Here is a 72,089-nt window from a genome sequence, read left to right on the forward strand (position 1 = left end):
ATATCAATATGTCCTGGTGTCCAGAAGTGAGAGTTTGTCTCTTTCAACTTGCTTACCATTGAGAATGAGAAAATTTGTTTTACAGTAGCCTTCAGCACACTCTTCTGACTTAATATTGAACTGTACTGAGTCATATGCTCATCCTGGCCAAATCCTGACCAGAAGAATACTTTGCATTTAACAAGTTAAATGTGATTCCTGAAAATATCACTGCTATGGGGTGGGGTGGGGAAGGGGAGAGAGGCAAAAATAAACCGACAAGGCCAATCCCAGGAAATTGGAATGGAGTTATTTTCTCTTGAGCCACAAAAGCGAAGTCCATTTGGGAATGATGGGACAGAGTATGGATGGGTTGGGCAATCAACAATGTCCAGTATATTAACATAAGAAAGGGGTGAGGATTGTATTTTGGAATTTAAAAAATTTTATATGTATATATTGAGGTATAATTGACATATATAACATTCACATTTATAAAACTGTACCATGAAACTGTGATCACAATCAGGATAAAGAAGATATCCATAACCACGAAAGTTTCCTCATGACCCTTTGTGATAATTTTTCCCCTTTCTCACTGTCATACCCCTCTCTTCTTGTCCAGTCCTCAGGCAGTCATTGTGTCTTCAGAGGAGTTTATCTCTTTCATTAAAATTGTCTAATTTATTACTGTAAAGTTGTCTACAATATTCCCTATTCCTTTTAATATCTGTGGAATCTGTAATGATGTCATCTTTCTCACTGCGGTTATTAGTTACTTACCAGTACCAAAAGATAATGATTGCTTACTTACCAATTACCAAAAGATGATTTCTGGGTTTCTGTCTTGAACTGGATGTTTTCTCTTTTGTTCTGTATCACTCTGGTGAAAAATTTTGTCCACTGGATTTCCTTTCTTGTCCTCCTCCTCCTGCCCACCCCATCCTCTTCCTCCCCTTTCTTTTTCCTGTATGTTGTTAGAAAATGGAAATTAAAAACTGTATCAAGTTAAGACTCACTTAAAGCAAGTACCTCTCCATCACAGCCAGGTTTTAACAACTCTTTTTAAAACGTGAAGTTACTTTATGTAAGATAATTATTTTCACATTGTGAAAATTTGCAGTATGCAAGATCAGAAAATAAAACTGAAAAGTCCCATTTTGTTTCTCACCTGTCTCTTTATATAGTTTCCACACACTTTGACCTCCAAATATGGTTATTCTTAACAGCTTGATGAATATTCTCCTAGGTGCAATGTTATCATTGTTTTAAAATTTAAATGGACTTACATTATACATATTGCTCCATAATTTATTGTTTCCTTTAAGAACATTTTATAGAAACTTTCAGTTAAATAGACACAGATAGACAGTATTTTAAAAACTGTTTTTTTTTTTGGCCATGCAGTATGTGATATCTTAATTCCTTGACCAAGAAAGGAAGCCACATCCCCTGCATTGGAAGCTCAGTGTCTTGATCACTGGACCACAAGGCAAGTCCCTAAAATTGTCCTATAGAAAAAATGTGCAAAATACATAGCCAACCCCTTAGTAGGCATAGAGTAAAAACACAAAATTTTATAGAGGTTGAAAAAGCATCTTCTTTTGTACCATTTCTTTGAATAGTCCATAAGAATGACAATTTCATCTAGACACTCACCGATGCCGAATAGCAACAGTTAGAGAATATTAGGTGAAATTAAATTGTCATTTAGATTTTATTTGCTAGGTTACTATTATGTCTTTCAAAGTGAATCCTTCCCTCTACTTTAAATTTATTTTCATTTTTTTCCTTTATTTGAACTTTCTACTCTTTTTGTGTGTGTGTATATATTCACAAATTATGTTTTTCATAGAAAAAAATCTTTCATCAAAATTTTCATTATTTGGCATAAATTTCTTCATGGTATTTACTTTGAATTTGTAAAATATTCTCTATACCTGTAATTAAGACCATTTGTTGGCTTTAATATTTGTTTGTAGCTTCTTTCCATTTTTTCATTAATCGGACTTAGTAAAGATTTGTTCATTATATTGTTCTCAAAGCATCATTTAAAAAATTTTTTTTAGTTTCTTGTTCTAGATTATTAATTTCTATTTTATCTTTATTAATTTATTCTTTTTACTTAATTTATTATTTGCTTACTTATTTTGTTCTAAGTTTCAAAGCTTTTTGGGGTAGGAGTTTAGTTACTTGAAGGAGTTTGATTTTATGTGAAAAATTTCTTACTATGCAATGCTTTAAGTGTACATATTTCCCTCAAAGCTACTTGGTAATGCTGTAAAAATTTTATAATTTTTTCTCAATAATTTATAATTTCATATTGAGTTCTCTTTAAACATAAGTAATTATTTAGATAAATTTTAGTTTTCTGTTGGTACCACTAATATTTTAAAACATATTTGGAGTCATGTTTTTTCTAGTAATGACAAGTGTTATATTTCCTCAGGAATATTGGCATGCAACTACTTTTGCTTTTTCCACTGTTACCAATTGCTGTTGTCTATGATTTTAGATCCAGATTCATATTAATATTTCATAGTTATGGTCAATACTTATTTAGCTTTAACTATAGGCTTTATTGGGGGTTCTTTGGTGGCTCAGGTGGTTAAAAAAAACTCCTTCAATGCAGGAGACTGGGGTTCATCTCTGAGTCTCCTGGAAGATCCCCTGGAGAAGGGAATGGCTGCCCACTCCAATATTCTTGCCTGGAGAATTCCCTGGACAGGGGAGCCTGGTGCGCGACAATCTGTTGAGTCGCAAAGAGTTGGACACAACTGAGCGATTAACACTGTACTGCACTGTGTGGGCTTTTTTGGGTTTCCCAAGTAGCTCAATGGAATAGAATTCGCCTCATTGCAGGAGACATGGGGTTTGATTCCTGGGTTGGGAAGTTCCCCTGGAGAAGGAAATGGCAACCTATTCCAGTATTCTTGCCTGGAAAATTTCATGGACAGAGGAGTCTGGCGGGCTGTAGTCCATGGACTTGCAAAGAGTTGGACATGACTGAGCACACACACAAACGTTTAGGCTTTATTTGGTTCCCTAGTGGGACTTCCCTGGTGGCTCAGATGGTAAAGAATCTGCATACAATGCAGGAGACTGAGGTTCAATTCTTGGGTCAGGAAGAGCCCCTGGAGAAGGGAATAACTACCCACTCAAGTATTCTTGCCTGGTGAATTCCATGGACAGAGGAGCCTGGCAGGCTACAGTCCATGGGGTTCTCTAGTAAGCACTATATATCCTGTATTTTCCCTTTCTAAGGCACATTTATTTTGTTTGTTTTGACGGAAAATTTCTTTAAATTGCCGGGGGGGGGGGATCTCTGATAAATTTTCCGAGTTCTTACATGTTAAGAACATCTTTATTTCTCCTTCTCATTTAATTATAGTTTTGGTCAGATAGAGAACTACATTCAAAGTAACTTTCTCTTAGATCATGGAACTGTTTCTCCATTATATTTTAGCATTTTTTGCTGCAAGGAGAATTTTGATGCCTATTTGATTTTCATTTCATTGATAATAAGCTACTTTCTATTTTCTGAATGATTTTGGTTTATGTTTTATTTGGGTGGATATTTTCCAAGAGCCAATTAATTAAGTCTTGGCAGTCACCTATAAGATGATAGATCTCAACTACCAAACTCTCTTCCGTAAAGATCTTGTCAAGGCTTGGTTTTAGGCATTGTTGGTTCTAGGAAGGTCTAGAGTAGGTCTTACATGAAAGCGTTATCCTTACTCCTAAGGAAAGGTTTTTTTTTTGGTAATTCAGCCTGACATTTGGATATTAATGAGGACTTTCTGTTCTGGCAGGTCAGAACTTCCTGGTACAGCTTTTAACTCAGGACAGCTCAACTTCCAGAACCTTGGTTCCATTCGCAATTTTGAGCATTTTCTGTCTAGGAAGCCTTGAGTGGAATTGTCTTGTGCAAATTTAGCCTAGCCTTCATCATGGAGGTAACTCAATGCAGATTTTTGGAAGGCCACCCCGCCAGCTCTGCTTATCTTCTTCTCTCTCTTGTGCCTTTCCCTGAAGGATTCATCATTTCAGCTTCTCTGAACTCTGATTTCTGCTTCCTTATCTCAGCAGAACTGCTAAGTTCTGCTCAGCTCCAGAGTTTCCCTTCTTCTAGAAATGGCAGACTCATCCTACCTGTTTCCAAGTCCTTAAAAGAATTACTTCATATATGTCATCAAGCTTTATAGTTGTTTTATGTTAGAGTCAAATGCAGTCCCAATTATTCCACTATGGTCATGAGTATAGGTGAGTTGTTTTTTGTTGTGACTTGTGTTAATGAAACATCTTTTTATTTTTTAAAAAGGTTATTTATTTATTTATTTTGGCCACACAACATGTGGGATCTTAGTTCCCTGACCGAGGTTCGAGCCTGCGCCCTCTGCATTGGAAGTACAAGCATCTTAACCACTGAATTGCCATGGAAGTCCCAGGACCTAAGGTTTTACCAATCTTATTTATGACTTCTCAGTTTTATGCCCTATTTAGAAAAATTGTCTCCATTCTGAGATTATAGTACTCTTCCCATAGATTTTTTTCTAGTATTACTTATGGTTTAATCTTCAAAGATTTTAATCTCTGATAGAAGACTTATTTTGATGATGTATGCTATGAAATATGGAGCAAATTTAATTTTGTCCTCAAGAAGGTAGTTCCCAAATCATTTATTTTTTTAAAAAAACATAACTTTTAACCACTTAAGTGAAATGCTTCATATACTTTATTATATTTTCATTCTTCAGTTCAATCAGTTCAGTCTCTCAGTCGTGTCTGACTCTTTGCGACCCCATGAATTGCAGCATGCCAGACCTCCCTGTCCATCACCAACTCCCAGAGTTCACGCAAACTCATGTCCATCGAGTCCGTGATGCCATCCACCCATCTCATCCTCTCTTGTCCCCTTCTCCTCCTGCCCCCAATCCCTCCCAGCATCAGGGTCTTTTCCAATGAGTCAACTCTTCTCATGAGGTGGCCAAAATATTGGAGTTTCAGCTTCCGCATCAGTCCCTCCAATGAACACCCAGGACTGATCTCCTTTAGGATGGACTGGTTGGATCTCCTTGCAGTCCAAGGGACTTTCAAGAGTCTTCTCCAACACCACAGTTCAAAAGCATCAATTCTTTGGCGGTCAGTTTTCTTCACAGTCCAACTCTCACATCCATACATGACCACTGGAAAAACCATAGCCTTGACTACACAGACCTTTGTTGGCAAAGTAATATCTCTGCTTTTCAACATGCTATCTAGGTTGGTCATAAATTTCCTTCCAAGGAGTAAACGTCTTTTAATTTCATGGCTGCAGTCACCATCTGCAGTGATTTTGGAGCCCCCCAAAATAAAGTCTGACACTGTTTCCACTGTTTCCCCATCTATTTCCCATGAAGTGATGGGACCAGATGCCATGATCTTCGTTTTCTGAACGTTGAGCTTTAAGCCAACTTTTTCACTGTCCTCTTTCACTCGCATCAAGAGGCTTTTGAGTTCCTCTTCACTTTCTGCCATAAGGGTGGTGTCATCTGCATATCTGAGGTTATTGATATTTCTCCTGGCAATCTTGATTCCAGCTTGTGCTTCTTCCAGCCCAGTGTTTCTCATGATGTACTCTGCATAGAAGTTAAATAAGCAGGGTGACAATATACAGCCTTGACGTACTCCTTTTCTTATTTGCAACCAGTCTGTTAGTATAATTCTTGACTTTCCAGTCTGTTACATTGGATATGTTCATGAACTAGCACATCACCATTTAATTATAAGCTCATGCAATTGTAACTTTATGATGCATTTTAATGTATGATAAAGTTATTTTTTCATTAACCTTTTTCATAATTGTAATAGTTCTTGTTTATCTATTTTTCCATGTCAACTTTAGAATCAACATGTATTGTTGAAAAAGTTGTATTGTTATTTATTTAGTTTATAAGAGAATTGTTATCTTTGTGATGTCATTTTATTCAGGAATTCATGTTGCCATTTTATTTAGTCAAGTACTCTTTTGCATCCCTCAGTAGCACATTTCTTGTTAAATTCACTTCTAGGTGCATCTTTGCTGATATTTTTCATCATCAAAGCATCTTTGGTGATATTTTTCATATAGGTTATTTTTCCACTGCACCTTCTAGTTATTTGTTGCTTGTGTATAAGTAAAAGTGAAGTCGCTCAGTCGTGCCCAACTCTTAGTGACCCCATGGACTGCAGCCTACCAGACTCCTCCGTCCATGGGATTTTCCAGGCAAGAGTACTGGAGTGGGGTGCCATTGCCTTCTCCATCCTTGTCTTTTAGCCACTTCCATTTTGGACTCCTCTTCCCTATTCTAACTACCTAACATTCCCTCCTCAAGAGATGGGAGGCCCGATTCTTTGGGAATAGGGGCATCGAGGTCTTTCTGGCTACTTCCTGCTGAACTGGGATGGCGAGGGGTATTGGGCCTCCCCCTCTTGCTAGTCTCAGGCCTCAGAGTCCTCATAGCGGTGTCCATCTAAGGGTGAGTGGTATTTTCCATGGTAGGCTGTAGTTTTGTATCTTTGTTGAACTGGGACCGTATGTTGTAGCTTGTTGACCTTAACTGGAGGTCAGAGCTGCGTGAGCTTTCTGCTGAGTTCGTTTTTCGCTGTCCTAGTCTCCAGCACGATAAGCCTCTTGTCAGTTCCCTTGCACTGGGTTTTCTTTGCGTTCCGCGCCGAGTTGGGCTCCTGCTGTGCTTGGCTTCCTCCTTGCAGGGGCTGTGCAGAGGTTGTTTCAGCCAGGTTAAATCCGAGTCAGGGCACCAGAGATGTCAGGCGAGTGTATGGTTCTCTGTTCTTGTCTCATCACAACAATGATTTGGAGTGATGGACATTAAAGCCCTCGGTGCATCACAGCTCCTGGGTCTTGAACAAACCGTGTCATAGCTCTTAGACAAATCAGTGTTACAGCTCTATTTTATTTAGAAGATAGCGGGAGAATCCATCCCCAAAGAAGAAAAGAGAGTGGAGGAACATGCCAGCTTGTGTGCGTGGTAGGGATGGGGGTGGGTAGAGAGAGAGAGAGCGAGAGAGAAAGAGCCTATGCATGCGGGAGAGAGAGAGTATGCTTGTGTATATGAAAACCTTTGGCTGAATAATATTCCATTGCATGTGCATGCATGCCTGCTCAGTCACTCAGTTGTGTCTGACTGTTTGCGACTCCATGGACTGCAGCCCACCAAACTGCTCTGTCCATGGAATTTTCCAGGCAAGAATCCTGGAATGGGTTACCATGTCCAGGGGATCTTCCTGACCCAGGGATAGAATCTGTGTCTCTTATATCAGCTGCATTGGCTGGTGGATTCTTAACCAATGGACCACCAGGCAAGTCCTGAGCTATTCTTGGAGAATGGGTTGGGAAGGTTTCCCAGAACGAGTGACAACTTGACAAATAAAGGAAGCTTTCTGAAAACGAAGATCCAGAGTACCATAGAAAAGGACATGGCACTCTCGTGGCATTTCAAATTTAGCCTGGTTTGAGTATGGATGGAACAGCGGACGTGGTGACCAGGAAGTAGTGACTGATGAATTTGGGCAAATGTGAGCATGAAAGGCTTGACTTCCAACCCTAACCTAGTTAGAGATTTCATTATTAATATGTATTTTTCTTCCTTATACCCCCTCTGAGATATTTATCAAGGTCACTCTTTTTCATACGATGTCATTTAACTCATTGCATTCTCTTTTCCACTAACAGTAGGACTTTTTTAGCTACTAAAGTTAAAACCAGTGGAATTCTGCCCTCAGTTTTTTTCCATTCATAGTCTAAATTCTATTACTAGATTTCCAGATATTGTCATTCATGAGCTTTTGGAAAAAAACTTGCTTTACTAAAAAAGTATTTTTCTGGTAATTGGTGAATTCATTTATTACTACTCTATTACAGAGTTTTGTTTGTTTATTTTGTCAAAAAGATTGTTTTGAAGGTGTGATTTTCAGTGGTCAGATATCAGAGGGGATAAGTATAACTTGATAAAACGAATCATCAAGTAACTTTCCATTGTTTTCTATGGTCTAGTGCATTTTAAACACTGTGTATGCTTGCTAAGTTGCTTCAGTCATGTCCGGCTCTGTGTGACTCCATGGATTTTAGCCTGCCAGGCTCCTCTGTCCAGGAGATTCTCCAGGCAAGAGCACTGGAGTGGGTTGCCATGCCCTCCTCAGGGGGATCTTTCTGACCCAGGGATCCTCTTTTGTCTCCTGCATTGGCAGGTGGGTTCTTTACCACTAGTGCCATGAAATGATCTTTCCCAAATTTCAAAAGCTTTATTATTTAGTAAGGAAATCTTCTAATGAAATCTTTATGATTTTCAATATGTGAAATTATGTCATCTTCAAATAGAGATAATTTTACTTCTTCCTTTCAAATTTTGATGTCTTTTATTTCTTTTTCTTACTGGATTACTCTGGCTAGGATTTCCAGTATTATGTTGAATCGGAGTGGTGAGAGTGGGCACCCTTGTCTTGTTTACTAATCTTAGAGGTAAAGATTTCATCCTTTTAACATTGAATGTGATGTTAGTTGTGGGCTTATCATATATGGCCTTTATTATACTGAGGTATAATTCTATGCCTACTATGTTGAGAGGTTTTTTTCCTTTTTATCATGGACAGATGTTAAATGTTCTCAAATTCTTTGTTTGCATTTATTGAGAAGATCATATGATTTCCCCTTTCATTCTATTAATGGGATGTGTCATATTTATCAATTTGTGTATGTGTTGTTTTTCAGTCACTAAGTTGTGTCCGACTCTTTGCAACCCCATGCACTGCAGCATGCCAGGCTTCCCTGTCCTTCACAATCTCTTGGAATTTGCTCAGATTCATGTCCATTGAATTGACAATATGATTCAACCATCTCATTCTCTATTTCCCCTTTCTTCTCCTGCCTTCAACCTTTCCCAGCATCAGGGTCTTTTCTAATGAGTCAACTCTGCATCAGGTGGCCAAATATTGGAGCTTTAACTTAAGCATCAGTCCTTCCAATGAATATTCAGGGTTAACTTCCTTTAGGATTGACTGGTTTGATCTCCTTGCAGTCCAAAGGACTCTGAAGAGTCTTCTCCAGCACCACAAATTGAAAGCATCACTTCTTCAGTGCTCAGCCTTCTTGGTGGTCCATATATGACTACTGGAAAAACCATGGCATTGACTCTATGGACCTTTGTTGGCAAACTGATGTCTCTATTTTTTCACAGGCTATCTAGGTTTGTCATAACTTTTCTTCCAAGGAGCAAGTGTCTTTTAATTTCATGGCTGCAGTGAAACGTTTTCAGTCACCGTTTGCAGTGATTTTGGAGTTGAAGAAAATAGAGTCTGTCACTATTTCCATTTTTTCCCCCATCTATTTGCCAAAATGAATTGTGTCCTGCTACTAAATGAGCAGAAACACTGAGGTTTTCTCAGCATCAGGGTAGAATTTTTTTTTTAAAGGAAATGGACATTTATGCACCTAGTAGGTCTTATTATTATTGTAAAGGCAAAAAGTTAAAATATTTCACTGTTCAGCTTAATACCAAACATCTAGCAATTTATTTGCATATTCATTGTGAATACTACCCTTTAGCACTCTATTATTATCCTCTTTGGAATGTTCAATGCTTATGACTATAAATCCTAGTTTGTCTACCATAAATATAGCTATCTTTAGCTTAAAATGTATTGCTTCTTACCTAGAAAAATCTTTGCTTGTTGTTTTGTTTTAGAACTTTCTGGATCACTGTATTTTAGGTTCGCACACAGAACTGATAGAGGATGGGAAGCATGGCATTTCCCATCATGCCCTGCTTGTAGGGTTTCTCTTGTCTCTCTTCAACATACAGGGCTTTAAGCTCATTCCTGGAAGTCAGTGAACTGTTGCCTTCCTTCTTTCAGCCCACTTACTTCTGTAAGACATCTTTTTCTATTTGTTTCAAAGAGTGAAGCCTGGTTTTGCCTGCCATGAGAAGTCTTGACTGGGTCCACCTCTCTTCAGTGGAAATGACTAATAGAGCCTGATATGACACTGTTTCTCTCTAAGTCTTTTAGATTTTGGTGTAATAAGATTTTCTGTGTGTGTGTGTTTAAAAAACAATATTGTTTTATTGTTATATTGTTTTATTACTAACAGGAGTGGCCTGCCTGGGGGTGGGTGGGTGTGCCAGGCTCAGGGTATGTGGGGGTTGTGAAGAGCAGGTGATAACTGAGAGGCTGGAGAGAAAGGGAGTGGGTCTGGAGGCCAGGCCCAAAGGCTCCTCCAATTTACTTCTGGCAAGAGACAGATTTAAGAAAGGATTCATGGCAAGCTATCACCAGGCCACCAATAAGATTAAGAAATTCTTGGAAATCTAGCTGCCCATCAGAGTTGAGGTCCAATTTCTTCATCATGTGGTCAAGGACACCACAGTCCTTTGGGTTCTTTGTGAAGGCACCCAGCTCTGTATTCATGAAGATTAGGGACTCAGCCTTCGAGAGTTTGCTGTTGTTACCATCCCTTCCAGCATGCTTTTGGAAAACAGCAATCAGAGACTTGATGCACCGGCGGCTCAGATGGTAAAAGCATCTGCCTACAATGTGGGAGACCTGGGTTTGATCCCTGGGTTGGGAAGATCCTTTGGAGAAGGAAATGGCAACCCACTCCAGGACTCTTGCCTGGAAAATCCCATGGATGGAGGAGAGTGGTAGGCTACAGTCCATAGGGTCGCAAAGAGTTGGACACGACTGAGCCACTTCACTTCACTTCACTTCGGTCTCTGTAGGGTTGGATAGTTTTGCCACGTCGGAGAGGAGCAAGGTGCGTGGATGTGAGCAGGGAGCAGTGTGGTAGGCACTGGGCCTGTGTGGTAAGTTTTCATTCTTCTCTGTACCCTCAGTTTTAGTGTAAATTTGGTAGAAATGGGTACTGTTTTCACCAAGAAGGTCTAAGAGTTGTTTTTCATTGCTAATCCTTCCCCAGCAAGAAGGTGAGTTACCAGCTGTGGGTTAGTGCTCCTGACTTCAATCTTTTCTGTTTGTTTGTTTCGTTCAGCCTGAATAATTTGAGCGAAAACAATTTTTTTGCTTAGTATTTTACTTTCTGGAAACATCAAATACCTTATGACCATTTCTTGGAAACAACGTATAGTTTGTTTGGGTCTTGTGTGTTTGGGGTGTGTGTGTGTGTGTTTCTAAACAGATATTGGGTAAAATCTTCAAGTCACATGTGAGGCAAAATACTTAATGTTTCCGAGACCAACCAATTTAAAACAGCTTGTTAAATCCATTGTTTATTAAAGTGAAACAATGGAAAAGAGGAAGTGGTGGAAAGCTGCTTGGTTAATATTAAATGAAAGTCATCCTTCTCTTCCACATAAGCTATGTCACACCACAGTGAATTAGAAGCTGAATGAAGTTTTGAGGTCTGATTCAGAAATCTCTGAACCAAACTAAAACAAAAATGGCGTGAGTTTCACGTCAAATGTTTTGCTAGGTTGTTCTACAGATCTTGCTAAGACAGAAGATCTGAGTCCACGTTAGGTTGACTGAATGCTTGTTCTCAAATACTTCTTCAAGTGAGATCGAACATCCACTCCAAGCAGGCTGGGAACTCCTCAGGGAGCTGAGCCACCTAGCAGAGGAGGCAGGGTTGGAGGGATCAGAATAACCCCTAGTTTTTTCACTGTAATGGTTCATTTAATATGTCAACTTCACTAAGGCCACAGTACCCAGATATTTGGTCAAACACCAGTCTAAGTGTCACCATGAAGGTATTTTTTTTAGATGAGATTCATATTTAAATAAGTAGACTTTGAGTAAGTAGATTGCCCTCCATGTTAGTGGACCTCAGCTAGTCAGCTGAAAGCCTGAAAAAGGGTTGAGGGCTCCTGAACCAGAGGGAATTCTGCTCCCAGACTGCTTTTGGACTTGGGCTACAACATCAGCTCTTCTCTGGGTCTCTAGGCTGCTGTTTCACCATATAGATTTTAGACTTGCCAACTCCCACAGCATTGATATGAGTAAATGCCTTAAAATATATCTCTATCTATTTATCTATCTATCATCAGTATCTCTGAGCCATCTCTGTCCCATTGGTTGTGATTCTCTTGGAGAATATTGACTAGTATACTTACCAGAGTATAAAGAAGATATAAAAAAGCCTTCAAGACTGTAAGTAATAAATGTCTGTTGTTGCTCACCATGAATGGCTCTATAATTAATACCAGGACTTTTTTGAGTGTAAACTTTGGTGAATGGTGGAAAGAGAATTGGAGTGGAGCATCAAAATTCCAGGTATTTATGAACTGGATAAAACAGCACAGAAAAAGGATGCTGGAGGTTCTAACACAGCTTCATTCAGTCATGGTAGGAACTCCATGATGGCACTCTAAGATCACTGTGGGAGACATCTTAATACTCATTGCAAGTGTGTGTTTACTTGCTTCAGTTATATCAATTTCCCTACCTTCTCATGTTAAGTATTCAGCTCTCCATGTCTTATTTCCTGTATAAGTGGGAATTATAACTCAGGAATCAGTTATAGGGACTAGATGAGATTATGGATAGGAAAAATGACACAGCTCTTTGCACATGAAACAGATTGGTGTGTTATTGTGTATTTTTTTGTGACTTGCCTGGCATATAATGGGCATATTTGTTGCATGTGACCTACTGCACATATGCAGTGCACACAACTTGTGGCCATGGTTGGGGTTCCTGCAAACTTGTTTCAGGAGTGTAACAGAAAAAGGGTTTGCAAGCAGAATACCTGAGTCACTTTTTCTTCCTCCCAATGACTATTGTATTCTCCACTTGTGAAGACCAGACCCAACCCAACTGACCTCCTTTTTGCCCTTTTCCCATGAGCGCACACATCTTATTTGTTAGAACCCTCTATTGTTACCTGTTGGATCCAGCAAACTTGGCAATTCTTTTGTTAAAGGCTGTGTGTCAGACAATGCAGACTAGAGTGGACTATGGCCAAGAAAGGCTTTTTGGAACACAGTCATCTAGTGAATATTTTTATCTGCCTTTGGGAACTGGTTGTATTTTGGCCTCTTACCCCAAAGGAGATCCCTCTGACTCAAGGATGTGACAGGTCTTATAGTTCCTTTCCCATCAGAAGTTGCTACACTACTCCTGAGCCCATTTATTTTTGAGAAACTGTCCCTCTTTTTCTGGGCTATAGGAAGAGGAAGGAGTTGAATTTAGGGATGAAGGGCTAGTGTTTATGGAAAACAGTGGATCTGAAAGAAGCTCTTTATACACATGCCCTGTATCACCAAAGAAAAGACCCAACACTGAAGTTAGCTACCCTGTCTTGGAGGAGTGCCATTCTACCCCACTTCCTGTTGTCTAGTGGCCACTCAGAGCCAGTATCTCCTGAATATGCCTCAGTGTGGTAACTAGCAGGTCCACAGACTGTAGCTAGATAGTTATGCTAAGAAAATTTCTTCAGGAAGTTGTTGTTGTCTCGTTGCTAAGTTCTGTCTGACTCTGAACTGCAGCATGAACTGCAGCACACCAGGCTTCCCTGTTCTTCACTATCTCTTGGAGTTTGCTCAAATTCATGGTTGTTGAGTCAGTGATGCTATCCAACCATCTCATCTTCTGTTGCTCCCTTCTCCTCCTGCCCTCTCCTCCTGACCTCTGTCTTTCCCAGCATCAGGGTCTTTTCCAATCAGTCAGCTCTTCACATCAGGAAGCCAAAGCACTGGAACTTCACTGTTAACATCAATCCTTCCAGTGAATATTCAGGGTTGATTTCCTTTATGATTGATTGATTTAATCTCCTGGCATCCAAGGGACTCTCAAGAGTCTTCTCTAGCACCACAAATCGAAAGCATCAATTCTTCGGTTCTCAGCCTTCTTTATGGTCCAACATGTCCAACATCTGGACATGACCACTGGGAAAACCATAGCTTTGACTGTACCAACCTTTGTTGTATAGGAGGGGATCGTATAAAGCAGAAATAGCATAGTGGCAGGTGTCAGCATGTTTTGGATTTTGGTCTCTGAAACTGGACAACATATGGATGTGGTTAGTGCTCTGGTGTGATAGTTAATTTCATGTGTCTTTTATGTGTCAACTTCACTGGGCCATGAGGTGCATAGATATTTGTTAACACATTATTCTGGGTTTTCCTGTGAGGGTGTTTTTATGTAAGGTTAACATTTAAATTGGCTTTCCAGGTGGCAAAATACTTTACGGTGGTAAGGAACTTGCCTGCCAGTGCACAAGATGCAAGACACACGAGTTCAATTCCTGGCTCAGAAAGATTCCCTGGAATAGGAAATGGAAACCCATTCCAGCATTCTTGCCTACAAAATTCCACAGACAAAGAAGGCTTGAGGGCTACAGTCCATGAGGTTGCAAAGAATTGGACACAACTGAGTGACTGAATATACAACATTTAAATTGGAAATTTCCTGGTGTTCCAGTGGTTAAAACTCTGTTCTTCTACTGCAGGGGGCTTGGGTTCAATCCCTGGTTGGAGAACTAGGATCCCACAGGCCACACAGCCAAAAAAAAATCTGTTTGGGACTTCCTTTGTGGTCCAGTGGCTAAGACTCTGTGCTCTCAATTCAGCGGGTCCAGGTCTGATCCCTGGTCAGGGAACCAGATCCTACATGCCACAACTAAGACCCAGTGGAACCAGATATACAAACAAGCAAACAAAACATTTAAATTGATGGTCTAAGTAAAGCAGATTTCTCTCCCTAATGTGGATGGGCCTCATCCAATTAGTTGAAGGTTGGGCTCAGTATAGATGTGAGAGTTGGACTATAAAGAAAACTGAGCACCGAAGAATTGATGCTTTTGAACTGTGCTGTTGGAGAAGACTCTTGAGAGTCCCTTGGACTGCAAGGAGATCCAACCAGTCCATCCTAAAGGAGATCAGTCCTGGGTGTTGTTTGGAAGGAATGATGCTAAAGCTGAAACTCCAGTACTTTGGCCACCTTATGCAAAGAGTTGACTCATTGGAAAAGACCCTGATGCTGGGAGGGATTGGGGGCAGGAGGAGAAGGGGACGACAGAGGATGAGATGGCTGAATGGCATCACCGACTTGATGGACATGAGTTTGAGTGAACTCCAGGAGTTGGTGATGGACAGGGAGGCCTGGCGTGCTGTGGTCCATGGGTTGCTAAGAGTCGGACACAACTAAGTGACTGAACTGACTGACTGGGCTCAGTCACTCAGTCATGTCTGACTCTTTGTGACCCCATGGACTGTAGCCTGCCAGGCTCTTCTGTTCATGGAATTTCCCAGGCAAGAATACTGGAGTGAGTTGCCATTTCCTATTCGAGGGTATCTTCCTGACCCAGGGATCAAATCTGTGTCTCCTGCATTGGCAGGCGGATTCTTCATCACTGAGCCACCCAGGAAGCCCTCATACTACACTTGAACTTAGCCAAAAGGCTGAGAAGCAAAGGTTGAAGGTTGGCATCACACAAAAAAGGCTAACCCTTTCCTGAGTAAGAGGAATTCTGTCTGCCTGACTGCTTTCAAACTGGGATATAGGCTTTTTCTTGCCTTTGGACTTGACTAAAACATCAACTCTCCTGGGTCCTGAACCTGCTGGCTTTCAGACTGAAACTTCACCATCAGCCCTTATTCTTAGGCCTTCCAAGTCAGATTAGAACTAACCCATTTGCTCTCCTGGGTCTCCAGCTTGTCAACTCACCCTATGGTTACTGGGACTTACCGGCATCCACAATGGGATGAGCCAATTCCTTATAATAAATCTCTCTGTATATACACCCATTGGTTCTGTGTCTCTGCAGAACCCTAACTAATATACCTGGTCTCTCTGCACATACTTCAGCTCTGCTTAAGATCTGGTGACTGGCCAGCATAATTGATAAAGACGTAAAGTTCAGAGAGAGGTTATACAGCCAGCTCGTGTGGCCCTCTCTGGTGCCTGGTTACTAATTCCTGTCTTGTGTTTCCAGTTGGGCAGGATCAGGATTTCTGGGACTCAAGTATGGACTGCCCCAGGGTCAGGTTTTGCTCTGTCCATGTCTTCCAGTAGGCGATTCTCTGACAAGCAGAAGACCTGGGTTCAATTCCTGGGTTAGAAAGATCTCCTGGAGAAGCAAACGGCAACCCACTCCACTATTCTTGCCTGGGAAATCCTATGGACAGAGGAGCCTGGTGGGCTGCAGTTCATGGGGTCTGAAAGAGTTGGACATGACTGATCAACTAATACTTTCACTTCCATTCATTCTCTGACAATCTCTTGGTGGCAAGAATCTGCCTAATGGACCAGGTCTTAGCCACTGGACCACCAAGGAAGTCCCAAATAGATTTTTTTTTTTTTTTCTGGCAGTATGGCCTGTGGGATCCTAGTTCTGACAGAAGGGAACCCATAAAACTGGCATAATAGGAACCCAACCAGATTTTCTGATGTGCAGTTTTCACCCTAGTTATGCTTCTTGGTGTGTGCTTCTTAAACAACAATACAATGTTCTTTTGACTCTAAGGCTCAATATTTTTAAAATATTTAATTTTATTTATTTATGCATTACTTATCTTTGCCTGTGCTGGGTCTTCATTGCTGTGCAGGATTTTCTCTAGTTGCAGCAAGTGGGGGCTACTCTGTAGTTGCAGTGCATAGGCTACTCATTGCAGAGGTTTCTCTTGTTGCAGCCCACAGGCTCTAGGGTGCTCGGGCTTAGTAGCTGCAACTCTTAAACTCTAGAGCACCAGCTTAGTAGCTGTGGCACATGGGCTTAGCTGCCCCATGGCATGTTGCATCTTCCCAGACCAGAGATCGAACTTGTGTCTCCTGCATTGGCAGGTGGATTATTTACCACTGAGCCACTGGAGAAGTCCCAAGACTCAATATTTTAAGTGTTAGAAGTTCAAAAACTTTTGCCAACTATGTATGGAATGACAATTAATGGGAAATTACTCTTTGAGTCCAGTTTGATTGAATCATGAGGGTACACGTTTAGAACAGGTCTAGGGTTGAATGGGAATCAGTGAATAGCTGCTAATTCTATTTCTACTTTTAACTCAGGGGATGACCTTGGGAAAGTCACTTAATTGCTCTTGACCTTCTGTGTCCACTTGCTTCACAAAAGGTGGTCCTGTTAGCAACTTTCAAGTGTGTGGTATGGTATGCTGTATATTAGAGTACCACAACTTATTTATCTTAGAACTAATCTTATTGTGATAGTCATTTCACGATATATACCTATATCAAATCATCATATTTTATACCTGAAATTTACACAATGTTACGTGTCCCAGGTGGCTCGGTGGTAAGGAATCTGCCTGCCAGGCAGGAGACGCAAGTTCAATCCCTGGGTCAGGAAGATCCCCTGGAGAAGGGAATGGCAACCCACTCCAGTATTCTTGCCTGGGAAATCCTATGGACAGAGGAGCCTGGCGGGCAAGTCTGACAGGACTTAGCAACTAAACAACAACAACGTGTCAGTTACATTTCAATAAACCTGCAGGGTGGCTGGGTAGGGGGAAGAAAAATTTTGAAAATGAATGCAAGAAAATAGTTCTCAAACCAGCAGCCCCCACATCACCTGGAAGCTAGTTAGAAATTTAGAATCTCATGCCCTGCCCCAGACCTACTGAATACAATCTACATTTTAACAAGATTTCCAGATGGTCTATTTACATATTAAAGTTTGACAAGCACTGGCATGGAGGAAAGAGCACTACATTTTGGACTGATTTAGAAACTTTTGTTTTCTTGGTCTGGAGAGTCCTGTGTGATTTTGCACATGTTACTGAAGAAAATCTCTGAGCCTCAATTTCCCTATTTTAAACTTAGGGATAAAAATATCTGCCTACCAGGACTTCCCTGGTGGTGCAGTGGTTATGATTCTGAGCTTCCAGTGCAAGGGGCATGGGTTCAATCCTTGGTTGGAGGACTAAGATCCCACATGCTATGTGGTGTAACGAAAAAGGTATGTAAAAAAAATCTACCTACCATGGAGTTGAAATGGTAGGTGAAAACCATTTTCATGGAGATGAAAATAATTTAAAATGTCACAAACATGCATTGAGTGACTTCTCTGTGTCTGGACCTATGCTGACCACTGCAGGGTAAAGAGATGAACTAAACACAGCCCTGGTGTCCAGGAAATCCACCTCTGATGCAATGGGAAAAAATGTATGAAAACATTTTGTCGATGCAAAAGACTACGTAATGTTAGCTATTATTAGTATTAATGGAGATAATAATACTTACCCTACTTATGCTGCTTGGTTATTATTAAGCTCAAATGAGATAAAGCATGTCAAAGCCATTTGAAAAGCTGAAAAGTACTGACGTAAGAACTTATTATTAGTATGATTATTGCCATTACTGAGTGAATGATAATTGAGTCTGGTAGGGGGAAAAAACCTTGATTTAATTACAGGTATCAAGCCACAGAGGATCCTGGAGTTTAAATACAAAACTTGGGACTCTTTGTTGAATGTGCAAAGGGGATTCTCACTTGCTTTTTGTTCCGTAGGGGAGCTGCATCAAAAATTAAGTCTGTTAATACTTCTGCTATTTCAGACTATCTGATCCTAGAAGCAGGGATTTCTTTTCAGTTTATTGGCAACTCAGTGAAATGCATCCACCTGTGAGGTGGAATGTTCTATCTGATGGGCAGCCTGATAATGGCACTACCCTGCTGATTAGGATGTGGTCAGGTGGAAAAAATACAGGAGACCTATGTTCTGTGAGGTCCTCTCTCTGGGCACATGCTCAGCGGCAGTATTCCTGTCTGCAGAGCCCAAAGCATTCCGCTGAAACTCTGGGTGCTTGTGGTGGGCAAAGAAAGTTAGTCGCTCATTCATGTCTGACTCTTTGTGATCCCATGGACTGTAGCCTACCAGGCTCTTCAGTCTATGGAATTCTCCAGGCAAGAGTACTAGAGTGGGTTGCCATTTCCTTCTCCAGGGGATCTTCCCAATCCAGGAATTGAACCCAGATCTCCTGCATTGCAGGCAGATTCTTTACCATTTGAGCCACCAGGGAAGCCCACGGTGGGCAAAGGAATTGGAAATCATCCAGCATATCACCCAGGCTCCTTTTGGTGAAGTCACTGGCCTGGAGAGGTGACGTGTCATATGTATTCTGCTTCAATTGTTGTTTAGTCACTAAGTCGTGTCCGACTCTGGGACCCCGACTGTAGCCCACTAGGCTCCTCTGTCCACCCTGCTCCAGACCACACTTCACATTGATGGAAAAAGAACATGCAAACTCAGTTTTCCTAACTCCCAGTCCAGTGTGCTTATATTTCATCTTAATGCACTGGAACAGCGGTCCCTAACCATTTTGATACCAGAGATCGATTTCATGGAAGACGATATTTCTACAGACTGAGAACGGAGATGGTTTCAGGATGAGTTCAAATGAATTACATTTACTGTGCACTTTATTTCTATTATTATTACATCAGTTCCACCTCAGATCATCAGGCATTAGATCCAGGAGGTTGGGGACCACTGCACTAGAGGATGTGTGTTTTTCCCTTTTTGCTCTGAATAACAAACATAGCAACAGGGAGATGGTTCTCATTGCAGTTGTTATTGGGATGTCTTGCATGTCTGTTGGTGGTGGTGGTGGTGTTCATTCACTCAGTTGTGTCCTGCTGTTTTGTAACCCTGTGACTGTACCCCACCAGGCTCCTCTGTCCATAGGACTCTCCAGGCAAGAATACTGGAGTGGGTTACCAATTCCTCCTCCAGGGAATCTTCCCAACCCAGAGATCAAACCTACGCCTCTTGCATTGGCGGGTGCATTCTTTACCACTGAGACACCTGAGAAGACCTTTCAGTCTCCCATAGGATCATTTAATTCTGACAATTGATTCTTTTCCAGGGAGGCTGGGTCTACTTCTTCAAGGACCCTTCACTATCATTCCTTTTGGTCTTTTGTTATTGCTTTTCAGCTCTGATGCCTCTTATCCTTTCACTGCCAAGCTTGCTTCCATTTTGTTTTGAAGGATGGTGATGATTCATTTGGGAGAATAATATCGTCTCTTTACCAATGCGTGGAGGAATGCATGCTGAATTGAGAATAATTGGATGCCACTTGACTTGGGTCTCTAACCTGGACCTCAGATTGGTATCCATGGTGCATTTACAGTCATACTTTCTCATCCTGAAGCTCACAGCAGGAAGTGAGCATCTCAAGGGACAGAATGCATCTCAAGGGCAGGCATGCCTGTACTGCTCGAGCCTTCTCAAAGCATCTTGAGTCTAGTAGGAGTCAATACAGAGTGGCCTGATTCCTGCTGCTTGAACTTGATTTTCTTCCTTTAATTGGAAGATGTTTGTCTTAGCAGCAGCTATTAGAAGTCCTCTGAGAATGTCTGAGCTCCTTCCCTTAGGAGGAAAATGCCTTCTTAGTTCATGTAGGGTAGGAACTGAGCCTCCAGGGCCTCAATGAGCTGTTGGTGCTGAGGTTTCTGAAGGAGAAAGATACTTTGCATTACAAGGGGGAAAATACTTTGGTGGAGAATGGGGGAAATTCAGGAGGGAGGAGGTGAAGAATAGACAGAAAGAGAGAGAGAGAGAGAGAGAGAGAGAGAGAGAGAGAGAGAGAGGAGAGAAACTCAGTAGACAGGATGAGCGTGTCGGAAGAATGCTGTGTCCTTGATGTGATGACCTCTACCCAGATCCCAAAATTGTAGAAGCTTGGAGTGACTGACCCTCCTGTTGACCCTGGTGAAAGGCTGGTTCCACCTGTAGGTAGATAGGAAGGCAGTTCTCACAAATTTGTAGCTCAGTGATCTCACAAAAATCTGTGGAGGAATAGGGATAGGAAACTGGACTCCTCCAGACCTTGGAAACTGACATCTGATGTATGGGGTGTAGGAATTCAAGTAGTTTAAGTTTAGAATGCAAGAAGCAGAAGGCTCTCAGTTGCCTGCTAGCTTATACTCATATTGAGCTGGGCACAAAGTCATGTATTGACTCTTCTAGGATTTTTTGTTTCTGTAGAAAGGGATATGGCAAAATTTCAAGAGGACACTGTTAATACCACTTTGGGTCACCTCCTCCAGGAGTCTACATAAGTTCCCATAATGCCTGGTCATTAAGCAGACTTTAAGCACTTGAACCCTTGCCTTCCTCCTTCTTGCCCTCTATCTCAATATATACAGGTGTTGCTACCACTGGCTATAAGACATTTGTGGAATTTTAGTCCTTTTTTTAAAAGTCTTCTATATTTATCCAACAATTTACTATTTCTTTTATTTATTCATTCATTTATTTATTTATTTGGCTGCGTTGAGTCTTAGTTGCATCATGTGGGTCTTGGGTGCACAGACTCGACTTGTGGTGCAGACACATGGGCACAGTAGTTGCTGCAAGCTGGCTAAGTTGCTCCTCAGCATGTGGGATCTTGGTTCCCCAACCAGGGATTGAACCCGTGTCCCCTGCCTTGCAAGGTGGATTCTTAACCACTGGACCATCAGGGAAGTCCCGGGGGAATCTTAATCTTGCTTGTGTCCTAAGAAACTCATTTGCTGTAAATACTACCACCTCCTCTTCCACTGACAGCTGTGGTGCCTGACTGGCAGTGGATCTTGCAAACCTGAAAAGGGGTCACTAGAGCTTAGGGTGCAGGCTCAATTTCCTCACCTGCATGATCCGAAAGAGGAGACAGCCAACCAAACCCATGTGCATAATTTAAGAATGAACAGATGAAGGTTTCTGAGTTTCTCAAATTATCTTTTCAAAGAGCACCTCAACAGGCTTTCCTGTGCCCTTGCAGCTGTGCACCTGGCAACAGTTGCTTACAGGGATACAAGAGTGTAAGAAGTGGATCAGTATTTTTTTTCAATGTGCCTTACCCACAGCTGCTCATATATTTAGTTTCTTCTAATAAGCGACTGAACTGAACTTAATGTGCTTTCTCCCAGACTTAACCAGAGAAGGAGTTTTGTGAACCATAAGGAAGTATACATTAAAATTAACAATGAAAGTTTTCAATTAAAAAATGACCTTAAATAAATCTTGGATTAATAGAGAAATCAGAACTGCAATAATATACTACTTAGGAATGAACCAATGATGAGAATACTACATATGGAACTTATGCCAATGTTAATCTCAAGGGAAATGTCACTGTATTCAATGCTTTCAGAAATAAATAATACAAATGGAGAAGAATGAAACTGAAAATGCATGAATTTAGAAAATATACACGTGATGAAAGCAAGATGAAAAATTTGAAAGTTAACATTATTAAATTAGAATGCCTAAATATAACAGGTTAATAAATCTAATAGATATTTGGATTAATAAATCTAATAGATATTTCTATTAGTAAGATAAAACAAACTCTGGCTAATTTAGATTACCAATGTCATGAAAATATAACCATTTAATATGAGAAATAAGAAAAAATAATATCCCCTAGAGAAAGAGGTGATTTAAAGAGTAAAAGAAATATTATGGAAAATTTGGTTTTGGTAATTCTGAAAAATTTGCATAAATGAATGATTTTCTTATACCTATGAATCACCAAGTTGACTCTTGAAGTACACAACCACAATTGAACAGTAGGCATAAGATAATTAAAAAAAAAGTTTAAAGAATTACTTCTTTAAAAGGTCATGATTTGTATAGCTCTATTATATTCTTTAAAATACTAAAGGAAACCCATTTTTTGAAACCATTAAAAAATGGACAGATTTGATTACATAAACCCTAAAAATTTATTATGGCACAAAATATAAATAAGGTTCAGAGTAAAATGGTAAATGAAGAGAAAGGTTATCATTCTTTGTATGATAAGAACTCTTAGTCATTAAGAAGAAAAGTCACCTAATATGGGTAGAGCTTAAGAGTGAGTGAAAGAAAAGGAGATACAATTTGTCAGTAATATGCAAAAATAGGGTTTCCCAGGTGGCCCAGTGGTAAAGTATCTGCCTATTAATGCAGGAGATGTGGGTTTGATCCCTGGGTCAGGAAGATCCTCTGAAGAAGGAAATGGCAACCCATACCAGTATTGCCTGGAAAACCCAATGGACAGAGGAGCCTGGTCGGCTACAGTCCATGGAGTCACAAAGAGTTGGACACGACTGAGCAACTGAGCACACACACACACATGCAGAAAGAGACATACTTTTATTAGGAGTTAGGAAAAAATTAAACCATATTGAAATACTATATTTTACCCATCAGACTGACAAAGGGAAAGGCATTTAAATAATTAAAATGTCCTTTACTAACAGGAAAGTGGGAGATTCACACATAATTGTTGGGGTTATAGATAATTATAACTCTTTAGAAAGTAATTGGCATTCTTTCTTAAAAATAGAAAATATGCTTACCTCTTGATCAAAAAGCTAGTTCTAGGAAGCTATTTCTCAGAAATAGTTACTAGTTTTTAAAAGTAAATGAAAAAAAAAATGAAAATAAAAATAAATGGATAAGGGCATTTGTTGCCCGAAAATACCAAATGTTCTGGAAATAATACAAATGCTTAGCATAGGGGGATTATTTTATACATCACAAAGGTAGTAGTACCCAATTAATTTCTCAGGCTCAAGTATCTGGCACCATCCTTTATCTCAGTTTTCATGTATGCACCATATCCAATCCATCAGCAAATTCTGTTTTGTTTATTTGCTAAGTTGTGTCTGATTCTTTGTGTCCCCATGGACTGTAGCCTGCCAGTCTTCTCTGTCCATTGGATTTCCCAGGCAAGAATACAGGAGTGGGTTGCCAGTTCTTTCTCCAGGGAATCTTCCCTATCCCTGGGTATAGGGAAGATCCCCTGAATCCATGTCTCCTACATTAGCAGGCAGGTTCTTTACCGCTGAGCCATGAGGGAAGCCAGCTTCTGTTTTCTTGAACGTGCCTCTCCACTTCCATGGCTACTCTGTGGTCCGAACTCCTATATTTCTAACCTAAGACTTAAAAGTCTTCCACGTGGTACTCCTGTTTCCACTTTGCCTACCCAGTCATCTTTCATGTGTGCAGATGCCAGAGTGAGGAATTAAAAATGTAAAATAAGTGCCACCCTCTTGCTCAAAACTGTAGCATCTGTCTTCCCATTGCACTTACAAAGATATTTGCAATCTGTCCACAGCTTAAAAATGTTCCTTGATCCTGTGCTTGGCCATTATTCAACTCACCTCCTACTCTTCTTCCCCTTGCTCACTTCTCTGCCAGGAATGACTTCTTGCTATTCCTTGAACATGTCTAAGGACCATTGAATTTGGTGTTCCATCTGCTTGGAGGTCCTTCACCCCGGAGTTATTGTCATACTCTCGCCTTCATTTCCTTTACATCTTTGTTTGATTTTGTCATGCCCGGATCATCCTATTAAAAATAGCAACTCTTGGGATTTCCCAAGAGTTGGTCCTCTGAGCTTCCAGCTGGGGCTGCAGGTTAGATCCCTGGTTGGGGAACTAAGATCCCATATGCCAGGTAGTGTGGCCAAAACATATAAAACCTGTAACTCCTCTCTGATCCTATTTACATTACATATTTTGAGAAAATACAAGTCCCCAATCACGGAAAGCATTAAAATACAGTATAGTTTATTTTTTATTGAAGTATATTTGATTTATAATATTATATTAGTTTCAAGTGTACAGTATAGTGATTTGGTAGTTTTACAGATTATACTCCATTCAAAGCTATTAGAAGACAATGGCTATAATTTCTTGTGCTATACAATATATCCTTATTGCTTATCAATTTTAACATACTAGTTTGTATCTCTTAATCCCTGTACCCCTAACTTGTCCTTCTCCCTTTCCCTCTTCCTACTAGTAACCACTGATTTGTTTTCTGTATCTGCAGGTCTATTTCTTCTTTACTATCTAGATTTGTTTGTTTTATTTTGTAGATTCCACATGTGATATCATACAGTTTTTGTCTTTCATTATCTGACTTATTTCACTAAGCACAATATTCTCTAGTCTCTGTCTGACTTATTTCATTAAATATAACTAAACATAATATTTATGTATGTAAAAACTTTATTCATTTGTCTGTTGATGGGCACTTGGGTTTCTTCCATGTCTTGGCTATTGTAAATAGTGCTGCTATGAATATTGTGGTGCATGTATCTTTTTGAATTAGTGTTTTCATTTTTTTACAACAGGAGTGAAATTGCTGGGTCATATGGGGATTCCCTGGTAGCTCAGTTGGTAAAGAATCTGCCTGCAATGCAGGAGACCTGGGTTCAACTCCTGGGTTGGGAAGATCCCCTGGAGAAAAAATGGCAGCCCATTCCAATATTCTTGCTTGGGAAATCCCATGGACAGAGAAGCCTGTCAGGCTACAGTCAATGGGGTCTCAAGAGTTGGTCATGAATTAATGACTAAACTGCCACTACTGTGGTAGTTCTATTTTTAGTTTTTTTGAGGAACTTCCATACTGTTTTCCATAGTGGCTGCACAAATTTACATTCCCACCAACACATAAAGAGATATAATACTTATCTTTCACAAACTAATCCGAAAAACTGAAGGGATGAAACACTCCCAAATTCACTCTCCAAGACTGCTGTTACCCTGATACCAAAACCAAAAAAAAGATACTACAAAAAAAGAAAATTACAGGCCAATATCTTTAATGAATTAATATAGATGCAAAAGTACTTAACAAAGTATTAATGAGCTGAAGCCAACGGTATATAAACAGGATCATATGCCATGATCAAGGAGTATTTATTCCAGGGATGCAAGGATGGTTTAATATTTGCAATTCAATCAGTGTGATACACTGCATTAACAAAAGGAAAGGAAAAATCACATGATCATCCCAATAGACACAGAAAAAGCATTTGACAAAATTCAACATCCATTTATGATAAAAACTCTCATCAAAGTGGGTGTGGAGGAAACATATCTCAACATAATAAAGGCTATTCATGACAGATCAACAGGCAACATCATAATGGTGAAATGTAATTTCAGTCATTGATAAATCCTCTCAAACAGCTCTCAAAGGGGGATGCCGATGTATTTCCCACACCAATTTAAGTGCTTGACCATCAAATTCTTTGTACAAATTAGTCATTTAGTTTTCACTGTGACTCTTTTTATTCATATTTCTAATTTCAGTTCAGTTCAGTCGCTCGGTTATCTCTGACTCTTTGCGACCCCTTGGACAGCAGCACACAAGGCCTCCCTGTCCATCAATCAACTCCCGGAGTTTACTCAAACTTATGTCCATTGAGTCGGTGATGCCATCCAACCATCTCATCCTCTGTTGTCTCCTTCTCCTCCTGATTTCAATCTTTCCAAGCATCAGGGTCTTTTCAAATGAGTCAGTTCTTCAGATCACGTGGCCGAAGTATTGGAGTTTCAGCTCCAGCATTAGTCCTGCCAATGAATATTCAGGACTGATTTCCTTTAGGATTGACTGGTTTGATCTCTTTGAAGTCCAAGGGACTCTCAAGAGTCTTCTCCAACACCACAATTCCCAGGTGGCAAAGAAATTGCCTGCCAATGCGGGAGGCATGAGATGCAGGTTTGATCTCTGGGTTGGGAAGATCCCCTGGAGCAGGGCATGGCAACTCACTCCAATATTTTTGCCTGGAGAATTACGTGGACAGAGGAGCCTGGTGGTCTACAGTCCATGGAGTCACAAAGAATTGGACACAACCGAAGTGACTTAGGATGCACACACAATCCAAGGATAAGTGAAGTTGAAAACTTGCTCCTAATTTCCTTCGGTGTAAGTGGGGGAGGCAGGATATGAACCCTGGCAGTGGGACTTGGCACCAACAGGCTATACGACCTCATAGGGCACTAGGCGTTTCTTTCTTGCTTGCTTTTTGCACTGTCTCACAAAGCAAAGTCTTCAATCTCAAGTCTCACTCTTTCAAAATTTCACAAAACTTCTTCCCCAAACCTAACCCACAATGGCTAGTGATGCTCATACTATCTCCTCCATTTGTCCTGGGTCTCTTCCTCCTGGCTGTGTTCTGTGTAAAGCAGTGTGGAATCTTGGCTTCCTGAGCTCTGTATCACTAGCCACTTTATCCTCTTTTGCACACACACAAAACATCCGAAATGGCAGCCTGGGCATGCCACTCCTTCCTACAGTGAGGCAGGATCGGGGGTCAGAGACTGGAGACATGATCTTCATGCCATCTATTTTCAAGCTCTTAGGAGATGCCTCTGTAGTGCTTTGGAACTGAACATGCGCTTGCTGAACCACTCTATGTGGAAATGACTTCATCTCTATTTCTTTCTTTTTTATTAGTAAAAAAATTTTTTTATTGATGGGGGCCATTTTTATAGTCATTATTGAATTTGTTACAATACTGCTTCTGTTTTATGGGGTTTTTTGGCCACGAAGCATGTGGGATCTCAGCTGTCCTACCAGAGATGGAACCAGCATTCCCTGCATTGAAAAGTGAAGTCCCAGCTACTAGACCTCCAGGGTAGTCCCTTCATCTCTGTTTCCACAGAACATATTACAGATTCCATTCATTTCACCCCAGTATTTAACAACACAAAGCGATTGGTAGTTTGCTGTCCTGAGCAAGCTACTTTCCCATTGCATCTTAGTTTCTTCCTCTGTTAAATGAGGGAAATAATATATCTATTTTAAGTTCATTGCAGGCATCAAATAACAAAAGATACCTAGTAATACCTGATACATAGATGATGCTCATTAGACATGAGCTGCTTTTGAATTTGAATCTGAAAGCAAAGTATCTATCTTTCCACATACTTGTAATGCCTTGTCATTGTATGTACTATATTCCTGAGGAAATCACTGGAATAGAAGTCTAAATTTCACAGCAAAGGAAATGATTTGATCAGATTTCATGGCATATAAAAAACAAAAGAAGCAAACAAACAAAGTATATGTAAGCATGCTTCTAACCCTCCCATGACTTCCAGGCTACACTTCTAAATGTAGTCTGTGGAGCCCTTTGAACACTGGATGCCAATGCAAGGCATGAAGGATGTAGAAATGGACCAAGATAGGGGATCTGGGTTCTCGTCCCACCTGCCTGTAACTCCTGGAGGAGGAAATTTCAACCCACTCCAGTATTTTGCGTAGCAAATCCCATAGACAGATGAGCCTGGCGGGCTACAATCCAGGGGGTGGCAAAGAATCAGACACAACTGAGCATGCATGCATGCCTCTAACTAGCCATGTGATCCTACTCAAGACATTTACTCTTCTTAGGACTCAGGGTTTTTTTTTTTTTTTTTTGTCTCATATATGAGAAATACCCATAAAACAAACAGTCAAAAAACAATAGAAACCTCAGCTTGCTTTATAGGGTGGCTAGGTCAAGAAAGATAACCTATAGGAAAGTATTTTGTCTATCATAAAATATGAGAGATTGTTATAGTAATTTTACAGTTTTCCTTTCAGTTCAAAACAAAGTACAACTGTAAGCAACCATTTCTACCAGTGTTGGCTTGACAGCAGCTTCCATGGCTTCTTTTGGGGGGTGCTGCTCTGCAGTAGCTGCATCAGCATCTGGGTTAGGAAGGGCATGGTCCACAACTGTGTCTTGAACTCAGCTGACCTCCAAAGGTCATTTGATTGCTCCTTCTGCCTCTGATAGGACTCAGTGTCCTGTCCCCCTGGACAGGCAGGGGGACAATGCCTGTTGGCCATGGAGTGATCTCTGTCTCTCTTTCTCTCATATCTATCTTTTTTTTTTTTTTTTTTACTGTGGTGGAGCTTTTTGATTCAAATTCCTCATTTTGCTGCAAAAGCTAGATTTATTCATTGTCATAAAATAGGAATATTCCAGAATGGCCACTTGCCATACAAATAAAGACATAGATCTCTCTATTATATGTTTTCAGATCTTTCTATCAATTATTAAAATTTTTTGTTTAATCCATTCATTGCATCCTACGTGGTAGAGTTTACCCTTTATGCCTATCTTTGGGCCCAATCTGGCAGGAGAACTATGGCCTGCATCCAAGGAAGTTTCATTCAACTTGTTCTCAGACAAATAATGGTCTAAATTTGGAACCCCACAAGGTTTCGAGAATGTCTTTCACACTTAGGATGATTATCTGAACTAAGTCCAAACCTTCATGCTTGAAGACTCAGCTATTGTTAATTATAGCTCCTCTTCACTGCTGGTCAGTTACCTGGCTCTTTTCCTTTTGCTTGGGAAATGACCTTGTACCAATTTCCTGGATTGTTTAGAATGAGCTTACATGGCAGACGCTGATGGTTGATGAGTGAACCAAAGAAAGTTGATAGCATTCAGCTTGGCTTCCTCTGGCGCAGGGCCCAAAGCTTTGCATGAACTCAAATGCAATTCACCTGAAGAACAGCTTTCTCTAATAATTGTTTATGGTACAGTCTAAACCACAAAAGCCTTATGAGAACTCTGGGCCAGAAAGTACAGGAATAGGCGTGGCCAAGAGAGCAGTGGGGATGGGGTAGTTGATTATAGGTTACAACCCACCTCCCTCATCATGGATGGAGTTTTCTTCTGGCAGCTTGATTTTATTATCTCTACACTGAATTCTAGTTGGGGACTTGAGAAAGAGCTTTTATTTAATTCTTGGCTTAAAAAAATAATGGCAATATGTTCTTTTAAAAGAAAAAAACAACAGAACAGGTTTTGCAAGGGCAGGATTTTCGGTTCTGAAGTTTCCCACACTATCAGGCCTTGGCAAGAGCAGCCCATGGCTATTTAGGGTGAAAAAGGTAAAAATAATATAGTTGAGTGAAACTTAGAGTTTACATGTCTTTTCAACAATCATTGATTGCATACGTAATCTCTGCTAGGTGATGTGCTAAGCGAGCAAAGACATATAGCAAAGTCCTTCCTTTCAAGCGGCTTACAGCTTAGAAGAGAGAGACCAACCCCCATGTAAACAGATATAATGACCCACTGTTTATGCTACCATCTCTGCAGGGGAGAGGAAGGAGGAGATAACTCTGGTGTGTTGAGGGTAGGACGAAAATATTGTAAGATATTCAAGCTTGAAGGGCCTTACATTTTTATATAGTCTTACATATTGTTGTTGATTTACTTACTCAGTTGTGTCCAACTCTTGGGGCCCCGTGGACTGTAGCCCACCAGGCTCCTCTGTCCATGGGATTTCCCAGGCAAGAATACTGGAGTGGGTTGCCATTTCCTTCCTGACCCAGGGATTGAACCTGTGTCTCCTGCATCTCCTACATTGGAGGTGGATTCTTTACCACTGAGCCACCGGGAAGCCCCTTAATCATACATACTCAATTTAAAGACAAAAGAACTTCATCCCAGATGTGAAGTGACTTACCTGAGGTCCTGCAGCTAGGTGAGCAGTGCAGTGGGTCTGGGATGTTACTCTTTCATTTCTCAAGGCCGTAGTGTTCCTCCCTGCCCCCCTCCCCCAACAGTAACTTGCATCCTCAGGAAGCGACCTAAGCACTCTGATGGGGTGCTGGACTGTGCTTGTGAAGACTCTGCTTCTCCCTTGTTCTGCACGCAGGGCTGTTTTAAGGTCAACCCTGCCTCCAGCCCTTGCTCTCTGTCTTTGGCACTTTCCTTCAGTGATGACTAGTGCTTTGGTGCTCGGAATCTCTCCAGGGATCAGATATTCTCACTTACTCTGCGGTGTTAATGATTTTATTTGGTAATCTCCCTCAGAGGGTAGCATTTTAGGAGGAAGTGTTAGAAAGAGCAGTTAAGACTTAACTTTCAGGCATTTAGCACGGATATATTTGGGGCAAAGGGAGGGGGTGTACCTGTGTCCTCCCAACCGTACTCCACCAAGGACTACTCAGTAGCTATAGTTGTGGGGACAGTGGAATTGCTGGGGGAGACCTCAGCTCTGTGTCAGAACCATTCCTTAACTTCTAGAAGTGCACTGGAAGCCTGCATCATGGTTCACAGCTAAAATTAGGAAGAGGAGCTATTGGTGTTTCATAGGAGAAGAACCAGAGAATTGAAGGTCAAAGTCATAATGCTGATATGGGACGTTCGTGCACATATTGCCTGATCAAGTCATAGCTTCCTTCTTACCAGCCTCTGGCTCAGGGCAGATGCTCACAGGTGCTGTGAGAGGGGTGAGACCTGAGAACCAGAGCTGGAGGCAGAGGCTCTGTGCGACTGTGTATGTTCTTTACCCTCTGGGCTCCTGGTTCTGCCCTATCTTTCTGCCTGAGTTGGTTTCGAGAAGAAATACAAAGTACAACCTCCATTCCCATATTTGACAAACACTTTATGTTGTGGGTCTTCCCCAGTGGCTCAGCGGTAAAGAATCTGCCTGCAATGCAGGAGACAGGGATTCGATCCCTGGGTCGGGAAGATCCCCTGGAATAGGAAATGGCAACCCACTCCAGTATTTTTTGCCTGGGAAATCCCATGGACAGAGGAGCCTGTGGGCTACAGTCCAAAGGGTCACAAAGAGTTGGACATGACTGAAGTGACCTAGCACTTCTTACTATTTTCTTACTTAATTCCTGGTTGCTTTTTTGGCTCTATGTGTAGAATATTGTTCCTGAGAAGGTGTGTGTGTGTGTGTGTGTGTGTGTGTGAATATATCATATAGTATATAATAAAGTTCTGCAGTTTGATCCAGGCACCTAAGTTTGGTATTATTTGAATTATGAAAGCCTGAATCCCAGAGTATTTTAAACATTTTTCAAGTTACTTAAAGTCATAGAATATTTTTGAAAAATTCTAGAACTGTGGGTGAAAATAATATCACTGTGTCTATCTGTCTGTCCATCCATCTTTCTATCTCTCTATATATCCATCTATAGATCTTTCTATCTATATATGTCTATTTATCTATCCATCTAGCTATCTTTTTATCTATTGAATTGTCTAGCTATCATCTATCATCCTTATTAATATATCTATCTATATCTTTTAAAATGTAATATCTGTGTATATTTTTTGGAATGGGTATAACAATTTAATTATTAACAATTAGATTAATAGTTAAATTGTTAATTATTTAATTATAATTATTATGTGTGTGTGTGTGTGTGTGTGCACACTCAGTTGTGTCTGACTCTTTGCTACCCCATAGACTATAGCCTGTCAGGCTCCTCTGTCCATGGAATTTTCCAGACAAGAATACTGGAAGATAAAGGAAATACTGGAGAAGGAAATAGGAGGAAGGAAATATTTCCTTCTGCAGGGATCTTCTGACCCAGGGATTGAACTAGGGTCTCTTGCATCTCCCGCATTGGCAGGCAGATTCTTTACCACTGAGTCACCTGGGGTGCCACTTGCCTCTCTATAATGATGGGCACAGTCATGTCAGAACTGGAGGTAGTATGGAGTTTAATCTTTTTCAAAAGTTAATTGATTAATTTGGTTCATAGGGTCTTATGTGCGGCACGTGGGATCTGTGTTGTGTCATGTGGGATCTTTCCTTGTGGCGCCCAGACTCTCTAGTTGCGGCACATGGGCTCCAGATCCAGCTCAGAATTTGCAGCACATGGGCTGAGTTGCCCTGCGGCATGTGGAATCTTAGTTTCCCAACCAAGGATGGAACCTCTGTGTTCTGCGTTGCATGGTGGATTCTTAACTACTGAATCACCAGGGAAGTTCCCTGGGGTTTAATCATTGTTTCTGATTCAGTTTCTTATTGGGTGATAGCAGTGTTTCCTAACACAGGGCAACTTTGTCCCCCAGGGAATATTTGACAATGTCTGGAGACATTGTTCTTTGTCTCCATTTTGATTAGGGTGAAGGGTGCTGTTAGCAGCTTGTGGCTGGAGATGAGAGATGCTGTTATAGTGTATGCAACAGCCCTCATACAATGAAGGACAGTGGAAAGCATTCTTAACATATAGATGACAAAACTTACACTGTTTGCCTTTTGCCGTGGGCTGACTCTGTTGAGTTTGGAGGTCAACATCTTGCTGCCAAGTACAATATAAACCTAGAAGAGGAAAATACATCCAGTCTCAGAAATAATGGTCCTTGGACACTTACAGAAATATTGGGACACTGATCAAATCATTTTAAAATAATAGGAGATATCTAAGAAAAATATTTCTCAATCCCATTACCTAATTAAATTGTCCCATACATATTTAAAATATTCAGTTATTCAAATTCTAAGCTTACTAATAAATATTTCCTGATTCTAGAAAATGGCTGTATAGCACTAGAGAACTGACAAAACATATTCTAGAACCTTTCTCACAAGTCTGTTATTGAACAGACTATCTGAAACTGAAAAATTGGATCCCTTGGTAACTGGAACGGCTATAATCTGATTTAACGGAAAAGATATAAATGGCAAGAAGAATAAATTGATGAAGGGGATTAATGGTGAAATAAATTCCCAGGGCATTTGCAGGAGTTGCTATTAATTCCCTACCCACTGTAGGTACTGAAACAATCTGGTGTCTGATATAAATGATCCTAGGGCTTGTGATTGCTTCAGTTTTCCTGGACAGAGTTACCCTGACTTTGCCAAGTTACCCTGAGTTTGCCAAGGCAGGAAAGTAGATCCAGAAAAAAATTGCATCAGAACAAAGGAAGGGAGAAGAAATGCTGTAAAAGTGTGTTTGGGGGGATTCCACATTAATTGGCTGGAAAAATCAATACCCCAGTTGCTGTATTAATAGGGTTTTGTTGTGCAGTGCCCTTGTATATGTGAAAGATTGGAGGCTTGACAAGGATGCAATAGGTGTACACTCGAGCACATACATTTTGTAGAGGTTGGAGGTTTCTGCAAGAAGCTCAGGGAATTCATCCTCAGCAGAGCATCATGGGAGATATTAGACTGGGGGATTTGGGGTAATGTGCTCCTCCCCCAGGGCACATTGATATGGTGGCCAAGGAATTCTTCCTTTTGAAGACAAGGTCCATGAAGGTCATGGAAAGCCCCAAGCAGTAACTTGGTTTCTTTTTTATAAAAAATGTAAATTATTGTTTTTCTTAAGAAATAAAAATCCACAGAAAATGAAAAGAAAAACCCTATAACATTTTAAGAACTGTAATGAACACTATGTACTCATTACCTAGATTTTTCAGCTGCTAACCTCTTGCTAGTTCACTTCCATGTTGCTTTCTCTATATAAACACACTGCTTATGTGCCAAACCACTTAAAGGATTCATAGGTAGGCTGCAAACATCATGACACTTCCCTACTCAGTACTTTAGCCTTCATCTTCCAGGAAAAAGAGAATTCTCATACATAGCCACACCATTAACACACCTAAGGAAATTAGCATGAATTTGATAAAATCATCCAACAAACAATCCCTACTCAAATATTCCCAATTGTTCCAACAATGACTTCTCTAATTTTTTGCCATTGCATTGCCTAATACGTCTTTTTGCAATGTCACTTCAGTCATGTCTCTTTGCGACCTCATGGACTGTAGCCTGCTAGGCTCCTCTGTCCATGGGATTCTCGAGGCAAAAATACTGGTGTGGGTTGCCATGCCCTTCTCCATGGGATCTTCCCGACCCAGGGATCGAGCCCACAGCTCCTATGTTTCCTGCATTGGCAGGTGGGTTCTTTACCACTAGAGCCACCTGGGAAGCCCCAGTATCTATTTTTAGTTTCTTCTAATTTAAAAAAAAAATCACCAAATATTTCTCTGTTCTCCATGACACTGAAGTTTTTGAAGGGTCTGAAATTGGTCTGAAAGTTTCCTAGTGATTAGCATTAAGTTGGAGAAGGCAATGGCACCTCACTCCAGTACTCTTGCCTGGAAAATCCCATGGATGGAGGAGCCCGGTAGGCTGCAGTCCATGGGGTCACCAAGAGTTGGACACGACTGAGCAACTTCACTTTCACTTTTCACTTTCATGCATTGGAGAAGGAAATGGCAACCCACTCCAGTGTTCTTGCCTGGAGAATCCCGGGGACGGGGGAGCCTGGTGAGCTGCTGTCTATGGGGTCACACAGAGTCGGACATGACTGAAGCGACTTAGCAGCAGCAGCAGCAGCATCAAGTTGGACAAATAAGGCAAGAGCACTGGAAGCATAGTGTCAGCTGTCCCACTCCTGGGGATGCCAAGCTTGATCATTTGGATTAGGAGGTAACCACCAAATTTCTCCATTGAAAAGAAAATCCCTTTCTCCCCTGGTGAGCCCTATACCAAGGTTACAGGATAAAAATCTCTGGAACTGATCAAGCGCCATACAACTGTTGCCATGAGCCTCTGGCTCTAAACCGGCCAGTTCCCTGACTCCATATTAGGTAAAATACCCTATTATCCATCCTATGGCATCCTAACCAGTCAAGTAATGCCACCATTCCAGTAGAAATTTTCTCTGTCCTGAGGCTATAAAAATTGGCTGCAAGTCTGCGAAAGCTTTCAGCTCTCCTTTGAGCTGGCCCACTGTTCTAACAGCATCTCCCACTCTGATAAACTTTATTCTCCTCTCTCTGCCTCATGTCTGAAAATTCTTTTCTAACCCCACACATGGATTGTGACATCCTCCAAATAATAAGTAATTTGTGGGGTGATACCTTGAAGTTTTGTTTTCAATGTATATGGATGATCTTTCCCTGAATCAATTATTGCATTGGAAGGTTTTCTAATTTTACAGTTACTAGCAGGCATCTTTCTATAGAAAAAGATTTCCCATTTGTTCTTATTTCTCTCTACTCCTTTCTTCTCCTCTTCCCCATCCTATCCCTGCTCACCCTCTCTATTTTGCATGAATCAACTTTACTTTATGAATTTTTTCAATGTTGTAATTTACCACATTTGTTGTTCCACCCCAATCTTGGACAAAGAGAGCCCCTCAAGACAGTGTTCTTTTTGACCTGTATCCATCTGTCTTTGAGTGCTTGCCCCCTTTTCAGCTCAAGATGTATTAGGTTCATCTTGTTCTTTCCTTGTCTAAGCCTGGAGTCAGTGTTTCTCAATGAATTCTGGTTCCTATTAGTGGGGTGTGGCATTTCGGCACACACAAACACTTCATATTTAAACATCTAATTCACATAAAACATCACAGAATTTTCCCTCAGCTTCTCTGATTCCATATTTGTATCTCCCTCCCCTCACACTGAAAACCCTGTCTTCCTACAACATTAATTTATTTACAGACTTACTCTAGGTTACATAGCAAACAAAATAGCTTTAAAATTAATACCGAGCAGGATGTGTGGGACTCCTGGGCACAAAAGCCTTTTTGTGTTCCCCATTTCTTGACTACAGGAAGTAGGCTTCATTCAGCCTCCATGACCTTTCCTGAGTTCCAATGAGCAGGTTAAAACATTTGCTAATTGAAGAAGGGAGGGTATGTGGAGACTTGGGAGGAACAGTCAAAGGAAACAATAATGCAGCCTTGGGGCATGGTCCTGGTTCCCCATCAAGGGATAAACACAGCAATGTCTTTGAATTGTTTTGCAGATACTGAAATCCCCACCTGGTGGGAGAAGTTAACATTTGGTGCCCACAGACCAATATGGGTCTGTGGCCTGGGGGCTTGGGGTCCCTTAGATTCTTGTATAATATGCAAACTGCAAGTTATCTCTCTCCTCTCACTTTCAAGAACTGTTAGAGCTCCTAGTTGGCTTGAAGCGTTGTAAGTGAGCAATAGGCCCTTTAAGTGAGCATCTCTGGGTACCAGTTTGGAAGTCCTGTAGGACCTGATCCTCTGCTGTCCTGTGGCGCTTAGCGTGTTTTCAGAGTGGTCCAAAGTAGTCCCAGGTTCCTTGTGCCTGCAGTAGTGGTTGCTCTTTCAGAAGCCTGCTGGTGCTAAGTCGCTTCAGTCGTGTCCGATTCTGTGCGACCCCATAGACAGCAGCCCACCAGGCTCCCCTGTCCCTGGAATTCTCCAGGCAAGAACACTGGAGTGGGTTGCCATTTCCTTCTCCAATGCATGAAAGCGAAAAGTGAAAGTGAAGTCGCTCAGTCGTGTCCGACTCTTCGCGAGCCCATGGACTGCAGCCTACCAGGCTCCCCCGCCCATGGGATTTTCCAGGCAAGAGTACTGGAGTTCAGAAGCCTAGGTTTGTTATAAGAGGCAGGTAGCCCAATATGAGCAAAGAAAGGAAGGCAAGGAGCAGATGGCTGGAAATCATGTGTCTTATAAACTGTGGGGGTTCCATGTGCAGACAAAGAGCAATAATCTCCAGACAGATAGGAAACCACACCTTTTGGGTGGTAAGTGTCCTGGAGGTAGACAAAGGAAAGTGGGGAAACGTAGGAATCTACTGTGTTCATATGTAACCTGTTGGTCATTTTGCTCTCATTATAATAAAATTTGTTGTTGTTCAGTCACTAAGTCATGTCCAACTCTTTGGGACCCCATGAACTGCAGCAGGCCAGGCTTTCCTGTTCTTCATTATCTCCTGGAGTTTGCTCAAACTCATGTCTATTGTGTCAGAGGATGCCATCTCATCCTCTGCCACCCCCTTCTCCTCTTACCCTCAATCTTTCCCAGCATCAGGGTCTTAGCTTTGTAGATAAGAAGTTCCCATCATGTATCAATGCCATGATGCTGACAAAAGCTAAATAACAATAAAAACTCCTCCTCTGCTTGGGAAGGTGGAGCTGGGTTGAGAATTAGGGAATACAACCTTCCAACACCCTCCTCCCCAATGAAAATTCCAACCCTTCATTGATATGCGCCTCCTAACTGACTTGTGGAAGAAACCCAGGGCAGCAGCTACTCACCCATCCAACTGCTCGCACTCTGAGAGTGCATTTTTACTTAAGTAGATTCTCACTTTCCTTTCTTGACCTCCCTCTCTCATCTCTGAATTCTTTGTGATGAGATAAGAACCTTAAATTCAGCCAGGAACAGGTTGATCCTTAATTTTGACACAGCTTTCCATCACCTTGCGAATCCAGGACTCTCTTCATGGAGACGCTTCATGAGAGAAAGCTTTATTAACATGAACCTCTCAGTTAAGGTATTTTATGTATCATGCTTTGTAGCATAGTGGCTGGGGAGAATAATATGCAGCATATTTCTCTTTGAAGAATGTGTGGCTCCCAACAGGACTTGTGATGGTTCATTTTATGAGTCAACTTAACTGGGCCAAGTGATGCCTGGATTAAATATTATTTTTGGATGTGTGAGCATGTCTTTGGGTGAAACTAGATGCAGCATTTGAATCGGTGAACTCAGTACATGCCCTTCTGGATGTGGGTGGGCCTCATCCAATTCAGTGAGGGCATGAGTAGAACAAAATGGAGAGAGAAGAAGAATTTGCCCTTTTCTGCTTCCTACTCATCTGATTGACCTGAGATTTCAATCTTCTGCTCTTTCCCTGAGATTTACACCATTGGCTCCCTGGTTCTCAAGCCTTCAGACTCTTCAGGCTGGAACTATTAATGCATTAACAGCTTTCCTAGGCCTCCAGCCTTTGGACAGTAGATTATGGGAATCAGTATCCATAATTCAGTTCAGTTCAGTTCAATTCAGCTCAGTCACTCAGTTGTGTCTGACTCTTTGCGACCCCATGAATCATAGCACGCCAGACCTCCTTGTCCATCACCAACTCCCGGAGTTCGCTCAGAATCACATCCATCTAGTTGGTGATGCCATCCAACCATCTCATCCTCTGTCGTCCCCTTCTCCTCCTGCCCCCAATCCCTCCCAGCATCACAGTCTTTTCCAATGAGTCAACTCTTCGCATGAGGTGGCCAAAGTACTGGAGTTTCAGCTTTAACATCATTCCTTCTAAAGAAAACCCAGGGCTGATCTCCTTTAGAATGGACTGGTCGGATCTCCTTGCAGTCCAAGGAGTCTCAAGAGTCTTCTCCAACACCACAGTTCAATAGCATCAATTCTTCGGCGCTCAACTTTCTTCACAGTCCAACTCTCACATCCATACATGACCACTGGAAAAACCATAGCCTTGACTAGATGGACCTTTGTTGGCAAAGTAGTATCTCTGCTTTTCAATATGCTATCTAGGTTGGTCATAACTTTCCTTCCAAGGAGTAAGCATCTTTTAATTTCATGGCTGCAGTCACCATCTGCAGTGATTTTGGAGCCCCAAAAAATAAAGTCTGACACTGTTTCCACTGTTTCCCCATCTATCTGCCATGAAGTGATGGAACCAGATGTCATGATCTTTGTTTTCTGAATGTTGAGCTTTAAGCCAACTTTTTCACTGTCCTCTTTCACTTGCATCAAGAGGCTTTTTAGTTCCTCTTCACTTTCTGCCATAAGGGTGGTGTCATCTGCATATCTGAGGTTATTGATATTTCTTCCGGCAATCTGGATTCCAGCTTGTGCTTCTTACAGCCCAGTGTTTTTCATGATGTACTCTGCATATAAGTTAAATAAGCAGGGTGACAATATACAGCCTTGATGTACTCCTTTTCCTATTTGGAACCAGTCTGTTGTTCCATGTCCAGTTCTAATGGTTGCTTCCTGACCTGCATATAGGTTTCTCAAGAGGCAGGTCAGGTGGTCTGGTATTCCCATCTCTTTCAGATTTTTTCCACAGTTTATTGTGATCCATACAGTCAAAGGCTTTGGCATAGTCAATAAAGCAGAAATAGATGTTTTTCTGGAACTCTCTTGCTTTTTCCATGATGCAGTGGATGTTGGCAATTTGATCTCTGGTTTCTCTGCCTTTTCTAAAACCAGCTTGAATATCTGGAAGTTCACGGTTCACATATTGCTGAATCCTGACTTGGAGAATTTTGAGCATTACTTTACTAGCGTGTGAGATGAGTGCAATTGTATGGTAGTTTGAGCACTCTCTGGCATTGCCTTTCTTTGGGATTGGAATGAAAACTGCCCTTTTCCAGTCCTGTGGCCACTGCTGAGTTTTCCAAATTTGCTGGCATATTGAGGGCAGCACTTTCACAGCATCATCTTTCAGGATTTGAAATAGCTCAACTGGAATTCCATCATGTCCACTAGCTTTGTTCGTAGTGATGCTTTCTAAGGCCCACTTGACTTCACATTCCAGGATGTCTGGCTCTAGGTGAGTGATCATACAATCATGATTATCTTGGTCATGAAGATCTTTTTTGTACAGTTCTTCTGTATATTCTTGCCACCTCTTCTTAATAATTGCATGAGCCAATTCTTCATAATCTATCATCTACCTATCTTATCTATCTACCTATTTACATGTATATTCTTATTGGTTCTGTTTCTTTGGAGGACCCTGACTAATACAGTACTGAAAGTTTATCTTTGGTTATAAATTTAACAATTGGCTGGAGTCACCATAAGGAATGCCTTGAATGGTAGTTCCACTTCTGTCAGGAAGAGGCAGGCTGGGTAGATCCAGTTAATGCTGGAAAATCATTTAGGAATACAGAAAAGCAGATAGACTGAGTATTTCAAATTTATAACCCTATGAAAAAAGAAAGTGTTAGTCACTCAGTTGTGTCTGATTCTTTGTGATCCAATGAACTGTAACCAGCCAGGCTCCCCTGTCCATGGGATTCTCCAGAAAGAATACTAGAGTGGATAGTCATTCCCTTCTCCAGGGGATCTTCCTGACCCAGGGATCAAACCTGTGTTTTCTGCATTGCAGGCAGATTCTTTACCATTTGTGCCACCAGGGAAGCCCTATAACCCTATGTATTGCCTATAAAAGCAGCTTCCCACTAATTCCTCTTTGCCCCAACTGCGTGAGGTATCTCAAGTTTCACTTGTTTTCTCCAAGCATAGAGAAATGATCAATGAGGCAATAAAACAAAAAGATCCTTTCCAGACCCTGAACACCATCACAGAAGAGGTGCCAGAGCCGGGGCAAGAGTGGCCTCCTCAGAGGAGAGTTCACTAATGCCTTGGACAGAAGTCCAGGGTCAGAATGGCCCAGGAAGGGGCTGCTTTGTTAAGTTGGAAAACACTGCTTGAAAGTATGACCCTTTTCCCCGAGGGGTTCTTGGAAAGAAAATCATAAACACAAAGCTTTGGAGCAGACTCCCCTGGAAAACCATTTATTGCTATAGCTTCTTGGGCTTGGAAATCCTGTCTCCAGGACACCCACTAGTTTGAATTCATTCTGGCCCGCCCAAGCAATGGGGTCATGTCCCCATCAGGGTATCAGCCACAGATAACTTTTGGAGGCAAAGACAAGAAGGTATGAGTGCAAATCACTCCTGGCATCCTATGCAGAGAATCCAGATCCTTTTGCAATGCACTGGATGTCTGCCTGAGTTACCATATGCCTGTCTCAAAAATGTCCCATCTTGTTCAACAGGGAGCCAGCTTAACTCTGGATCCCAGGCTAGCTGGGTCCTGCAATAACATTATCGGGATGAAAACCAGAGAGGCTTCTGCCTGTAGCATGAATGTGCAGGCTGAAGATCTTCTAGGGCTTTGCTTTTATCATCTCCTTCTCCTTAAAAAAAAAAAAAAAAGCAGAATTATTTGATTAAGAAGAATAAGACATAGGGAAAAGGTTTATCTTTTCTCAGGCTCCCTTATACAGAGGCTGGAGATGGTGACAAGAATTATTGTCCCATTCTAGACTGGGGTGGATTAGTGTTCTCTAGATCAGTGGACCTCAACCTTTTTGGCATCAAGGATGGATTTCATGGAAGACAATTTTTCCGTGGACTGGGGGGATATGAGTTATGGGGAGCAACTGTAAATATAGATGAAGTTTGCTTGCTCACCTGCTGCTCTCCTCCTGCTTTGTGGCCCTGTTCCTAATAGGCCACTGACCAATATTGATTTCTGGCCTGGGGATTCAGGACCCCTGCTCTAGACCACACTCTGACCTTTTCATAGATTTCTTCGACTTCCTCCATGCCCTGGAAAGTGGGAGTGAAACAGGAGGGAAGGGTGCAGGGCTCACCCCTTGAAAGAATGACACCTCCCCAGGACAGGACATAAACTAATTAGAATCAAATCGGTCCAAGATGGCAGACGAGCTGACTAGATCTTGAGTCTCAGTATATTCCCATTGTAACACATCAGCAAGCTAAATGACACAACCACAGGCACCCTGACAGTTCCAAGGCTGACCATAAAGGTCAAAAATTAGGTGGTGGACAGGTTTCTGGAAATCCTCACCCTTTCCCCACAATAGCTGACATACTCCTTCCACTCATTAGCCTATGAAATTGCACAGCCCATAAAACCTGACAGCCCTGTACCCTGGTGATGCTCTCACCTTCTGAGATGGTCCACAATCTGTGGAGTGTGTTTCTTTCTAAATAAATCCACTTCTTACCTATCACTTTGTCTTTCACTGAATTCTTTTGGAGTCATGAGACTGAGCATCATTAAGCCCTGAGACCAGGTGTGATATCAGTTAAGATAAGAGTTAAGAGACTATGAGTTCAAGTCCCAGTCTGCGTTTTGGCTAGGCTGGAGTCTCAACATGTGGGTTCAAACCCCAATCTCAGTTACATGGTTTCAGGAAGGGGATTCAAGAAAAGAAGAGAGTGGGGAAAATAGGGAAAGGAGCTCAAACATGTTGAGTACCTTCTATGTTCCATTCTATATTTTCTTTGTGAAAACCTAGCAGTAATCCTGCACATTAATTAATTCTTTCTTTGATGGCTCAGCAGTAAGAATCTGCTTGCAATGCAGGAGATGCAGGAGATGTGGGTTTGATCCCTAGGTTGGGAAGATTCCCTGGAGAAGGGCATGGTGGCAACCCACTCAGGTATTCTTGCCAGGAAAATCCCATGGACAGAGGAACCTGGTAGGCTACAGTCCATAGGATTGCAAGAGAGCCAGACACAACTGAAACAGCTGAACATGTGTTCTACAGAAGAGGCAACTGAGTTTCACTCAGACTGAACCGCTTGCCTAGAGTCACATGAATAGTGAGGAGTGGGGCCAAGATTTGAATCTAAGCTCACCAGCCCTTTTCAGTAAATCATGCTGTCTCCCTACAATGGAGTCAACTTAAAGGGTCCTTATAGGAGAAAAAACATTGGGAAGAAATACAACAATGCCAGCTCTGGGAGCTGAAGCAGTAAAAGATACACGTACCCTCTTCTCCATTCACCTTCCCTCATCACAGGATCGGGGGTGGAGAGTGGGTGGCAGAGGATGGTACTTCTTTGGAGGTAAATGAAGGGAAAGCAAATCAAGGACTGGGAAGAAGGACACTCGAGAATCTGGGAAAGAAGGTCAAAAGGCAATTATCTTTTTCTCTGTCTTCTGTTTTCTTTCATTGGTAAGACTTCAGGCCAGGGTGCATTCAGCTGAAAAGACACTATTGACTATTGATAGCCAAGAGTACTGGATTTCAGACTTTCTGTTCTCAGGGTCCTCTTACTTCATAAAAATTATTGAGGAATCATAAGTGGTTTTGTTGATGCAGGTTATATTTACTGACATTTACTGAGGTAGAATTAAAATAGAGAAATTTAAAATATTTATCAGCTGTTCTATAGGAACAATAATATACCTATTATATGTTAACTTAAAAAACACATTTGCATAAAAAGGACTATATTTTCAAAGAATGTAATACATAGAGTGGATTTTTTTCTTCTTTTTGCAAATCTTGATGTGTGGATCAGGCAGTGGCTTTCTCATATCTGTTCTTAGATTTGGTGTGTTGCAATATGCTGTTCTGGAAGTGTATTTGGTAGGAGCTTCATACAGTTATGTTGCTGGAAAAAGGATTATTTTCACAGCTGTTTTGGATAAATGTTAATCTTTGATACTTCAACAAAACTTAGCAAATAGTTTCTTAAAGGTTAGTGCAATGTAGAATGGGAGGCCTTATCAATGCAATGTTCGTGTTTTGTGAAATTGAATTGATAATCTTGCACTTTCAATATATCATTATTCATGCATCATTTTGTAATTTTCTTAGATTGGTTATTTGGAAGATAGGAGTTCACTAGTCAAGCAAATCTTCCAAATGTTGATTGAGTTCATTAAAAAAATCACATTTATTAATCACTAACCTCATCAAAAATTCTCTAAGTACTGGAAAGCTCTCAGACTCTTAACAGCAGATATAAGTTTTCCAATATTCTTATTGTTTCTTGGAAGTTCCAATTTTACCATAGATGACAAATACTAAAAATTATTTCTCTTTATTTTTTTTAGATTTTTAATATGGACCAAAAGGCAGAGGAACCAGAGATCAAATTGCCAACATTCACTGGATCATTGAAAAAGCAAGAGAGTTCCAGAAAAACACCTATTTCTGCTTTATTGACTATACCAAAGCCTTTGACTGTGTGGATCACAATAAACTGTGGAAAATTCTGAAAGAGATGGGCATACCAGACCACCTGACCTGCCTCTTGAGAAACCTGTATGCAGGTCAGGAAGCAACAGTTAGAACTGCACATGGAACAACAGACTGGTTCCAAATAGGAAAAGGAGTACGTCAAGGCTGTATATTGTCACCCTGCTTATTTAACTTATATGCAGAGTACATCATGAGAAACGCTGGGCTGGAAGAAGCACAAGCTGGAATCCAGATTGCCGGAAGAAATATCAAATATTAATAACCTCAGATATGCGATGACATCACCCTTGTGGCAGAAAGTGAAGAGGAACTAAAAAGCCTCTTGATGCAAGTGAAAGTGGAGAGTGAAAAAGTTGGCTTAAAGCTCAACATTCAGAAAACGAAGATCATGGAATTTGGTCCCATCACTTCATGGCAGATAGATGGGAAAACAGTGGAAACAGTGACAGACTTTATTTTTTGGGGCTCCAAAATCACTGCAGATGGTGACTGCAGCCATGAAATTAAAAGATGCTTACTCCTTGGAAGGAAAGTTATGACCAACCTAGATAGCATATTGAAAAGACATTACTTTGCCAACCTAGATAGCATATTGTAAAGACATTACTTTGCCAACAAAGGTCTGTCTAGTCAAGGCTATGCTTTTTCCAGGGGTCATGTATGGATGTGAGAGTTGGACTGTGAAGAAAGCTGAGTGCCAAAGAATTGATACTTTTGAATTGTGGTGTTGGAGAAGACTCTTGAGAATCCCTTGGACTGCAAGGAGATCCAACCAGTCCATTCTAAAGGAGATCAGCCCTGGGGTTTCTTTGGAAGGAATGATGCTAAAGCTGAAACTCCAGTACTTTGGCCACCTCATGCGAAGAGTTGACTCATTGGAAAAGACTGTGATGCTGGGAGGGATTGGGGGCAGGAGGAGAAGGGGACAACAGAGGATAAGATGGCTGGATGGCATCACAAACTAGATGGACGTGATTCTGAGCAAATTCCGGGAGTTGGTGATGGACAGGGAGGCCTGGCGTGCTGTGATTCATGGGGTCGCAAAGAGTCGGACACAACTGAGTGACTGAACTGAACTGAACTGAACAAAATTTGTTACAATATTCCTTCTGTTTTACACTTTGGTTTTCTGGCTATGAAGCATGTGGGCTCTTATCTCCCCAACCAGTGACTGAACCCACACTCACTGTATTAGAAGGTGAAGTCTTAACCACTGGAGTGCCAGGGAAGTCCCTATTTCTCTTCGTGACCCCGTGGACTGTAGCTCGCCAGGCTCCTCAGTCCATGGAATTCTCCAGGCGAGAATCCTGGAGTGCGTTACCATTCCCTTCTCCTGAGGAATCTTTCCGACCCAGGGATTGAACCACAGTCTCCTGCATTGCAGGCAGATTCTTTACCATCTGAACCACCAGGAAGCCCCCATTTTCAAGAAAATATCTGCTAAAGACACAAATCTAAAGAATCATAGTATTATGGTTAGTCATTCTTTCAAGTAAAAATGGTGTTCCACAGAACAACCAGATAGTTCAGCTCCAGTTCAAATAATCACCCGAGGGCTTTTCCTTAAAATGACCATTGTCCTTCAGTTTGTACCACAAGTGCTGTAGGCATACGGCCCATTTTGTCACACTGAATATTAAAAGGTTTTGTATTCTGAGATCAAAATTTAATACTACTACTACTTCTTTCCTGTCCTTCATCAAGGGCACTCTAAAGTTTCTCTTTAGAGAGAAATTGGTATCTTTTTTTTCTCCCCTGCAAGTATGTGGGGTTGAAGAATATGACTGCCAGGAGAGTTTGGTGCTCTTCCTAGATTTATGTTAGTCATCAGCAGTTTTATCCACCACTGCCACTGCATCCTCGCTGCAAATGTCAACATAGTTGGTCTAGGATAAAACATTAGATATTAAAAATAATTCAACACACTTGTGCTTGCTGCCAAGTGCTCATGTGGAACATCTTTGATCATTAGTTAGTGATAATACCAGACAAATGCAAGCAAAATTACAAGTCTAGCCATAGGTTCATCTGGAAGAAAACAAAAGTGCAATTCTGCACATGTGACACCAACTCATTTTTCATGTGTGCAGCTAAATAATTTGTCAAGCTACTGTAGTCCTGGAAAGTGACAGTGTCCTAATTTCTTTAAATAACTTTTCATCCAACAGGCATTCAGCAAATGTCTAACATGGAAACTTTATTAAAGCCTCAGTGGAAATTCCCTGATGGTCCAATAGTTAAGACTTCACAAGCTCCCACTGCAAAGGATGTGGGTTTGATCCCTGGTCAGGGAATTAAGATTCCACAGGCTGGGTTGTGAGACCAATAAATAAATAAATGCTATTATGTTCATTTCTCCAGCCAATGCTGGGACACTAAATCTCAAATGATGCTACCATTTAACTGACATTAAAGTGCCACTCAACAGTGTTATGCTGCATAATACACAATAAGTTAGGTGGTAAATTATTATCATTTCTAAAACTGAAAAAAAATTGTTGTTAAGTCACTGAGTCATGTTTGACTCTTTTTCAACCCCATGGACTTGTAATCCAGCAGGCTCCTCTGTCCATGGAATTCTCCAGGAAAGAATATTGGAGTGGGTTGCCGTTTCCTTCTCCAGGGGATCTTCCTGGCCCAGGGACTGATCCTGCATCTCCACAGGCATATTCTTTAGTATTGAACCACCTGGAAGGCCTGAAGAAAAGCTTCCATTATATTTTTGCTATTTATTTACATCCCCGCCCCAAGTTTCTTCTCTTCCATGAATCAAAAAACTTTTTGATATGTCAGTTTTGTCTTTTTCAGCATTTTAGGGGTAGACAGTACAGCTGCGTAAGTAAGTCTTACTCCCCCTTTTAAAAGCCAACAATCTATCCAAAAATACATGGAAAACATTTTAAAATATTTTTATTTGTTGTAGGATAAAACATTAGATTCCAAAATAATGTTTAGATAAAATATGAAGATTAAAAATTAAAAAAGTTATTTTTGCAGAAGAAGACAAACGTGCATTTTTCCTCATATTTCCACATGGGTGTGAAGAAAAGTTTGAAATTTAAAAATAACAATTTGGACTTCCCTGGTGGCCCATGGTTAAGTATCTGCCTCCCAATACAAGGGACATAGGTTTGATTCCTGGTTGGGAAAATAAGATCCCACATGCCATGGTTCAACTAAGCCTGTGCAACATAACTAGAGAAACCTGCACATTGTGATGAAGAGCCCACATGCCAAAGACGCAGCCAAAAAAACACAAACAAACCAGTTTGTTTGAGGGTGACAGAGGATGAGATGGTTAGATAACATCAGGAACTCAATGGACAGGAACATGAGCAAAGTCCAGGAGATAGTGGAGGACAGAGAAGCCTGGCATGCTGCTGTCTATGGAGTCACAAAGAGTTGGACATGACTTAGCGACTGTACAACCGCAAAGGAGATAACATGGCTTGTAGCTAGTATAACTGAAGATAACTAGGAAACTCTCAGTAGATGTCTTGAGAACAAACAGCTAATCTCACATGCTTATATTCTAAACTCAGAACTTACAAACATTCTGAAAACCCCACGAATAAACAAACTAGCCATCAGAGCAATGGCAGCATTCCACATTATACAGGTTGAGAAAGTTCCTGTATGTATTTGTGAAACAATAAGACTGAAAAGGGTGAGTAACATCTTCGTGATATGAGGACAATAATTTTGACATCTGGAATTCCCTCGAAGAACTATTTGAAAACTTCAGGATAAGAGAGAACTGAACTAGGATCACAGGAAAGAAAGAAAAAACTTCACTATTCAGGGCCTTTTTTTTTTTTTTTAATTTTTAAAGGAGAGGGATAATGGAGACTTGAGGCTTCTACTTGGTCAGCTGTAGTTTATCTGGGTAGGCAAGCAAAGAGGAATTGGGAGATAACTACTGTAGCCAGGAATAGAGGATAATTCAACTGGAGTGTATCTTGTTCTGTGGTTCTAAGTTGACTCTTACAGAAGATTTTTGACCTGGGTACCAGTCTCATGGAGAGCTGTTGTTATTTTCAGTCACTAAGTCATGTCCAGTTCTTTGTGACCCCCATGGACTTCAGCAAGCCACTATCTGTCTTTCACTATCTACCAGAGTTTGCTCAAACTCATGTCCATTGAGTCAGTGATGCCATTCAACCATCTCATCCTCTGTCACCACTTCTCCTCCTGCCCTCAATCTTTCCCAGCATCAGGGTCTTTTCCAATGTATTGGTTCTTCGCGTCAGGTAGCCAAAGTATTGGAGCTTTAGCTTCAGCATCAGTCCTTCCAATGAATATTCAGGGTTGAGTTCCTCTAGGATAGACTGATATCCTTCCAGTCCAAGGGACGGACTCTCAAGAGTTTTTTCCAGCACCACACTTTGAATACTTTCTGCCATGAAGAAGTTCATACTCTTGATAGAGAAATAAAGATATGGGCAACCAGATGGAACAATGCTATAATCCCCAGCCCTCTCCCCACCACCCCCAGCCATGGCTCAGTGGTAAAGAATCTGCTGCCAATGAAGGTAAAAACAGGTTCAGTCCCTGGGTTGGAAATATCCACTGGAGGTGGGCAGGACAACCCACTCCAGTATTCTTGCCTGGGAAATCCCATGGACAGAGGAGCATGGTGGGTTACAGTCCATAGGATCACAAAAAGTTGGACATGATTGATTGACTGAGCATGTGCATATTAATCTGAATAAAAGATGAAGGTGAAAGTGCTGTTTTTATGGTCACATTCCATTTTTCCAAATATGAATTCACCATTTTTGTAGTGTTTTGTGGGTACAGGTATGTTTGTCAGATAGAGGAAAGGATGACCTCTTAACTAAGAGTTTACTTCTTAGTAAAACTTAATGAGCACCATCTCATTACAGCTTATTAAGATACTTCTAAACCACCTGCTCTAGACCAGTGGCACCCCTGAATACTTGGACAATTTTACTTGCAGCAGTGGATAAACAGTCACAACCTAATCAGTGTTGCTGGTGCATCTACCAGGCAGCCTGCAGACTACTGGATGCTTTGGAAGATAACAAGTAGGTCCTTGTCCTCAAATAGCTTAGCATTTGAACAGGAAAAATGCATTTCAAATACTGTCACCAATAGAATAGAGTGTACATTAAATATCAGATGAATGGTATAGACATTAAGTACTAGGCCAGTTCAGAGGAGGGAAAGATGTTTTCCAGCTGGTGTGATCCAGCTGTTGTGATTATTCAGCAGGAAGATGCCCTGGGGGATGGTAGCTGGGACTGTTTTCTGGGGCCTTTAGTGCTGACTTAGCCATTCCAGGAGAAAGAAAACCGACTCCAGCGAAAAAGCCCCAGTCTGACTTCCTCTTTTCTAGAGAAGTGTTGGCAAGTGGACCTCTATTGTAATTCAGTGACCAATAGCTTGACACAACTGTCACAGATTTTCCTGGGCTTTATTTATTTATTTGTTTTTGATTTCTCCTGGATGTGAATAAGATTCTTTCATAAGCTGCAAAAATTCCTTAAGGTCACAAAGTACCACACTGCTGTCTAGCTCTGCACTTTTAGTTATGTACTTGGAAAAAGTCTGGATTCTCGTAATTTATTTGTAATTCACGGCAATGTGAAGTAACATCTGCATTTGAATTCCAGTTTTGTCATTTGCCAGATGTGTAACCTTGGAGAAGTCAATCTCTCTGGTCCTTCATTTCACCCCTCCTCCCATCCCCTGCCCACCCCTCCATTGCTACTTTTAATCCTGTGCATGTAAGTGTTGGGGGGCTTCTCTGGTGGCTCAATGGTAAAGAATCCTCCTGCCAACGCAGGAAACATAAGAGACATGGGTTCAATCCCTGGGTCAGGAAGATCCCCTGGAGTAGGAAATGGCAACCCGCTCTAGTATTCTTGCCTGGAGAATCCCATGGACAGAGAAGCCTGGTGGTTTACAGTCCATGGAGTGCCAAAGAGTTGCACATGGTTGAGCACTCATGTGTGTTGTGTTAAATAAGATCACACATGATTGATTTGTCCAATAATTACTATTCAGCTTAATAAGATCCAGGATCTCTACCTATTTTTTCTTTTTTTAAAAAAATCAAATTATTCTTTCTGTTTCTAGTTTCCCTTTGGATTCAGGTTGCATACTATTATCTCCAAAATAATTATCTCAAGAAGGGAGACAACCAAACCTTTACCAAGGTCACCTAAAATAAGAGCTGCACTTTTAAATACTCATAGGGAGACACTCTACCTAAATTTAAAGTCTGTCATGGCTGTGCTACAGTATAGAGATGGCTTTGTGAAAGCTTATCTAATTGAGGATAATCATCTATTCCTTCTTTAACATTCTTCCTTTAATTATATAGATTTCAGTTTTGAATTATTTTCCTTCTTTGTGAAGAATTAAAAAAAATATTTTTTGAAGCAGATTTAAGTTTATAACAAAACTGTGAGAAATGTACACAGATTTCCCTTATATCCCCTGACCCTAGACAAGTATAGTATCCCCCGTTGCCCACATCTTCCACCAGAGTGGTACACTTGTTACACCTGATGAACCTACACTGACATATCATTATCATACAAAGTCTGTAGTTAACATTAGGGTTTATTCTTGGTGTTGGACATTCTATGGGTTTTGTGCATGTTCACAATAAACTGTGGAAAATTCTGAAAGAGATGGGAATACCAGATCACCTGACCTGCCTCTTGAGAAACCTGTACACAGGTCAGGAAGCAACAGTTAGAACTGGACATGGAACAACAGACTGGTTCCAAACAGGAAAAGGAGTGCCTCAAGGATGGACAGGGAAGCCTGGTGTGCTGTGGTTCATGGGGTCGCAAAGAGTCGGACAGGACTGAGCGACTGAACTGAACTGTACATGTTTAGCTGCTAAGTTGTGTCTGACTCTTTGGGACACTGTGGACTATAGCCCACCACGTTCTTCTGTCCATGAGATTTCTCAGGCAAGAATACTGGAGTGAGTTTCCATGTCCTTTATCAGGCTATCTTCCCAACCCAGGGATAGAACCCATGTCTCCTGCATTGGAAGGTGGATTCTTTACCACTGAGTCACCTGGGAAGTCCAGCTGCACTGTGGGTTTTATACATTATACAATCCTGTTATCTATGGGTTTAGACAACTGTATAATGACATGTGTCTATTATTATTGTGGTGCCATGCAGATAGTTTCACTGTATTAAGAATCCTTTATCCTCCACCTATTGATCCTTTTCCCGGTCTCCAACCCTTGGTAACTACTGATTTTTTACTATCTCCATAGTTTTGTCTTTTTCAGAATGTTACATAGTTGGAATCACACAATACGTAACCTTTTCAAGTTGGCTTCTTTCACTTAGAAATATGCATTTAAAGTTTCTCCATGCCTTTTCATGGCTTGATAGCTCACTTCTTTTTAGCACTGAATAATATTCCATTGTCTGGATGTACCTCACTTCCTCTGTTTACCTACTGAAGGACATCTTGGTTGCTTAGAGTTTTGGCAATCATGAATAAAGCTGCTATAGACATATGTGTGTGGGTTTTTGTGTGAACAAGTTTTCAGCTTCTTTGGATGAAAACCAAGTAGTGCAATTACTGGATTGTATGATAAAAGTATGTTTAATTTTGTAAGATACTGCCAGATTTTCTGTCAAAGAGTCTGTACCATTTTGCATTTCTGCCAGCAATGAATGAGAGTCCCTGTTTTACACATCCACACTAGCATTTGGTGTCATCAATGTTCTATATTTTGGCCATTTCTAATAAGTCTGTCCTGGGATCTCACTGTAGTAAGTTGCAGTTCTCTAGTGAAATATGATGTGGAGAACTTCTTTTAATACTTCTTGCAGGATAGGTCTGCTAGCAATGGATTTCCTCAGTTTTTGTTTACTCTAGAAAGTCTTTATTTTTCTTTCACTTTTAAAGGATAATTTTTCTGGATACAGAATGCTCATTTTTTTTTTTTCAGTTCTTGAATATTTCACCCCACCTTCTTGATTGCATGGTTTTTGATGATAAGTCCACTATAATCCTTATCCTTGTCCTTTTATAGGTAAAGTGTCTGTCCTCATCTTGTTTCTTTAAAGATTTTGTTTTTATCTTTGGCTTACTTATATTTGAATATAATATGCCTGCTGCTAAGTTGCGTCAGTCGTGTCCGACTCTGTGCGACCCCATAGACGGCAGCCCACCAGGCTCCGCCGTCCCTGGGATTCTCCAGGCAAGAAAACTGGAGTGGGTTGCCATTTCCTTCTCCAATGCAGGAAAGTGAAAAGTGAAAGTGAAGTCACCTAGTTGTATGTTGGGAAACACTCAACTAACAACTACTTCAAGTATTTCTTCTACTTCGATTTCTCTGTCTTCTGGTATTCCCATTATATATTACATTTTAAAAATTGTCCCCCAATTTTTGGGTGTTTTGTTCTTACGTTTTTTGTTCTTTTTGTTCCTTGGAGAAAGAATTTGAAAAGTTTCTATCTGACCTATCTTCAAGTTCTCTGACTCTTTCTTTGGCCATATTAGATCCACCAATGAGACTACGGAAAGCTTCTTCATTTCTGTCTAGCTATTTTTGATTTCTACCTTTTCCTTTCCATACGTTCTTAGGGTTTCCACCTCTGTGTTTACATTATCCATCTATTCTTGTATTTTTTCACTTTTGCCTTGGATCTTTTGACATATTAACCGTCAGTTCAGTTCAGTTCAGTTGCTCAGTCGTATCTGACTCTTTGCGACCCCATGAATTGCAGCACGCCAGGCCTCCCTGTCCATCACCAACTCCTGGAGTTCACTCAGACTCACGTTCATCGAGTTGGTGATGCCATCCAGCCATCTCATCCTCGTCGTCCCCTTCTCCTCCTGCCCCCAATCCCTCCCAGCATCAGAGTCTTTTCCAATGAGTCAACTCTTCGCATGAGGTGGCCAAAGTACTGGAGTTTCAGCTTTAGCACCATTCCTTCCAAAGAAAACCCAGGGCTGATCTTTAGAATGGACTGGTTGGATCTCCTTGCAGTCCAAGGGACTCTCAATAGTCTTCTCCAACACCACAGTTCAAAAGCATCAATTCTTCGGCGCTCAGCCTTCTTCACAGTCCAACTCTCACATCCATACATGACCACTGGAAAAACCATAGCCTTGACTAGATGGACCTTTGTTGGCAAAGTAGTATCTCTGCTTTTCAATATGCTGTCTAGGTTAGTCATAACTTTCCTTCCAAGGAGTAAATGTCTTAATTTCATGGCTGCAGTCACCATCTGCAGTGATTTTGGAGCCCAAAATAATAAAGTCTGACACTGTTTCCACTGTTTCCCCATCTATTTCCCATGAAGTGATGGGACCAGATGCCATGATCTTCATTTTCTGAATGTTGAGCTTTAAACCAACTTTTTCACTCTCCTCTTTCACTTTCATCAAGAGGCTTTTTCGTTCCTCTTCACTTTCTGCCATAAGGGTGGTGTCATCTGCATATCTGAGGTTACTGATATTTCTCCCAGCAATCTTGATTCCAGTTTGTGTTTCTTCCAGCCCAGCGTTTCTCATGATGTACTCTGCATATAAGTTAAATAAGCAGGGTGACAATATACAGCCTTGATGTACTCCTTTTCCTATTTGGAACCAGTCTGCTGTTCCATGTCCAGTTCTAATGGTTGCTTCCTGACCTGCATACAGGTTTCTCAAGAGGCAGGTCAGGTAGTCTGGTATTCCCATCTCTTTCAGAGTTTTCCACAGTTTATTGTGATCCACACAATCAAAGGCTTTGGCATAGTCAATAAAGCAGAAATAGATGTTTTTCTGGAACTCTCTTGCTTTTTCCATGATCCAGTGGATGTTGGCAATTTGACCTCTGGTTCCTCTGCCTTTTCTAAAGCCACCTTGAACATCTGGAAGTTCACAGTTCACAGATTGCTGAAGCCTGGCTTAGAGAATTTTGAGCATTACTTTACTAGTGTGGGAGATGAGTGCAATTGTGTGGTAGTTTGAGCATTCTTTGGCATTGCCTTTCTTTGGGATTGGAATGAAAACTGACCTTTTCCAGTCCTGTGGCCACTGCTGAGTTTTCCAAATTTGCTGGCATATTGAGGGCAGCACTTTCACAGCATCATCTTTCAGGATTTGAAATCACTCAACTGGAATTCCATCACCTCCACTAGCTTTGTTCGTAGTGATGCTTTCTAAGGCCCACTTGACTTCACATTCCAGGATGTCTGGCTCTAGGTGAGTGATCACATCATCATGATTATCTGTGTCGTGAAGCTCTTTTCTGTACAGTTCTTCTGTGTATTCTTGCCACCTCTTCTTAATATCTTATGCTTCTCTTAGGTCCATACAATATCCGTCCTTTATCGAGCCCATCTTTGCATGAAATGTTTCCTTGGTATCTGTAATTTTCTTGAAGAGATCTCTAGTCTTTCCATTCTGTTGTTTTCCTCTATTTCTTTGCATTGATTGCTTAGGAAGGCTTTCTTTTCTCTCCTTGCTATTCTTCGGAACTCTGCATTCAGATGCTTATATCTTTCCTTTGCTCCTTTGCTTTTCACTTCTCTTCTTTTCACAGCTATTTGTAAGGCCTCCCCAGACAGCCATTTTGCTTTTTTGCATTTCTTTTCCATGGGGATAGTCTTGATCCCTGGATGTCAAGAACCTCCGTGCATAGTTCATCAGGCACTCTATCTACCAGATCTAGTCCCTTAAATCTATTTCTCACTTCCACTGTATAATCATAAGGAATTTGATTTAGGTCATACCCGAATGGTCTAGTGGTTTTCCCTACTTTCTTCAATTTGAGTCTGAATTTGGCAATAAGGAGTTCATGATCTGAGCCACAGTCAGCTCCCGGTCTTGTTTTTGCTGACTGTATAGAGCTTCTCCATCTTTGGCTGAAAAGAATATAATCAGTCTGATTTCAGTGTTGACCATCTGGTGATGTCCATGTGTAGAGTCTTCTCTTGTATTGTTGGAAAAGGGTGTTTGTTATTACCAGTGCGTTCTCTTGGCAAAGCTATATTAGCCTTTGCCCTGCTTTATTCCGTATTGCAAGGCCAAATTTGCCTGTTACCCCCGGTGTTTCTTGACTTCCTACTTTTGCATTCCATTCCCCTATAATGAAAACGACATCTTTTTTGGTTGTTAGTTCTAAAAGGTCTTGTAAGTCTTCATAGAACCGTTCTACTTCAGCTTCTTTAGTGTTACTGGTTGGGGCGTAGACTTGGATTACTGTGATATTGAATGGTTTGCCTTGGAAACGAACAGAGATCATTCTGTCATTTTTGAGATTGCATCCAAGTACTGCATTTCGGACTCTTTTGTTGACCATGATGGCTACTCCATTTCTTCTATGGAATACCTGCCCACAGTGGTAGATTTAATGGTCATCTGAGTTAAATTCATCCATTCCAGTCCATTTTAGTTCGCTGATTCCTAGAATGTCTATGTTCACTCTTGCCATCTCCTGTTTGACCACTTTCAATTTGCCTTGATTCATGGACCTAACATTCCAGGTTCCTATGCAAAATTGCTCTTTACAGCATCGGACCTTGCTTCTATCATCAGTCACATCCACAACTGGGTATTGTTTTTGCTTTGGCTCCATCCCTTCATTCTTTCTGGAGTTATTTCTCCACTGATCTCCAGTAGCATATTGAGCACCTACCGACCTGGGGGGTTCCCCTTTCAGTATCCTATCATTTTGGCTTTTCATACTGTTCATGGGGTTCTCAAGGCAAGAATACTGAAGTGGTTTGCCATTCCCTTCTCCAGTGGGCCACATTCTGTCAGATCTCTCCACCATGACCCGCCTGTCTTGGGTTGCTCCACATGGCATGGCTTAGTTTCATTGAGTTAGACAAGGCTGTGGTCTATGTGATTAGATTGACTAGTTTTCTGTGAGTATGGTTTCAGTGTGTCTGCCCTCTGATGCCTCTCGCAACACCTACCATCTTACTTGGGTTTCTCTTACCTTGGACGTGGGGTATCTCTTCACGGCTGCTCTAGCAAAGTGCAGCTGCTGCTCCTTACCTTGGATGAGGGGTATCTCCTCATGGCCGCCCCTCCTGACCTTGAACGTCGAGTAGCTCCTCTAGGCCCTCCTGTGCCCATGCAGAATTCCCTGCCTGGTAAATCCAAAATTGATGTAATATCTGAGTCTGATGCTTACTCTGTGTCTACAAACTTTTCTTTCTTGCTCTTTAGCATGGCATAATTGTTTTGTTGAAAGCTGAACATGATGTATCAGGTAATAGAAATTGAAATATATGGATTTTTGGTTTGAGATTCTATGGTTCTATGTTAATCTGGCTAGGAGTTTGGCTATATATATTTAGTACTGTGGCAGATGTAGGTTCTGGAGGCTTTTAACTTCCCCAATTGTCCTGTTTTCATCTCCCTTGTTGTCTTTGGGCTTTCCTAAGAATTCCTCTTCAGATAGTCTCCACCTAGAATTTTGTACAGCTGGAAAATTCTTAAAGAGATGGGTATACCAGGCCACCTTACCTGCCTCTTGAGAAACCTGTATTCAGGTCAAGAAGCAACAGTTAGAACTGGACATGGAAAAACAGATTGGTTCCACATCGGGAAAGGGGTATGGTCAAGGCTATATATTGTCACCCTACTTATTTAACTTATATGCAGAGTACATCATGCGAAATGCAGGGCTGGATGAACACAAGGTGGAATCAAGATTGCAGGGAGAAATATCAATAACCTCAGATATGCAGATGACACCATCCTTATGGCAGAAAGTGAAGAAGAACTAAAGAGCCTCTTGATGAAGGTGAAAGAAGAGAGTGAAAAAGTTGGCTTACAACTCAGCATTCAGAAAACTAAGATCATGGCATCTGGTCCTATCACTTCATGGCAAATATATGGGGAAACAATGGAAACAGTGACAGACTTTATTTTCTTGGGCTCCAAAATCACTGCAGATGGTGACTGCAGCCATGATATTAAAAGATGCTTGCTCCTTGGAAGAGAAGCAATGAGAAACCTAGACGGCATATTAAAAAGCAGAGACATTACTTTACCAACAAATGTCCATATAGTCAAAGCTATGGTTTTTCCAGTAGTCATGTATGGATGTGAGAGTTGGACCATAAAGGAGGCTGCATGCCGAAGAACTGATGCCTTTAATCTGTAGTGTTGGAGAAAACTCTTGAAAGTCCCTTGGACTGCAAGTAGGTCAAATCAGTCAATCCTAAAGGAAATCAACACTGAATATTCATTGGAAGGACTAATGCTGAAGCTGAAAGCCCAATACTTTGGCCACCTGGTGTGATGAGCTGACTCATTAGAAAATTGCTGAATAAGACTGAGGGCAGGAGGAGAAGCGGATGACAGAGGATGAGATGGTTGGATGGCATCACGGACTCAATGGATGGGAGTTTGAGCAAGCTCTGGGAGTTGGTGATGGACAGGAAAGCCTGGCGTGCTGTAATCCATGGGGTCACAAAAAGTCAGACACGACTGAGCAACTGAGCGACTGAGCAACAAAAACAAAACAAGAATCCACTGTCATTATAGTAGAGTCCTATTAGAATCCTATTGGTATGATGGTAAGTTTTGAGGGAGGAGAAGCATTAGAAAATCTTATGATTAAATCTGGGTGTTTTAGTGGATTTGTGTGCTGTACATTTAGTGGAGTGTGTTTCTGAGCTGTGACCTTTGAAAGTGTTTCTTAGCCCCCACCCCCTGCCCTTTTTTTTTTCTTTTCATTTTTTAGGTGAGACAGAGGGCTGGATTTGAGAAATGCAGTTTCCCCAGGTGGAATAAAGCTCTGAGAAAGTTTTTCCTCCAGAGAACAGGCCTCTGTTATAAAGATTGCTCATGGTACATTTCATAATGGTTACTTTTCCTCTCCTTTTGTTGGAGCCAGAAAGGGATGTTTCTTGGCTCTTCAGTGTAAGAAACTGGTGGAATCCCTGGAGGTGAAAACTGATGAACGCATACAGGCCCTTCTACGACTGTGTGTTCCCAGGAGTTTCTCACTCAAGCTAGTGCACACTCAGCCTTGGGCAATTCATCCAAATTACCATTTAAGTGTTGCTACCGGTTTTGGCTCCAGTAGGTTCAGCTCCAGGATCTTGGCAATGAGGATCTGAATTTGCCTGTTTCTCCAGATTTCAGGCACTGAAGACTTATTCTTTGACTTTTGTATTTAAATGGACTCTCCAAGTTAGCTGGATTTTGCATGTGTCCTTCTCACATGCAAATTAACCTTGGCTCTAAAATTACACTTGGTTTTCAAGCTTTTTGCTTAGGTTTCTTCTAGGGAGGCACTGGGTATAGAAGGAAAAATGAGCTTTGTTTTATATTTTGTATCTAATGAATTCTTCAGCTTCTATTTCTTGGGCTTATGGAAACAAGGTTTTTTTTTTTTTTTTATCATTACAGAGGAGCATCCTGAAAAATCTTATAATTCCTTAGTTTATGTAATTCTTAGTTTATGTTTGAGATTGAACAAAATAGGAAGAAAGCTTTTGTGGCTTCAGACTTTTTTTTCTCCCCAATAGGAAATCAGAGCATTTGGTGTTAAAAGCTGTCCACTTATTCTGCTATTTTCCTCTCTTTTCTTTCATGGAATGGACTTATTTGAGAGTATGTAATTGACTGGAAAGTGAAAAGTGGAAGAGTTAGTTGCTCAGTCATGTCTGACTCTTTGCGACTCCATGGCCTTTAGCTCACCAGTTTCCTCTGTCCATGGAATTCTCCAGGCAAGAATGCTGGAGGTTTTGCCATACTCTTCTCCAGGGGATCTTCTCAACCCAGGTCTCGAACCTGTGTCTCCAGCACTGCAGGCAGATTCTTTACTTGTCTGAGCCACCAGGGAAGCCCATGTAAGTGACTGGACTTATTATCTAATCTGAATAGAAGGAAAAGAATTGGCCTTCTTTGCTCAGGGCAGTGCTGGCTCATGAGACATGGGAGACTTCATGTCTCTTCCCTCAGGTCATGAAGACGTATGTGTTGCAATTGCATTTGTTAACCTGTATGATGATCCTTAAGGATATTGAAGGAGGAAACAGACAGAACAGGCTCCATCTTGAAAGCAGGACTCCATCTGGGGGCAGATTGTGGACTTTGAGCTATATGCCCAGTATCTATGGAAATGACATACCAACTGGAAAACCAGGGCCCCTGGATGGAAGAGCCCCAGGGCTCATGCCTAGACTCTCTGTTGTCTAAAAGAAAACCCTAATTATCTGTGTAACTGAATAGAATCATACATTCTATTATGCTTATTTGGGTATGCCACAGGCCTATTGATAATTGTCCACTGTTAACTACCTAGGCTTAAGGCATATGAATCATGGGTTAACTTTGACTGTATCTTTCTCTTCCTTTGTTCAGACTAGTTTCAGGGAATTTGCGGAGGTGGGTTTGGACACTTACACTTAGGGTATATAAGGTTTTCAGAAAAACTTGTCAGGGTCCTTGACTAAGAGGAGACTCTGCCTTGTGTCCGCCGGTGTAATAAACTGCACTCCACTATGTGCATTGTCCTTCTGAGTGAGTTTGTTTCCCAGACCGCGTGGCTACATTTGATGCATTGGCCAAGAAACTCCTCACTTTGAGGAGACAAGTCCCATTTGGGACTACTCCGAGGCCCTGTGGCTTGAATCTTCTGTGGGGGAGAGGGGCCTCGCCCTTCTGGGAGGATTCTGTTTCTCAATGCCTGGACCTTTCAAGTTAGCAGGTAGTGGACGACCGCAGGGGAACTGAGCCCTCAGGGGAGGAGGAACCCACCCAGCAGGGTGGAAGAGGGGGCCTGATCACCCCCCTGGGAGGGACTAGAAGGGGCACGGATCCACAGGAGCCTGAAATAGGTAGGGGGCAACGATTGCTTGGTACACAGGTTGACGAGCGTGTTAGGGCTTAGGAAAGAAATTTGTGAAGGTCATTTAGGAGGTGGTGTCCACACTATCTTGGGGAAAATTATTACCAAGCAATTGCCAGGGGATTTTTTAGGAGAAGAAACGTGGTTTTTGTGTACTCATATGCTGCCCTCCCCAAGGAGGTGTCCCATCTGCTATGAAATTCTTGACCCCCTCGGAACTGTCAGGCTAGAAGGAGGGGGATACATAAGTGAGTACGAATTAGCTTTTCTGGAGACGTCCTGGGATGTGGGATATTTAACCCATCTGTATTTTCATCCACATCTGATCAAGCCCACCAAAGCAGAATGGACTTTAAAAGTTAAGGGAGAAACAGTTTTGGATCACGTGGTGTTCTGGTTCGGCTGTGTTGACTGGCAGGTGAAGAGACGCCGATCCCCCTTCTCCCTCTGGGATCTGGCAGGTAAGGCTCTTCTCCCCCTAATTAGGAAGGAGGCAGAATGACAATTTAAGTGTCATTGAGTGGAAATATCAGAAGTACATAGGGTACTGAGAACTTCATCAGATCAGATCAGTCGCTCAGTCATGTCTGACTCTTTGCGACCTCATGAATCGCAGTACTCCAGGCCTCCCTGTCCATCGCCAACTCCTGGAGTTCACTCAGACTCACGTCCATAGAGTCAGTGATGCCATCCAGCCATCTCATCCTCTGTCGTTCCCTTCTCCTCCTGCCCCCAATCCCTCCCAGCATCAGAGTCTTTTCCAATGAGTCAACTCTTCGCATGAGGTGGCCAAAGTACTGGAGTTTCAGCTTTAGCATCATTTCTTCCAAAGAAATCCCAAGGCTGATCTCCTTTAGAATGGACTGGTTGGATCTCCTTGCAGTCCAAGGGACTCTCAAGAGTCTTCTCCAACACCACAGTTCAAAAGCATCAATTTTTCGGCGCTCAGCCTTCTTCACAGTCCAACTCTCACATCCATACATGACCACAGGAAAAACCATAGCCTTGACTAGACGAAACTTTGTTGGCAAAGTAATGTCTCTGCTTTTGAATATGCTATCTAGGTTGGTCATAACTTTCCTTCCAAGGAGTAAGCATCTTTTAATTTCATGGCTGCAGACACTTTACCGTCAAACCTGGGTCTCCCACATTGCGGGCAGATGCTTTACCATCTGAGCGATGGCCTGCAGTGCGGGAGACCCGGGTTCGATCCTTGGGTCGGGAAGATCACGTGGAGAAGGAAGTGGCAACCCACTCCAGTACTCTTGCCTGGAAAATCCCGTGGACTGAGGAGCCTGGTAGGCTACAGTCCATGGGGTTGCAAAGAGTCGGACACGACTGAGCGACTTCACTTCACTTCATGGGGTGAAGATGAAGCCTAACCGCCTACACATACTCTGTGAGGTCGAATGGCCCCCTATGGAAGTAGGATGGCCACAAGAGAACACCATGAACTTAAAAATAGTGGAAGCAGTCTATACAGTAGTCACAGGAGAGCCAGGACACCTGGATCAATATCCATATATTGACTCATGGCTAGGGTTAGCTTCAAGACCCTCCTACTTGGACAAAGTTCTGTATCCAGAAGGGAAAGGGAAAAATATTAATGGCACAAAAATTGACTGATGATAAAAAAGGAAATTCTACAGGATTTGGACGGGGATGACCTGACCCCTCCCCCGTACTGGATACTGACGCGCCTGCCTCCCAGTGCTCCACCAGGACCGGAGGCTGCCTTAATGCCCGATCCAGGGCCAGGTGAAGTTCCTGCAGAAGCCACTGCTCTTCCACCAGCTCTCCTGGAGTTCGTAGAGCCACCGTTTCAGCAGGCTCCAATCCCAGCAATGGCGATTCTGGTCAATGCCCCCAGAATTCTGCCTCAGCTGGACCTCCTAGATTGTATCCACCTCTCCCGGTGAGTACTGATCGGAAACACAGCAATTAGACAGCAATTAGACAGAGGCTGCGCTTTACCAAGGAACAGGGGTAAAGAACCCCACTACAGATGGACCTCAGAGAGCTACAACAGCCTCCAGTTCAGGATGCATGGGGCACTACCATCAGCCCCCTATAGCCTATTATTACCAGCCATTTTCCTCTATGGATATATTAAACTGGCAGAGGCATGCTCCACCATACTCGGGGGAGCCACAAGCCATGATTAGGCTAATGGAGACTATTTTTCGAACCCACCGCCCTACATGCTGCTGCTGCTAAGTCGCTTCAGTCGTCTCTGACTCTGTGCGACCCCATAGACAGCAGCCCACCAGGCTCTGCCGTCCCTGGGATTCTCCAGGCAAGAACACTGGAGTGGGTTGCCATTTCCTTCTCCAATGCATGAAAGCGAAAAGTGAAAGTGAAGTCGCTCAGTCGTGTCCGACTCTTAGCGACCCCATGGACTGCAGCCTACCAGGCTCCTCCATCCATAGGATTTTCCAGGCATAGGATGACATAATCCAACTACTAGTCTCCCTTTTCAGCACTGAGGAAAGACACAGGATCCTAACTGAGTCCAGAAAATGGTTAAGAGAAATGGCCCCTGAGGGTACTGCAAACCCGCAGCGGTGGGCAGAACTAGCCACCCCCGATAAGAGACCCAACTGGGACTGTAACAGAGAAAGGGAGGGGCCACCTGGAGAGATATCGGGTGACTATTTTACAAGGTCTCAAGAGGGGGGCCCGAAAAGCTATGAGTATCGAAAAACCCTCCGAAGTGATTCAAAGGGAAAGTGAATCACCCTCTGAGTTCTGCGAAAGACTGTGTGAGGTCTATAGATTTTATATGCCAATAGACCCAGCCAGAGGCTGCTGGGTCTCAGATGGTGATAAATGCAGCCTTTGTGTCTCTAGCCTACCCTGAAAATGTTAGATGGGTGGACACCAAGTGACTCATGAATTTTTACACATCTCTGAATGCCCAGTACCTTTGTTAGGAAGAGACTTGCTGTCTAAATTGGGGGCACAAGTGACCTTTCCCCCCACGAAAGACCCACTGTTCGAGTGGACTCAACCACCTATTTACTCTTCCTCTCAGTAACCCCTCAAGATGAATGGAGGTTGTACAATCTCCCGGAAAAGAAACCGGACAGGCTAAATAGTCAAGAGAGAGAGTTAACTCAACAATTTCCTGGGGTCTGGGCAGAAGACAACCACCGCCCCCCCCCCCGCCCCCCAGCCTTGCAAAACAAGTCCCACTGGTAATAGAATTCAAACCCGGTACAATTACATTGGTACTGGCCTTGGGCCTGCCAGAACTTGCTAAGCCGTTTGCTCTTTACATGACTGAAAAGGACAAGGTGGCTATGGGAGTGTTGTCCTAGATTATGGGGACATGGGACAGACCAGTGACTTATCTCTAATCAGCTGGACAATGTTGCCACTGGGTGGCTGAGATGCTTACGGCAGTTGCTGGAGTTGCCTTACTGGTCCAGGAGGCAACCAAGCTGACTTTGGGCCAAGATTTGTTTGTAAAAGTCCCGCATGAGGTCAACACTCTGCTGGGAGGGGACCCCCATAAATGGCTATCAACATCCCGGATTACTCAATATCAGGGACTGTTATGTGAGAACCCCCATGTTACTACTGAATCTTGTCAGGCCCTGAATCCGGCCACTCTCCTTCCTGTGGGAGAAGGTGGGCCCTCACATGATTGCAAGGAAATATGCCCGCAGGCCTGACTTGAGAGACCAGCCAATCCTGGACCCAGATTTCGTCCTGTACACCAAGGGCACCAGCCTGGTGAAACAAGGACAATGACTGTCAGGATATGCAGTAGTCATGGAAGAAACCATCGTTGAGGTTAGCTCTCTGCCATCACACTGGTCCACTCAACAGGCCGAACTATATGCTCTAACCCAGGCCCTCCAGCTGTCAAAAGGTAAGAAGACACACATTTACACAGACTCCAGGTATGTTTCTGCTACAGGGCTCCGTATAAGGAGAGAGGCCTTTGACAGCTAGTGAAAAATATATTAAAAATAAGGCAGAAATTAAGACCCTATTAGATGCTGCCTGGGAACCAGAAAGGGTTGCAGTCATACACTGCTGAGGACGTCAAAAAGAGGATACCTGCCAGGCTCAGGGAACAGACTGGCAGATAAGACCACTAAACAAGCAGCCGAGGGCTTGGGGGTGACAAGTGAAGCCCCTATTAAAGCTCTTATATTGGCGGAGCTACCTGAGCTAACGCTAGACTCTCCAAAATACACTGAAGCCCAAAACCAACTAGCCAAAGCAGAAGGGGGCCATCAAGACTGAAAAGAGATGGTGGGAATTGCCAAGTGGCAAATTATTGGTACCGGAGGAGCTGGCACCCACTCTGGTAAGCCAAACACACCAAGCGACCCATCTAGGCCATGATAAACTGGAAGAGCTAATTTGAAAATATTTCTTGGTTCCCCGCCTCTCTTCCCTATGCAGGACAGAATCTCAGAACTGCACTACCTGCTCAGAGGTCAATGCTGCCTCTCGGCACAGACAGGGATTCAGGTAAAAGGCATGCTGCCCTTTGAACACCTGGAAGTGAACTTCACTGTCACTACCATTACCTGCTGGTCATAGTATGTACGTTCTAGAGATGGGTAGAAGCTTTTCCTACCCAGACTGAAAGAGCATCAAAAGTAGCCTGGTACCTGCTTAGGGAGATAGTTTCCAGATTTGGATTTCCTACCAGCATTGGATCGGACAATGGCCCAGCTTTCATAGCTGATTTAGTATAAAGTAAGCAAAACTTTAAACACCAAGTGGAAATTACATACAGCATATAGACCCCCGAGTTCTGGGATGGTGGAAGGGAAAACCAGACACTTAAAGAGATGCTCTCCAAGTGGATCTTAGAGACTGACTGTTCCTGGGTGGACTTGTTTCCGACAGCTCTGCTCAGACTTAGGATGACGCCACAGTCCCATGGCTTTTCTCCATACAAAATTGTGTATGAGAGGCCCCCTCCCATAATAAAACAGGTGTCAACAAATTTGCCTCAGGTAAGCAGAAAGGGGAGATTTCACAGCAGATGGAGCAACTGGGTAAGGTAATAAATCAGGTAACTAAGTTTGTACAAGAAAGGGTACCATTCCCCCTTGGGGAACAGATTCACGAATTTGTGCCCAGGGATCAGGTGTGGTCATGGACTGGAAACACAACTCCTTGGCCCCTCATTGAAATGGTCCATATACTGTTGTTCTAACCAGCCCTACTGCAGTTAAAGTTTCATGTGTCACTCCTTGGATCCACCACATGAGGGTGGAGAGAGACCCGGAGGACGCTGAGCGGACTACACAACAGGACCCCACTGATCGCCATGAAATCAAGATCATCTTAAAGAAGAAACAGAGATGAAGCTCTATGATCAACTTCTGCTACAAGGACTTGCTGGTATCATCTTGAGACTAACCATAGTTTCAGTACAAAGAGGGACCTGTGCTATAATTAAAGTTAAATGTCTATATATTCCTAATTTATCTGGCTATATATCAGCCACCCTAGAGGACATGAAAGATCAGGTAAAAGTTATGTCTGATGATAAAGTTCCTTTTTGGACTTCAGTCCTAGCTTGGGTGAAGGGTGATTGGTGGAAAACTATATTTAACATTGTTATTGTTGCCTGGATAGTTCTGCTTTGCGGATCCTTTATTTTGCAATGTATTATGAACTTTGTAACCCAAAGGTTGATGTAGTTCTCCCAAGTTGGAGGTCGGAGAGTCAGAGTGCAATATATCCCTATGAATGATGCTCATACTATGAGTTAAGAGCATCAAGAGTGGGGAATGAAGGAGGAAACAGACAGAACAGGCTCCATCTTGAAAGCAGGACTCCATCTTGGGCCGGACTGTGGAGTTTGAGCTATATGCCCAGTATCTATGGAAATGACATACCAACTGGAAAACCAGGCCCCTGGAAGGAAGAGCCCCAGGGCTCATACCTAGACTCTGTTGCCTAAAAGAATACCCTAATTATCTGTGTAACTGAATAGAATCATAAATTCTATTATGTTTATTGGGGTATGACCACAGGCCTATTGATAATTGTCCACTGCTAACTACCTATCTTTCTTTCTTGTATCTTTCTTTTCCTTTGTTCAAACTAGTTTCAGGGAGTTTGGGGAGGTGGGTTTGGGCACGTACACTTAGGGTATATAAGGTTTTCAGAAAAACTGGTCAGGGTCCTTGGCTAAGAGGAGACTCTGCCTTGGGCCTGCCGGTGTAATAAACTACACTCCACTATCTGCAGTGTCCTTCTGAGTGAGTTTGTTTCCCAGAACGCGTGGCTACAACAGTATAGCCACACAGCTACCACCATTGTGTATGATATATCTTAGAAAGTGAATTGTTTAAGAACACTTTAAAGATATAAATGATATTTTTATTTCCTTATATTATAAAAACTGGAAAATAGAGATAAATAACAAGTTATTTTATTTCACAATTAATTTCCCCCTTTTATGTGTTTCCTTCCTTTTTTCTCTCTTATACATGTTTTTTGTATAAATGCAGTCACAGTTAATGTAACTACACAATGTAGTTAATGTGGCTATAGAATAGTAAACTTTTAGTCCTTCTGATATGTAGGATTTTTCCACCCACAACACCAAGAAATTCTTCAACACCAGCTGGGTGGTCAATTCTGACACTATCTACCCTGAGATAGCATCAGATTCCACAGGTTAAGGGCTCACAAGACTGCCCTCCGCTTTGGATGCCAATCACAAGTTCAGGCTGTTACCTGTGTTTCTGACAGACTGGCTATAGATCAGAGGTTCCCACGACCCCTTTCCTGGGTTCAATTGACTTGCTAGAGCAGCTCACAGAACTCAGGAGGATAGTTTACTCACTGTTGGGGGAAACATATTGACTGAAATCACCCACTCTGGCTAGGCACTATTTGTGTGAGTTATTTTATGACAGGAAGTCCTGGTATAGGAACACGGACTAAAAAGCCACCAACTGGAAGAATTCGGAAAAGGTTAAAAGGAGATGTGACGGGTCCTACCACCTCCCAGTATCCTTGCTGGCATCCATCTTGACTGAGCAATGTATGGGCCAAGCCAGAAAGGGCCTTGAGTCTGAATGATTGGCCAGAGACAACCTGGAAAGGAATCCCATCACCATAAAACCCATGACTGTAAGCCACAAGGCAGAGCAATCCTCCTGGGTTCCCTCTGCTGCTCTCTGCCCAGGCACTCCTTCCCAATAAAGTCTCTTGCTTTGTCAGCACATGCATCTCCTTGGATAATTCATTTCCAAGTGTTAAACAAAAACCCACACTCAGGCTGTGGAAGGGGTCTCCCTTTCTGTACCATCACTAGATTACCAGTTTATGACAAAAGATATTAAGGGATAAGAATCAACAGCCAGATAAAGAGACACTTATGAAGCTCCTGGAACAAAGGAGCTTCTGTCTTTCCCCATGGGGTTTGGGGATGCAACACGGTGGCATTTGAACATACTCTGGTTCACCAACCCGGAAACTCTCTGTACCCGTCTTTTTAGGTTTTTAATGGAGGACCCATTACACAGACTTGATTGATTAAAATCACTGGCCATTGGTTCAAACTGCAGCCCCTCTGCCCTGCCTGGAGATCAGAGGATGGGATTGAAATTTCCAAGCCTGTATTCATGCTTGATTCCCCTGGCAACCAGTCATCCAAACCCCATCTTTAGGGGATTTCTTTTTTTCTTTAAATTTTTGATGTGGACCATTTTTAAAGTTTTTGTTGAATTTGTTACAATAACGCTTCTGTTTTATGATTTTGGATTTTTTTCTTTTGGCCACAAGTCATGTGGGTTGTTGGCTCCTCCCAACCAGGGGTTGAACCAGCACCCCCTGCATTGGAAGGTGAAGCTGTAATCACTGGACAACCAGGTAAGTCCCTGAGGGATTTCTAAAATCATCTCATTAACATAAGCTCAGTTGTGGTTGAAAAGTCCTTGCTATGAATAACAAGACACATTATTTCAGGAAGCCACTTGAAGAACTGAGGACAAAAAGTTTTATAATAAAAGATGCCCCTTCACTCTTTCTTTTTTAAAATTGAACTGTAGTAGATCTTAGTTTCAGGTGTACAGCAAAGTGATTTAGTGATAAACACACACACACACACATATATGTCTCCACATTTTCCAGATTCTTTCCCCTTACAGATTATTACAAAATATTGGATATAATTCCAAGGGTTTTAGGAACTGTGAGCTAGGAACCATGTACAAAGACAAAAATATGTATTTATAACTTATGTAATATTGTATACCAGTTAAGTTCAGTTCAGTACAGTCACTCAGTAGTGTCTGACTCTTTGTGACCCTATGAACCCAGCATGCCAGGCCTCCCTGTCCATCACCAATTGCCAGAGCTTACCCAAACTCCTGTCCATCGAGTCGGTGATGCCATCCAGCCATCTCATCCTCTGTTGTCCCCTTCTCCTCCTGCCCCCAAGCCCTCTCAGCATCAGAGTCTTTTCCAATGAGTCAACTCTTCGCATGAGGTGGCCAAAGTACTGGAGTTTCAGCTTTAGCATCATTCCTTCCAAAGAACACCCAGGACTGATCTCCTTTAGGATGGACTGGTTGGATCTCCTTGAAGTCCAAGGGACTCTCAAGAGTCTTCTCCAACACCACAGTTCAAAAGCATCAATTCTTCGGCACTCAGCCTTCTTCACAGTCCAACTCTCACATCCATACATGACCACTGGAAAAACCATAGCCTTGACTAGATGGACCTTTGTTGGCAAAGTAATGTCTCTGCTTTTGAATATGCTATCTTGGTTGGTCATAACCTTCTTCCAAGGAGTAAGTGTCTTTTAATTTCATGGCTGAAGTCACCATCTGCAGTGGTTTTGGAGCCCCAGAAAATGAAGTCTGACACTGTTTCCCCATCTATTTCCCATGAAGTGATGGGACCGGATGCCATGATCTTCGTTTTCTGAATGTTGAGCTTTAAGCCAACTTTTTCACTCTCCTCTTTTACTCGCATCAAGAGGCTTTTGAGTTCCTCTTCACTTTCTGCCATAAGGGTGGTGTCATCTGCATATCTGAGGTTATTGATATTTCTCCTGGCAATCTTGATTCCAGCTTGTGTTTCTTCCAGCCAGCATTTCTCATGATGTACTCTGCATATAAGTTAAATAAGCAGGGTGATAATATACAGCCTTGACGTACTCCTTTTCCTATTTGGAACCAGTCTGTTGTTCCATGTCCAGTTCTAATAGTTGCTTCCTGACCTGCATATAGGTTTCTTAAGAGGCAGGTCAGGTGGTCTGGTATTCCCATCTCTTTCATAATTTTCCATAGTTTATTGTGATCCACACAGTCAAAGGCTTTGGCATAGTCAATAAAGCAGAAATAGATGTTTTTCTGGAACTCTCTTGCTTTTTTGATGATCCAGCATATGTTGACAATTTGATCTCTGGTTCCTCTGCCTTTTCTAAAACCAGGTTGAACATCAGGAAGTTTACGGTTCACGTATTGCTGAAGCCTGACTTGGAGAATTTTGAGCATTACTGTACTAACATGTGAGATGAGTGCAATTGTACGGTAGTTTGAGCATTCTTTGGCATTGCCTTTCTTTGGGATTGGAATGAAAACTGCCCTTTTCCAGTCCTGTGGCCACTGCTGAGTTTTCCAAATTTGCTGGCATATTGAGTGCAGCACTTTCACAGCATCATCTTTTAGGATTTGAAATAGCTCAACTGGAATTCCATTACCTCCACTAGCTTTGTTTGTAGTGATGCTTTCTAAGGCCCACTTGACTTCACATTCCAGGATGTCTGGCTCTAGATGAGTGATCACACCATTGTGATTATCTTGGTCGTGAAGCTCTTTTTTGTACAGTTCTTCTGTGTATTCTTGCCACCTCTTCTTAATATCTTCTGCTTTGGTCATAGCAAACACCCTCTTCCAACAACACAAGAGAAGACTCTACACATGGACATCACCAGATGGTCAACACCGAAATCAGATTGATTATATTCTTTTCAGCCAAAGATGGAGAAGCTCTATACAGTCAACAAAAACAAGACCAGGAGCTGACTGTGGCTGCTCAGATCATCCTTATTGCCAAATTCAGACTGAAATTGAAGAAAGTAGGGAAAACCACTAGACCATTCAGGTATGACCTAAATCAAATTCCTTATGATTATACAGTGGAAGTGAGAAATAGATTTAAGGGCTTAGATCTGATGGATGAGTGCCTGAAGAACTATGGACTGAGGTTCGTGACATTGTACAGAGACAGGGATCAAGACTATCCCCATGGAAAAGAAATGCAAAAAAGCAAAATGGCTGTCTGGGGAGGCCTTACAAATAGCTGTGAAAAGAAGAGAAGCGAAAAGCAAAGGAGCAAAGGAAAGATATAAGTATCTGAATGCAGAGTTCCAAAGAATAGCAAGAAGAGATAAGAAAGCCTTCCTCAGCAGTGATTTTGGAACCCCCCAAAATAAAGTTAGCCACTCTTTCCACTGTTTCCCCATCTATGTGCCATGAAGTGATGGGACCAGATGCCATGATCTTCGTTTTCTGAGTGTTGAACTTTAAGCCAACTTTTTCACTCTCCTCTTTCAGTTTCATCAAGAGGCTCTTTAGTTCTTCACTTTCTGCCATAAGAGTGGTGTCATCTGCATATCTGAGGTTACTGATATTTCTCCCGTGTATCTTGATTCCAGCTTGTGCTTCTTCCAGCCCAGCATTTCTCATGATGTACTCTGCATATAAGTTAAATAATCAGGGTGACAATATACAGCCTTGATACACTCCTTTTCCTATTTGGAACCAGTGTGTTGTTCCATGTCCAGTTCTAACTGTTGCTTCCTGACCTGTATACAGGTTTCTCAAGAGGCAGGTCAGATGGTCTGGTATTTCCATCTCTTTCAGAATTTTCCACAGTTTATTGTGATCCACATAGTCAAAGGCTTTGGCATAGTCAATAAAGCAGAAATAGACGGTTTTCTGGATCTCTTTGCTTTTTCTATGATCCAGTGGATATTGGCAATTTGATCTCTGGTTCCTCTGCCTTTTCTAAAACCAGCTTGAACATCAGGAAGTTCATGGTTCACGTATTGTTAAAGCCTGACTTGGAGAATTTTGAGCATTACTTTACTAGCGTGTGAGATGAGTGCAACTGTGCTAAACTTGGAATTATATTCCTAGTTTATATTTTGTAAACTTTTATTTAAAAATTAAATTAAAAAAGTAAAATAGGAACTTTCCTCAAGGTCCAGTGGTTAGACTTGGCCTTCCAATGCAGGGTTTTCAGTTTCAATCCCTGCTTGGGGAACTAAGATTCTACATGCCCTGTGGCCAAAAAAACCAAAACATAAAGCAGAAGCAGAATTCAATAAAGACTTCAAAAATGGTCCATATTAAACAATAAAATAAAAAAAAGTAAATTTACGACCTCTTAAAATATATTTATTATAAGTTGCAATATCACACACACACATAGTTAATGTTAAGAAAGCAGGGTAAGTTTGTCATGGCAGGTAAGAAGGTACTGTGCAACTATCTGACCTCCACTCTCAATATGTACTCACAGTGGGGCCAGAGACTTCAGGGGATTTGACTCAAAGATATTTGTTTGTTTCAAAGTCATATTTTCTGATGGCATTTAGGGGAGATGACATTAGAAAGGGTTAACAGATGGTTTGCAGTTAGTTCCTTCAGGAACCCTGTGGACTTTTGTACAGTAAAATAATACAGTTCTAATTTGGGAGAGAATTTTGCTACTGTGACACTAATACAGCCCCAGGCTATTAGAGGATTAGATGAGCCCAAAGCTTTATGAGCCATCAGCTGTGGCACTGGAGGGTGATTCAGCATGTCGGTTGCTGGGAGCAGAGCTGTTAATTGGAATGGGAGAGAGAGGAGCCCTGGTTTGGCAGATCAGGTTTAAATGGGTGGATTGTATGATGGGAGAGTTTTTCTGTTCTCTTTTGGCTTTGATTCAGTGCTTATAACCAGACTGTCCTGCTTCCAGCTGGACATTACTTGTCTTGAAATGCCTTTTTTTTTTTTTTTTTTTTGTCAGTTTGTAGCTCCAGATTTCATAAGGGCTTGGGTAAGTGTGAGGGGCAATATAGCCGACTTTCACCATCTGACTCTGATTTCTCTGGAACTGTATTTTATTTTCCAGCTCATTTCATTCTGCTATCAGCTGTCCTACGCTCCTTCCATCCTAACAATAGAGCAGGCATTGTGGCAAGTTTATTTTCAGTACAGTTCAATTCAGCAAGTGTTTATTCGGTTCCTAATTAGGTGATAGGGCTTCCCTGGTGGCTCAGATGGTAAAGAATCTGCCTGCAATGTGGGAGAGCTGGGTTCAATCCCTGGG

The 72,089-nt window shown here is 41.8% G+C and overlaps 1 long non-coding RNA gene across 1 annotated transcript; it reads left to right on the plus strand.

The window, feature by feature from the left end:
• The first annotated feature begins 10,140 nt into the window (after positions 1 to 10,140).
• Positions 10,141 to 45,062, plus strand: LOC132345973 (uncharacterized). The gene is made up of 2 exons (XR_009495620.1): positions 10,141 to 10,817; positions 43,809 to 45,062. It is a non-coding gene; the product is annotated as an uncharacterized lncRNA (long non-coding RNA).
• Positions 45,063 to 72,089: the final 27,027 nt, after the last annotated feature.

Source organism: Bos taurus, chromosome 8 (assembly GCF_002263795.3).
Source record: "Bos taurus isolate L1 Dominette 01449 registration number 42190680 breed Hereford chromosome 8, ARS-UCD2.0, whole genome shotgun sequence".
NCBI lineage: Eukaryota > Metazoa > Chordata > Mammalia > Artiodactyla > Bovidae > Bos > Bos taurus.